Source organism: Periophthalmus magnuspinnatus, chromosome 18 (genome assembly GCF_009829125.3).
Source record: "Periophthalmus magnuspinnatus isolate fPerMag1 chromosome 18, fPerMag1.2.pri, whole genome shotgun sequence".
In the NCBI taxonomy this organism is placed as follows: domain Eukaryota; kingdom Metazoa; phylum Chordata; class Actinopteri; order Gobiiformes; family Gobiidae; genus Periophthalmus; species Periophthalmus magnuspinnatus.
In genome coordinates, this window is record NC_047143.1 from 5,915,445 (window position 1) to 5,985,612 (window position 70,168).

General features: G+C 44.4%; 5 protein-coding genes across 6 annotated transcripts; 1 reads left to right on the forward strand and 4 right to left on the reverse strand.

The window, feature by feature from the left end:
• Positions 1 to 2,742: 2,742 nt before the first annotated feature.
• LOC117386698 (E3 ubiquitin-protein ligase TRIM21-like) lies at positions 2,743 to 8,352 on the reverse strand. Of its 2 annotated transcripts, XM_055229099.1 has the most exons (10): positions 8,312 to 8,352; positions 6,707 to 6,817; positions 6,026 to 6,263; positions 5,416 to 5,629; positions 4,784 to 4,879; positions 4,394 to 4,627; positions 4,070 to 4,217; positions 3,881 to 3,972; positions 3,622 to 3,744; positions 2,743 to 3,416 (listed from the first exon to the last, which is right to left on the reverse strand). In XM_055229099.1, exons 1-10 carry the CDS (start codon positions 8,319 to 8,321, stop codon positions 3,018 to 3,020), a joined length of 1,665 nt encoding a protein of 554 aa, XP_055085074.1. In that variant the 5' UTR covers positions 8,322 to 8,352; the 3' UTR covers positions 2,743 to 3,017. The 2 variants fall into 2 exon arrangements, with proteins under 2 accessions (XP_055085074.1, XP_033840001.1); XM_033984110.2 differs by lacking the exons at positions 6,707 to 6,817; positions 8,312 to 8,352 and adding an exon at positions 6,633 to 6,651 and having other exon boundaries at positions 2,992 to 3,416.
• Positions 8,353 to 20,336: 11,984 nt separating this feature from the next.
• On the reverse strand, positions 20,337 to 24,257 carry LOC117386699 (E3 ubiquitin-protein ligase TRIM21-like). Its single transcript, XM_033984111.2, has 9 exons — positions 24,073 to 24,257; positions 23,467 to 23,704; positions 22,989 to 23,202; positions 22,387 to 22,482; positions 21,997 to 22,230; positions 21,673 to 21,820; positions 21,484 to 21,575; positions 21,225 to 21,347; positions 20,337 to 21,019 (listed from the first exon to the last, which is right to left on the reverse strand). The coding sequence occupies exons 1-9, from the start codon at positions 24,086 to 24,088 to the stop codon at positions 20,621 to 20,623; spliced, it is 1,560 nt and encodes a 519-aa protein (XP_033840002.1). The 5' UTR covers positions 24,089 to 24,257; the 3' UTR covers positions 20,337 to 20,620.
• Positions 24,258 to 37,788: 13,531 nt separating this feature from the next.
• On the reverse strand, positions 37,789 to 41,377 carry LOC117386700 (E3 ubiquitin-protein ligase TRIM21-like). Its single transcript, XM_033984112.2, has 9 exons — positions 41,270 to 41,377; positions 40,675 to 40,909; positions 40,213 to 40,426; positions 39,581 to 39,676; positions 39,191 to 39,424; positions 38,867 to 39,014; positions 38,678 to 38,769; positions 38,419 to 38,541; positions 37,789 to 38,213 (listed from the first exon to the last, which is right to left on the reverse strand). The coding sequence occupies exons 1-9, from the start codon at positions 41,283 to 41,285 to the stop codon at positions 37,815 to 37,817; spliced, it is 1,557 nt and encodes a 518-aa protein (XP_033840003.1). The 5' UTR covers positions 41,286 to 41,377; the 3' UTR covers positions 37,789 to 37,814.
• A 6,269-nt stretch (positions 41,378 to 47,646) lies between these two features.
• On the reverse strand, positions 47,647 to 51,232 carry LOC117386701 (E3 ubiquitin-protein ligase TRIM21-like). Its single transcript, XM_033984113.2, has 9 exons — positions 51,125 to 51,232; positions 50,530 to 50,764; positions 50,068 to 50,281; positions 49,436 to 49,531; positions 49,046 to 49,279; positions 48,722 to 48,869; positions 48,533 to 48,624; positions 48,274 to 48,396; positions 47,647 to 48,068 (listed from the first exon to the last, which is right to left on the reverse strand). Exons 1-9 carry the CDS (start codon positions 51,138 to 51,140, stop codon positions 47,670 to 47,672), a joined length of 1,557 nt encoding a protein of 518 aa, XP_033840004.1. The 5' UTR covers positions 51,141 to 51,232; the 3' UTR covers positions 47,647 to 47,669.
• A 429-nt stretch (positions 51,233 to 51,661) lies between these two features.
• Positions 51,662 to 57,105, forward strand: LOC117386702 (GTPase IMAP family member 7-like). Its single transcript, XM_033984114.1, has 4 exons — positions 51,662 to 51,728; positions 53,550 to 53,884; positions 55,491 to 55,688; positions 56,611 to 57,105. The coding sequence occupies exons 1-4, from the start codon at positions 51,662 to 51,664 to the stop codon at positions 57,103 to 57,105; spliced, it is 1,095 nt and encodes a 364-aa protein (XP_033840005.1).
• Positions 57,106 to 70,168: the final 13,063 nt, after the last annotated feature.

The following is a 70,168-nucleotide window of genomic DNA, read 5'->3' on the forward strand; positions in this document are numbered from 1 at the left end:
CATCAGGTTATTGAATTGTTCTGTCTATGTTTTTTGTATTTCTTCCTATTCAACTAAACGGCTCATTGAAATGAAGAATTGACAGGCTTTAATTAATGAAGTCTCCCATAACAGAGCAGTAGTTTGGCACGACACCTGCTCTTACACTGTGACCTTATTGACCTTATTCAGCCCCGTCCAGTTTTGCCTCCAAATGTTTCTAAACTGCACTTTGTGATGACACTGCCGGTTCAGCAGTAATCCCATTCATTTCAAATGAGAATCTGAGAAAGATTTTTCTGCTAAAACCTGAAATAAAGTAGTGTTGATTTGTGTAACACGTTCTATGATCATATGACCAACAAGTCAACACTGCACGATTCTCTGAGTTTTTAAAACGGCTCTGTCCCTGTAGAACTTCATTTACTGTCCAGATGAACAGCCCCATGCAAAATAATACAACCCCAATGATGATGGCATCGCCCACAGCAACTTCCAGAATAAGGTGATGTCGTCACTCTCACATTTTCCATAGACATCTGAAAAGAGCAGGGCCACAGTCTTAAAGTGCACATGACCAGGGCCGTACGCAGGATTTTAAAATACTAAGGGCCAAATGAATTTGACCAAAGTAAAAATCTTCAATATATATTTAATCTACAATGTATTTAAATAACTTTTGTATTTTCTTGTATTTTCTAGGATCTTATTCTGTGTAAAAGCTGCTCACTCTGTAGTTTAAACCTGTTCTGAGATACATGGGATTCTTGGGTTGTTTTAAAGTTCAAATTTCAGTCTCTTAAATGTTAATTCTTCTTATTGGTGAATTGTGAACATTGTGTTTTGATTTCAGAACATGGATTTCTTTTTAAGCAATGAAGGAGGAAGTCAGTATTTAAATGTAATTTGTTCCATTGCTCACAAACCCTTTGGCACATGGGCACGTTTCACAATACAATATGTTGTTTGTGGAGGAAGTCATGGTAAAAGTTCTTTAAAACCTTTTAAACTGACTTTTAAAACCATTTTTTTTTTCCATCCATCCATTTTCTTCATCTTATCTGGGCCGGTTCACAGGAGCAGCAGACTAAGCAGGAACTCCCAGACTTCCCTCACCCCAGACATGTCCTCCAGTTCCTCCGGTGGGACCCCAAGGCGTTCTCAGGCCAGCCTAGAGACATAGTCCCTCCAGTGTGTCCTGAGTCGTCCCTGGGGCCTCCTCCCAGTGGGACATGTCCAGAACACCCACAGAGCTTTGGTGTTCTGCCCAAGTTTAAAAATCTCTTTCAGTTAAACCTGTTTTTAATGGTCAGATCTGTGTGAAGGCGAGAGGAGGCATAGTGCACTTTATAATGTTGTTCCCTCATGAAAAACAAGCCAAAGGTTTTAAAGGTCATCCATACATGTTTGAGTAATCTAGCAATCTCTCCCAGTCCCTATTCAAACCCTCCCTTCAGTTCAGTGTACAAGGGTCTTGTTTAAGGCTCCGCCCACAAGCCTACGTGACCTAGAAGCTCCCACCACATGGCCCCTCCCCCTGCTCCTCCCTCCTCTCACAGAACAGAGAGAATCAGAGAGACAAGTGTGTGAGTGTCAAAAACCAAACTGATATTTATTCAACTTTTTAAAAAAAGTTGTTCAGTCAGGTTTTAGACCCACCACAGCACTGAGATTGCTCTTATCAAAGTGACAAATGACATCCACCAGAACACTAATGCAGGCAAAGTCTCAGTCTTGATCCTGTTAGATCAGAGTGCTGCCTTTGACACTGTGGATCATGGGATCCTCTTACAGAGACTAGAGGACTGGGAGGGCATCTGTGGTATGGCACTAAACTGGTTCAAGTCCTATTTAGAAAACAGGGAGTACATTGTTGAAATTGGAAAATGTGTCTCAGATAAAACGCCTTTGTCCCTGTTGTTCAATCTCTACATGCTGCCGATTCACTCACTGCATCCAACAGATCAGTGTGTGGAGGCAAAACAACTTTCTCCAGCTAAACTCAGACAAGACTGAAGTCATCATCTTTGTCCCACAGAAACATAGAGAACATGTCAGCAGTCACCTCCAGTCTCTCTCTCTAAAACCTTAAAATACTGAAAAAAACTCAACTTATCCTGCATTTGTGTCCAGTAGGTTAGACGACTCTAACGTCCTGCTCACTGTCTGCTCAGGTCCTGACTAGAACCAGGAAGTACTTCACACATGTGTCCTGTGGCTCAGGTCTCTGGCTCCTGTGGCTCAGAGAATAGACTTTAAAGCAGCTCTGTGTGAACAAGTCTCTCCAAGGACCAGCACCAAAGAACATCTCCCACATGAGCCTCATGAACCATCTCACATGAGGAGGACTTCAGGGACCGGCCTCCTGCTGGTCCCAGAGTCAGGACTAAATATGGAGAATCAGTGTTTCAGTTTTAGGCAACTAAAACCTGGAACAATCTTCCTGAAGATGTGAGATAGGCCTCTACTTTGACAATGTTTAAATCAGGGCTCAAAACAGTTCTATTTATCTGTGCATGTGACTGAAAGGGTTTTATTCTGCACATTTTTCCATTTATGTTCATTTCATGATGATCATTTGTGATTTCTTATGTTTTGATTTGCTTTACTGTATTGCACAAATTGTGCTATACAAATAATTGCCTTACCTAAATGTGATGATGAAATAATAAAAGGTAAGATGGTGATGTAAATATGTTTTAGCTGTTAATAGAAGTGTATTGCCCCTTTTTGAAATAAAACTGATAGAGCTGATTTCATTTTAAACTTGTTTTATTGTGAATTCACAATATTTAAATCAAAGTCTGAACTGGTGCAGGTCACTAACATCAAATACTCGAGTATAAAAACATAAAACAGTCAAATTATAGCAGCTTAACAAAGTCTTTAACACATCAGGTACATGTAAGTTTGGTCCTGTAACATTTGGACTCATTGACACATAGTAATACTAAGGAAAGGTTTGGTCTAAACTACAGATACAACTTAAATAGTGGTTTTAATTTGAATGTGATATACTGTGCGGCCCGAGGATACAGTCAGACAGTGGTCCTCATGATCAGGTCTTTTCGGGCCTCTCTCGTGCTCTTCACCACGGGGCAGATGACCAGAGGGGGCGTCTTCCCGTTGTCCTGCACACATGGGTTAAAGTACGGGACCACGGCTCCGCTGAAGTCGCAGTCTGTGAAACTGTAGATGAGTTTTTTGAGCTCTGCGTCGTAGAAGGACACGCAGCGCTGTTCATAGTCCACGTACACGCCCACTCTCTGTGGGGGCGGGGTCAGAGGCAGGGGGAGGGAGGGGCTAGTGCACGCGCCCAGACTGCCCCTTCGACGACAGATCGACCAGAAACCAGCGTCCGGACGCACAGAGATCGAACCTCTCCTCTGCACGGACTCCTGAGCCACGCCCACGTCCCAGTCGGTCTTATCTCCAACCTGCAACATAACACGAGACAGCTTTGTTACACACTGGGAATTAAAACTTCAATTTCATTTTTAACAAGAACTAGCATGCTAACGTGCACTTCCTGATTCTCTTAGTCGATTAATCATCACAGTCCTAACTAAAGGTTGTATTATCTTGTTTAGAAGAACACATTTGTAGATGAACATAATCCATAGAACAGAGAGCTGTCCTCACCTGGACCTCCCAGTACTGTCGCCCAGAGGAGAAGTTCTCTTTGCCCAGGACACAGACGCACGAGTCGAAGCGTTTGTCATTGTCGGTCACTGGGAGCTTCTTCTTCTGACTGCAGAGGCTCACCTGAGGAGCACAGATACAGGTGAGATCACAAATACACATCAGACAAGTCCCTATGGACGTTATATTAAAGCTCATGATCCATTGGAATCATTTTATTAGTGTTACTCTATAAAATGTACATATATTATAAATGTACCTGTTTGCCGTCAGCAGAGATCTCTAGCCATCCTGAAGCGGTGTCTGGGTCGTAGGTCACGTCCAGAGCGTACTGACTCAGCTTCTCCACTTCTGTAAAGATAAAAACACAAAATGTTAATGTTCATTTTCAAACCTTTAATTGGACGTCTGGTGTTTATGAATAAAACAAAATGCAGAGATTACACACCTTCTTCCAGCAGTTTGTCGCTGACTTTCTGGCAGATTTCAATCATTTCCGTCACACCATCTCTGATCGCTCCTGTACCGCTGTCTGGATACACTTTGACTTGAGTCCAGTCTTGTGTCAGAGGTAGTTTATTCACTGAAGGAAAAGTCTGAAAAAAAGAAAAGAAACAGTTACTATCAAGGGTTTAGGTGTACAGTTTATTTGATCTTGTTTGGTTTGAGTTTTCAGTTTTCTTCTGAGGACAAGTGGAAGAATTCTTATTTGAACTGTCCAGTAAGTTTGGAAATAAACGCAGGAATAAAACATAAGATTGGACTTAAGTACCTGTAACATCTCCAGGGGGTTCTGGGTAGCCTGCAGGTTGACTATTTCGATGCCTCTGGTCTGCAGGGCCTTCAACTCTGCTTGCAGGTGGTTGATCATTTGGTTGGCTTTTTCCTCCACCTCCTCCTGTCTCCTCTGCAGCTCCTCCACCACAGTGCTCTGCTGTCTCTCCACTGCACTGATCAGCATGGTGCACACCTCCACACTCTGCTGGATCTGCCTCTCCATCACTTTCTGAAACAAAAGCAAACAAATTTAAATACTAAATTAGATTCAATTAGATGCTGCACCTGGTAATTTTTCGAGTTAATTTAGCTCGTCTTTATGGGAATGTTAAAGCTCTTTAATACATCTCCATGGAGACAAAAATCATCAAAAATCCAGACTTACTTTGCTCTGGTCCACGGCCTGTTGAATCTCCTCTGTTTTGTGAATTCTTTCTTGCATCATCTTTTTAATCTGGGCTTTAGTTTCTTTTAGTGAAACCTGGAAAACAACACCACACATTTTAAATTATAAACTTAGAGAGAGTTACATAAGGTTCCTTATCTTGTCAGTTTCAAAGTTAAAGTCAGGTGACATGAGGAGTGTTCTAACTGGTACATTGTTTTGACACACAAATATTTAATTAACGATAATTATAGGACATGAGTTTAGAGTTCAGACGAAATGCTATTAGAAGGTATTTGGGAGTTCACACTTAAAGGCTAAAAATAACCTTCACAGAAATTTAATAGGTCTTAAAAATAGAAATATGCTGCTATTCTTGGTTCTGTGTAGTCCCTATTTTTTCAAATGCATTTTTGTATTTCCCTGGCAAATATAGAGCCTGAAAGTCCTTCTTCATTCACTCCTCACTTGATGGTGGTAGGACACAGCTGCCCTGGGACAGACTGACAGAAACGAGGCTGCTAATCTGCACCATCAGCCCCTCTCAGCACCACCACCAACTTCATCTATGGTTGGCCAATATTACAAATGTTCACTTTAGTGTCTTCCTTCTAAATTTGTCCAGACCTTACCTTGACTTTCTTGCAGGCTCGGTCTATGGGCACTGTCGGATGGTTCCTGTGGTCTCTGGCGGTGCAGCTGGAGCACACTGGCGTCTGGTCTTTCTTGCAGAACATCTCCAGAGGTTTGTTGTGTCTTCTGCAGAGATGAGAGGTGGAGAAGGTGGCGGGGTCGGTGAGTCCGAAAGTGCTCGGATCATTGTCCTGTCCGGGATTAGACAGGGACCTGGAAGTACAGAAGACGACATTTTATTGACCGGTTTAAAGGGCCAATATTACACTATTTTATGATGGTATGGTATGCTTTTATTTGAAACAGGGACAGTGCACAACATTACATTGACCTTAAAAAAAAAAAGGAGAGATGTTTGGTGCCAGGTTATAGCATAGATGCTAATTTCCACCTGTAGTCCCTGGACATGATCTATGTTGTTTCCTCATCACAAACTTCTCTGAGTTGTGTTTTGTTTCATTCACACATGTTTAAACTTCTTTCAAACTGAAAACTCCACACACTTCACTAGAATCATTTGGGTCAGTTGTAGAATGGTCAGTCTCTACTGAAGAATCATCTCTTATCAGATTAACCTCTTAAAATGCTCAACAACACAATGAAACGTACGTTTCAAAATGCCGGATGATTTCTTTGAAGCCGTGGTTGATGCGTAGCTCCGGGCGGCTGCTGAAGGTCTCTTTGCAAAGGGGGCACTCGGGGCGGGACTTGGTCTCCCAGTAGCCCTCAATGCAGTCCAGGCAGAAGTTATGACCGCACGGAGTGGACACGGGGTCCCGGTAAATGTCCAGACAGATGCAGCATTTAAACTGCTCCTCGAGCCACAGTGAGCTCACACTGACCGACACTACAGAACACAAGACACGTGATGAGACAATGACCAAATGTACCTATTCTATCTTCAAATATATTTATTATCTTTTCAAGCTTCCAGGACGGTTTGCAATTAATTTTAGGAATAACAATTAAAATAAAACATGTTTTAATGTTTTAAAGTTTCAAAATCTAGCTTTTTTTTTGCTTTTTCAAATCATGAGAATCAGAATCTGTGCAGTTCAGAAAAGCTGCAGCCTAATTGTCAAAATGTACAAAATGTAAAAAACATAGAAGAAAAACTCACACTAAATATATCCTTCATCAGAATTTGCTAATTAAATTAATGAATATATATATAATTTCTACATTTCCAGGCTGCAGTAAGAGCTTTGGATCTTACCTGGCTGAGTCGACATATTGGCAGGTTTTTTCAGAATAACGGTAGTGAAGTCGTGCTCTGGGTTTTATACACACCTGTCCCTCCCTCCTCACGTGAGTCACATTCACACTCACTGTTGTCTAGATTCAGCTCCGCCTTCAGGTATTTCAGGTTTTGCTCCACACTGATTGAAGATGGGACCAGTTCTGCAATAATTAAGTAATAATTATGATTAATGACAGAATGAATGTAATACACACTGATGGGAAGAGTCATTTCAGGGCTGATCCTTTTCGGGAACTAATTGAAATAATTACCTCAGTACAATGCACTCTATTATTAGATTACATTTTATGATAAGATGATTTCTATATATAGCAGAAGATATAGGTTCAAAAGTATTTATTCAAAACACAGGAAAATGTAACAGCAAAAGTCATTTTTTTTAATTTTGCACAAAGTTATATCAATACAATACTTTACAAAACTATCCACAATCACCCCAAGATTCCTCACTGCAGGGCGACAAGCAGAGAACAGAGGACCCATCACACGGTCAGGCCCAACAGTGGGTTAGTTTGGCCAAACACCAAAATCTGTTTTATTTTGATCAGGGCCTTTAGGGGGCCCTAAACTGAATGTGTCCTCTGGGGCCCTCACCACTTCTTGCCACATATTCATATTTGATTACATTAAGACATCATCACAACTGCTTATAAAAATACTGCAAATTCTAGAGGCTCATAACAGCAATAACCACAAGTACAACAGTATAAAACATGTAAGGAAGAGGGGCCTGCCAAAGAAATGTAAAAAATCGGGACATTTTTTTCTTGGTTTCTAGAGTATTTTAATGTGTTTCAGTTGAGTAAAATGGGCTTACATTTATCAGGCCTTTATGACCATAAATGTGCACATTAACTGTTCTGCACACGCAGTTATAATCATATGTGACTGTCACATGACAAATACAAATATTTAGGACTCTAAATGTTTTTATAGTCCACAGAGGCCACCAGCGCAGTGCTTGTGTTTACAATAGTAGCATGCTAATGTTGCTAAGTGGCGCTGGTGATTATTTGCTTGTGCTGCGGTGTAAATGATAATAATTAGCAAATAATTTAATGAAATAGTAGAGCGGGTTCAGAGCTTTGAAAAGACGTACAGCATGAACATACTGGTGAAAGTGTGACTGTGGTAAAAGTAACACAACACTCACTGTTTTTCTAACAGTGGCGCGTTAGCAGTTAGCTCGTTAGCAGTTAGTTAAAGCCAGATGCTTATATAAATAAATTATATTGGAATTATACCTAACTAAAGTGATTTCAGCAGATAGGTATTCTAATATTAAAAAGTAGTTTATACTATAAAAATCATATGAAATTAATTAGACTTACCACTTTAATCAAACACCAGTAAAAATAATGTCTCAGAATCTTTACTCAGTATCGGTGAGTACCCAAAATGAAGTACTAGTACTCGTTTTTGCAGTGGTATCGGTGTGTCCCTATACGAGTATTCATAGCACATTCAGGAGTCGTTCACAGGTCGTTCTTTCGTTCAGATGTAACAGGTTTGTGTCATAATCATCGTTGTTAATGTGACACAGGAGCAGCTTTAACTTCAGTCACATCATCTGATGTTTAGAGACAAAAGGACCAGACACAACCACAAACAAACAGTGTAATAAACAGACTCACCTGCTGTCATCTGTCCCTCTGATCTGTCCTCTGTCCTCTGTCCCTCTGATGTGTGTCCAGTCCAGTCTCACTGTTTTATCTACAGGTCCAATGGTGTAAAGTGTAAAGTTTCAGAGTCTTCTCTGAAAAGTCTCTGTTTCCCCAAATTGATCTTTCTCTGGGCTCTTCGTACATTGTCCTGTACTTTAGATGAGCTGAGCTTAACTAACTTTTAGTCTTTGAGTCTGGAAAATACTCATTCAAATGTCCCTCAGCCTCAGTGCTCCCAGAGCACACCTGAGGGATGTAAACTGTAGCTGTCCACACCACTGCCTGACTCAAATGTAGCAGCACATATCTAGTTACTGGAAATAAAACACATCTAATCATTTAAGAAGGATATGTAGACACCAACACCTGAGTGCCATTAACATTTCAGAAAAAAAACCTTTCCAATCTATATAAATGTACAGGCTCTTGGGGGCCCTCTGGTGGCCACGGGGCCCTAAGCAGCTGCTTAGTCTTTTTATAGACTGGGCTGGCCCTGATTTTGATCTAAGTTTATGAAGGTTGTGCTCAGCCAAGTGTGCACATCCCTGATACAGTCCTACATTGGGCTGACTGTGGTCTGGAGGTCACTGGAGGTCACTGGAGGTCACTGGAGGTCACTGGAGGTCACTGGAGGTCACTGGCAGATATATTTGAACATAATCTGCAAAACAGTGAAATAATTTGAAATGACGACATTGTGCTAATCATGTGCACAATCCTCTTTAGTCTCACTTAAACCACATCTAAAATTTGGGCTGGACAATTCATTAAACTGTAAGGTCAAGATTCAGTCATGTGTAAAGGTCAATGAGGTGATATTTCTCCACTTTTGTTTTCATTTTACATAAACTTTTTGTGCAATACTTGAACTTCAACAAAGACATGTTTTAAGCATTTTGATTTGTATCATGCATTTAATACACAAGGCACCTTACAAATATATAAATATTACAACAAGGTAAGAGATTAAAATGTATTTAAACATTTAATATAGTGCAGTTGTGTATAATTTAGTCATAGTTTTGATCTTGAACTCATTTTTGTCAATACCACACTCCTTTGTGAGTTGTATGTATAAATATAAATATAAATTTTACCTTTGACCTTTGGAAAGCAATATGTCCCTGGTTGATCCTTTGTTCCACATTTATGTAACTCTAAACCAGTTTTCTATAAGTTCTGTGAACTCTCCAATCACTGCTCTTCTATGAATGCTATTTTAATTATAACTGCACATTTGTCTGGCTCGTTAACCTGTTTGAGGTTTTCCTTTTTTGGCCTTGTCACAATAAATAAACTTTTCAAAGCACCGATCATTTTTGGTACAACCTTCTTAATTTAGCTTGACTTTTAATCTGTCTTTTTATTTTTTATTTATTTTTTATTTTTTTTAGGAATTGTATGTAGCCTGAGCACATATTGTTTTAAAAAGGCACTAGAATCACAACTGACCCTGAGTCCAGAGCCTGAACCTGCAGATAGAGACACAAGTGTGTCTCATTCTCAGTTTATGGACAGGCCTCATGTGAAAGAACCTTCAGATTCACTCCCTGAGCTGCAGAGGCTGCACTAGCACTGATTCAGACCATTCAGATCAGAGAGAGGCATTCTAAGTTTAAACCAACTGGATCTCATGTGAGGCTCATTCTTCTTTCTGATTGGATAATTGTCATGAACCAAAACACCAAATTATAACATGAATAAATGGGCCATCATGTCCAATATTTTAGTAATTAATAATAAATCATCATTATAATAGTTATCAGTAAAAGCTGTATTTGATTTGAACTTGTTGACCTTGTGTCTGGGGTCACAGAGAGGTCAAGTTATTGGGATTTAAAGTCAAACTCTTCCATAAAGTTCCTTTAAAACTGTTGAGGATAAAATACACAGAAATAATTAGCAGATACAGCGTTCCATGTTCATGCTATTGATCATTTAACAACTTGGCTAGTCAGATTTTAGAATTCCGGAGCAGAGTCACCTCTCCGCAGATCTGGCCTGTAGCCTGGCCCAACGGTGTCAGTTATTTGTCTTCATTGAAATAAGTTCAGGTAGATGATTGTTCTCGCAAGGAATTTTGTTTGGGATGAGTAAAAAACATTAAAATTACAAGGTGACAAGATTTTCTACATCAGTAGATGACATACAGTTTAATGCTATACTGTGGAACATTACTGGCAAAACAATAACATGTCCATGGAGACGAGCAGATGTTTGACGCTCCACTACTAAAAAGTTACGCGGTGCAGTTTTAAATATTAGTACTGTAATGTCCGGGGGATCAAAGACACAGACTCGGGGCAAAAGCTTGACACTTTATTACGAACAAGGAAAGGTCAATGAAGATTGACGGAGCAGGTCGTAGAGAGCTGGGTCAGAGGCTGAGGTGTTCGAACCAGTCGTAGGAAGCTGGGTCGGACGCTGAGGTGCAAGGTGGGTCCAAAAAAAACGGGATCTGGCAATAATATGAGAAAAAAAGAGCTGAGTACTATGACCGTAATCATAAAACTAGACCGAGCCAAGCAGAACTGTACCACAGAGGATACACTGACGATCTGGAGGGGTGTGTAAGATCCTCAGGCCCTCTGTGCCAGAGTCTCCACCCAGCTCCAGACAAGGACACAGAAGGGAGGAAGAAGGACAGCACAGAAACACAGGGACAGACTGGGATCTTGACAATTACAAAAAGTGGGACAGTGGGATACATCCATCCATCAATTTTCTTGCGCTTATCCGGGGCCGGGTCGCGGGGGCAGCAGTCTAAGCAGGGACTCCCAGACTTCCCTCACCCCGGACACGTGAGGGAAGTCTGGGAGTGGGATACAAGGAAAGCTTATTTCATTCAAAATAGTTTTACACCAGCCCAGCATGGAAAGTAAAAGATCAAGGCCGGTTACGTCGCCCGGACTGGCGTTACCGGGGCCCCACCCTGGAGCCAGGCCTGGGGTGGGTGCTCGGCAGCGAGCGCCTGGTGGCCGGGCCTTTCCCCACGGGGCCCGGTCGGGCCCAGCCCGAAGAAACGACGTGGGGCCGTCCTCCCGTGGACCCACCACCTGCGGGAGGAGCCATGAGGGGCGGGTGCGGAGAGATCCGGGTAGCAGTCGAAGGCGGGGACCTCGACGACCGGATCTCCGGACATGGAGACTAGCTCTGGGGACATGGAATGTCACCTCACTGGGGGGGAAGGAGCCTGAGCTTGTGCGGGAGGTTGAGCATTACCGGCTAGATATAGTCGGCCTCACCTCCACGCACAGCTTGGGCTCTGGAACCCAACTTCTTGAGAGGGGTTGGACTCTCCATTTCTCTGGCGTTGCCCGCGGGGAGCGGCGGCGAGCTGGTGTGGGCTTGCTCATTGCCCCACAGCTCAGCCGCTGCGTGTTGGGGTTCACTCCGGTGAACGAGAGGGTCGCGTCCCTGCGCCTTCGGGTCGGGGACAGGTCTCTCACTGTTGTGTCGGCCTACGGGCCAAACAGCAGTGCGGAGTACCCGGCCTTCTTGGAGTCCCTGGGAGGGGTACTAGACAGTGCACCAACCGGGGACTCCGTTGTTCTCCTGGGGGACTTCAACGCCCATGTGGGTAACGACAGTGACACTTGGAGGGGCGTGATTGGGAGGAACGGCCTCCCCGATCTGAACCCGAGCGGTGTTTTGTTATTGGACTTCTGTGCTAGTCACAGCTTGTCCATAACAAACACCATGTTCGAGCACAAGGGTGTCCATCGGTGCACGTGGCACCAGGACACTCTAGGTCGGAGGTCGATGATCGACTTTGTTGTCGTGTCATCTGACCTCCGACCGCGTGTCTTGGACACTCGGGTGAAGAGAGGGGCTGAGCTGTCAACTGATCACCACCTGGTGGTGAGTTGGATCCGCTGGCGGAGGAGGAAGCCGGACAGACCTGGCAGACCCAAGCGCATTGTGAGGGTCTGCTGGGAACGTCTGGTGGAGCCCTCTGTCAGGGGGGTCTTCAACTCCCACCTCCGGGAGAGCTTCTCCCTGATCCCGGGGGAGGTTGGAGACATGGACTCTGAGTGGGCCATGTTCTCCACCTCTATTGTTGATGCGGCTGCTCGTAGCTGTGGTCGTAAGGTCTGTGGTGCTTGTCGCGGCGGCAATCCCCGACACCGGAAGTAAGGGATGCCGTCAAGCTGAAGAAGGAGTCCTATCGAGCCTTGTTGGCTCGTGGGACTCCTGAGGCAGCTGATGAGTACCGGCGGGCCAAGCGTGCCGCGGCTCGGGCGGTCACAGAGGCAAAAACTCGGGGTTGGGAGGAGTTCGGGGAGGCCATGGAGGAGGACTATCGGACGGCCTCAAAGAGATTCTGGCAAACCGTCCGACGCCTCAGGAGGGGAAAGCAGTGCTTCACCAACACTGTTTACAGTGCGGGTGGAGAGCTGCTGACCTCGACTGGGGATGTTGTCGGGCGGTGGAAGGAATACTTTGAGGATCTCCTCAATCCCACTGTCACGTCTTCTGAGGAGGAAGCAGAAACTGGGGACCCAGGGGCGGACTCGTCCATCACCCTGGCTGAAGTCACTGAGGTGGTTGGCAAGCTCCTCGGTGGCAAGGCTCCGGGGGTGGATGAGATCCGTCCTGAGTACCTCAAGTCTCTGGATGTTGTGGGACTGTCTTGGCTGACACGTCTCTGCAACATCGCGTGGCGGTCGGGGACAGTACCTGTGGAATGGCAGACCGGGGTGGTGGTCCCTCTGTATAAGAAGGGGGACCGGAGGGTGTGTTCCAATTACAGGGGAATCACACTCCTCAGCCTTCCCGGTAAGGTCTATTCCAGGGTGCTGGAGAGGAGAATCCGACCGATAGTCGAACCTCGGATTCAGGAGGAGCAGTGTGGTTTTCGCCCTGGTCGTGGAACACTGGACCAGCTCTATACTCTCCATCGGGTCCTCGAGGGTTCATGGGAGTATGCCCAACCAGTCCACATGTGTTTTGTGGATCTGGAGAAGGCATTCGACCGTGTCCCTCGTGGTGTCCTTTGGGGGGTGCTCTGGGAGTATGGGGTCCGGGGCTCTTTGCTAAGGGCTGTCCGGTCCCTGTATGACCGGAGCAGGAGCTGTGTTCGCATTGCCGGCAGTAAGTCAGACCTGTTCCCAGTGCATGTTGGACTCCGCCAGGGCTGCCCTTTGTCACCGGTTCTGTTCATTATATTTATGGACAGAATTTCTAGGCGCAGCCAGGGGCCGGAGGGGGCCTGGTTTGGGAACCACAGGATTTCATCTCTGCTGTTTGCAGATGATGTTGTCCTGATGGCTTCTTCGAGCCAGGACCTGCAGCAGGCACTGGGGCGGTTTGCAGCCGAGTGTGAAGCGGCTGGGATGAGAATCAGCTCCTCCAAATCCGAGGCCATGGTTCTCGACCGGAAAAAGGTGGTTTGCTCTCTCCGGGTGGGTGGTGAGTCTCTGCCCCAAGTGGAGGAGTTCAAGTATCTCGGGGTCTTGTTCACGAGTGAGGGAAGGATGGAGCGTGAGATTGACAGGCGGATCGGTGCAGCGTCTGCAGTGATGCGGTCGCTGTATCGGTCCGTTGTGGTAAAGAAGGAGCTGAGCCGGAAGGCGAAGCTCTCTATTTACCGGTCAATCTACGTTCCTACCCTCACCTATGGTCATGAGCTTTGGGTAATGACCGAAAGGACAAGATCGCGGATACAAGCGGCTGAAATGGGTTTCCTCCGCAGAGTGGCCGGGCGCACCCTTAGGGATAGGGTGAGGAGCTCGGTCACACGGGAGGAGCTCGGAGTAGAGCCGCTGCTCCTACACGTTGAGAGGAACCAGCTGAGGTGGCTCGGGCATCTGCTCAGGATGCCTCCTGGACGCCTCCCTAGGGAGGTGTTCTGGGCATGTCCCACCGGGAGGAGGCCCCGGGGAAGACCCAGGACACGCTGGAGGGACTATGTCTCTCGGCTGGCCTGGGAACGCCTTGGGGTCCCACCGGAGGAGCTGGAGGACGTGTCCGGGGTGAGGGAAGTCTGGGAGTCCCTGCTTAGACTGCTGCCCCCGCGACCCGGCCCCGGATAAGCGGAAGAAAATGGATGGATGGATGGATAGTTTTACACCATTTTTGGACTCTATTGAAGCAATATTTGTAATATTAATTTTTTAAAAAAAGGACATTGCACAGTCCTAGTTTCCTAGAATCCATTGTTGTGTGCATGAACGTATTGTTTCTCATTCTCTAGTTGAAGTCATGCTGATCTTAAACTTTACGCATGGGTGCAAAAATGTAGGAACATGAGTTTAAAAGTACAACAAATGCATCACCAACTGCAGCCGCCCGGATAGAGTGGAGAAAGAAATATGCAGAACAAATAACAGAAAAGAAATAGTGCAAACAGCCTTTCTTTCTGTACTGGATTGTGGGGATGTGTTGTACATACAGACTTCAGCCTCTGCTTTAAAATCGTTGGATCGGCTCTTTCACTCTGCCCTTTGTTTTATTACAGGTGATGAATCTGAAACTCATCACTGTTTCTCTCTGGAAAAGTGGGTTGGCCATCACTGTCTGTTAGAAGAGAACACACTGTATCTGTCCCTGGATGAGATGATCCTTTGTTCCACATTTATGTAACTCTAAACCAGTTTTCTATAAGTTCCCTGTGAACTCTCCAATCACTGCTCTCCTATGAATGCTATTTTAATTATAACTGCACATTTGTCTGGCTCGTTAACCTCTGTCTGAGGTTTTCCTTTTTTGGTCTTGATAAATGGTCACATAAATGGTCACATTTGGTCACAATAAATAAACTCTTCTTCTTCCTTCTTAATTGTTGACCTTACATCTGGGGTCACAGAGACTGATTGGAGCAATATTTGTAGTCTTAATTTAAAAAAAAAAAAAAAAAAAATGACTGCAATGCATTGTTACGTATTGTTTCTCGGCAGAAGTTGCCACACTGATTGTCTGAGGTTTTCATTTTTTGTCCCTATGACAATAAACTCTTCAAAGCACCGATTATTTTTGGTACAACCTTCTTAATGTAGCCTGACTGTTAATCTGTATAAATGTTTTTTTTAAGGAACTGTATGTAGCTTGAGCTCATACTGCTTTAAAAAGGCACTAGAATCACAACTGACCCTGTGTCCAGAGCCTGAACCTGCAGACAGAGACACAAGTGTGTCTCATTCTCAGTTTATGGACAGGCCTCATGTGAAAGAACCTCCAGATTCACTCCCTGAGCTGCAGAGGCTGATTCATGATTACACAATGTTTTACTTGGATGTTGAATAATGTGAAAGGGGAAACACACTTGTGATTTAGCTTAAACTGACACTGTGATACCTGCATCAGATCATTGAATTGTTTCTGTCTGTGTTTGTTGTTTCTGTTCCTATTCAAACAAACAATAAATAAATAAACGGCTCGTTGAAATGACCCGATCAAAAGATTACAATCGAATTGACTAAGATTCTAATTAATGAAGTCTCCCGTAACAGATCACACTGTGTGTAAACATATTTTGTGCTCTTACACTGTGACCTTAGTTGCCTTATTCAGCCCCGCCCACTTTTGCCTCCGAATGCCGCACTTTCTTTGTGATGGCACTTCTGGTTAAGCAGGAATTCCATTTGTTTCAATGGAGAAAGTTTTTTTGGTTCAAATCTGAAATAAAGTAGTGTTGATTTGTGTAAAACGTTCTATGATCATGTGACCAACAAGTCAACACTGCACGATTCTCTGAGTTTTTAAAACGGCTCTGTCCCTGTAGAACTTCATTTACTGTCCAGATGAACAGCCCCATGCAAAATAATACAACCCCAATGACGATGGCGTCGCCCACGGCAACTTCCAGAATAAGGTGATGTCGTCCCTCTCGCATTTTCCATAGACATCTGAAAAGAGCAGGGCCACAGTCTTAAAGTGCACATGACCAGGGCCGTACGCAGGATTTTAAAATACTAAGGGCCAAATGAAAAAAGTATTTAATCTACAATATATTTAAATGACTTTTGTATTTTCTTGTATTTTCTAGGATCTTATTCTGTGTAAAAGCTGCTCACTCTGTACTTTAGACCTCTACAAACCTGTTCTGAGATACATGGGATTCTTGAGTTGGTTTAAAGTTCAAACTTCAGTCTCTTAAATCTTAATTCTTCGTGTTGGTGAACTGTGAACATTGTGTTTTTTTGTTTTGTTTTTTAAAGTTGTTCGAAGAAGACACATAAATGTTAACACAGGTGCACTGTTCACGGAAAAGATACACTTTGAAAATGCCTCATGTTCTAATGTTGATGATTTGTTGAACTCTGTGACTTCGAGTGTTTTGAATGTTCTGCACATTATTGCCCAGATGAAGGTGAAAATGGTTAAAGATGAGCAGAAAGTGCCATGGAGGAATGATGACTCAGTCTGGGCACAAAAAAGGGAGTGACAGAGGGCTGAGTGGAGCAAGTCAAAGCTCTAGGTTCATCATGAGATTTACAGAGAAAAGATGCACATGTACAACCACAGTTTATGTAGAACAAGGGAGAGGGATTTTTCAGACATTATTGGAAGTTGCAGTAACAACTCTTTGCACCTGTAACTGACAAAACTGTCCAAGAGACTGTCACCAGTCTGAGTTCATCTACATCTACTGCCTCCATGTGTTACCCACTGTAATTCTAAAGTCTGAGCTCAACAGTTTCCTGTCACCACTCGTTTGCATAGTTAATCTGTCACTTCAATCTGGAACATTCCCAAGAGCTTTGAAAACTGCGGTTATCAAGCCTCTCCTAAAGAAGAGCAGTCTTGATGCCACAACATTGAACAATTATCGATCAATCTTAAATCTGCCGTTTTTAAGCAAAGTCCTTTAAAAAGTTCTTTACTAACAGCTTATTCACTTTCTCCAAATGAACAACTTCTTTGATGTTTTCCAGTCAGGTTTTAGACCCACCACAACCCTGAGACTGCTCTTATCAAGGAGACAAATGACATCCGCCTGAACACTGATGCAAAGTCTCAGTGTTGATCCTGTTAGATCTGAGTGTTTCCTTTGACACTGTGGATCATGGGATCCTCTTACAGAGACTAGAGGACTGGGAGGGCATCTGTGGTACTGCACTGAACTGGTCCAGGTCATATCTAGAAAACAGGGAGTACTTTGTTGAAATTGGAAAATGTGTCTTAGATAAAATGTCCCTGACCTGTGGGGTGCCCCAGTTACATAAAGTACCTTGTCAGTTTCAAAGTTAAAGTCAGGTGACATAAGGAGTGTTCTAACTGGTACATTGTTTTGACACACAAATATTTAATAAACAATAATTATAGGACATGAGTTTAGAGTTCAGACTACATGTTATTAGAAGGTATTTGGGAGTTCACACTTAAAGGCTATAAATAAGCTTCACATAAGTTTAGTTGGTCTTAAAATTAGAAATTCTGTTTGGGAGACTGCTATTCTTGGTTCTTTTTGTTTTAAAAAGTCCCTTGTTTTTTGACTGTATTTTTGTACTGTCCTCTCCACCGGCAGAACAATACCGGCTGCTCGTAGCTGTGGTCGTAAGGTCTGCAGTGCTTGTCGCAGCGGCAACCCCCGAACCCGGTGGTGGACACTGAAAGTAAGGGATGCCATCAGGCTGAAGAAGGAGTCCTATTGAGCCCTGTTGTCTAATGGGATTCCTGAGGCAGCTGATGTGTACCGGCGGTCTAAGCATGCTGCGGCTCGTGCGGTCGCAGAGGCCAAAATTCGGGGTTGGGAGGAGTTCGGGGAGGCCATGGAGGAGGACTATTGGATGGCCTCAAAGAAATTCTGGCAAACCTTCTGACGCCTCAGGAGGGGGAAGCAGTGCTTCATCAACACTGTTTACAGTGCGAGTGGAGAGCTGCTGACCTTGACTGGGGATGTTGTAGGGCGGTGGAAGGAATACTTTGAGGATGTCTTCAATCCCAGTCTTCCGAGGTCTTCTGAGGACGAAGCACAGACTGGGGACCTGGAGGCAGACTCATCCATCACCTTGGGCAAAGTCACCACAGTGGTTGGCAAGCTCCTCGGCGGCAATGCTCCGTGGGTGGACGAGATCCGTCCCAAGTACCTCAAGTCTCTGGATGTTGTGGGACTGTCTTGGCTGACACGTCTCTGCAACATCGCGTGGCGGTCCGGGACAGTGGCACTGGATTGGCAGACAGGGGTGGTGGTCCCTCTGTATAAGAAGGGGTATAAGAGGGTGTGTTCTAATTACAGGGGATCACACTCCTCAGCCTTCCCGGTAAGGTCTACTCCATGGTACTGGAGATGAGAATCTGACCGATAGTGGAACCTCAGATTCAGGAGGAACAGTGTGGTTTTCATCCCGGTCGCGGAACACTGGCAGTTTGCCCAGCCAGTCCACATGTGTTTTGTGGATCTGGAGAAGGCATTTGACCATGTCCCTCGTGATGTCCTTTGGGGATGCTCTGGCAGTATGAGGTCTGGGACCCTTTGCTAAGGGCTGTACGGTCCCTGTATGACTGGAGCAGGAGCTGTGTTCGCATTGCCGGCAGTAAGTCAGACCTTTTCCCAGTGCATGTTGGACTCTGTCAAGGCTGCCCTTTGAAGATAAGTTAGTGGCTTAAAAGTCAGTAAACTAAAATACTGAATAGAATTATGTCATTATGATTATTGGTCAATGTGAGTGTTTAAAGAGGAGGTATTGTGCTTTTTGAAGCTTTCTACCATGGTATAACGTTGTTCCCTCATGAAAAACAAGCCAAGGGTTTAAAAGGTCATCCATACATGTTTGAGTAATCTAGCAATCTCTCCCAATCCTTATTTGAACTCTCCCTTCAGTTCAGTGTACAAGGGTCTTGTTTGAGGCTCCGCCCACAAGCCTACATGACCTAGAAGCTCCCACCACATGGCCCCTCCCCCTGCTCCTCCCTCCTCTCACAGAACAGAGAGAAACAGAGAGACAAGTGTGTGAGTGTCAAAAACCAAACTTATATTAATTCAACTTTTTTTTTAAAGTTGTTCAGTCAGGTTTTAGACCCACCACAGCACTGAGATTGCTCTTATCAAAGTGACAAATGACATCCGCCAGAACACTGATGCAGGCAAAGTCTCAGTCTTGATCCTGTTAGATCAGAGTGCTGCCTTTGACACTGTGGATCATGGGATCCTCTTACAGAGACTAGAGGACTGGGAGGGCATCTGTGGTACGGCACTAAACTCCTTTCTAGAAAACAGGGAGTACTTTGTTGAAATTGGAAAATGTGTCTCAGATAAAATGTCCCTGACCTGTGGGGTGACCCAGGGGTCAATCCTGGGACCCCTGTTGTTCAATCTCTACATGCTGCCGTTAGGCCAGTTAATACACAGCAATAATGTGGACACAGACTTGAACTTATAAATAACATCTACAGCTTTTTACCATCTAAAAACATTGCAAAAATCAAAGGTTAACTGTCAAAACCAGACTTAGAGACACTTATCCTGCATTTGTCTCCAGTAGATTAGACGACTGTAACGTCCTGCTCACTGTCCTCTCCAAACGAGCCTTAAGACAGAACAGTACATCCAGAACACTGCTGCTCGGGTCCTGACTAGAACCAGGAAGTACTTCACACATGTGTCTCTCCCACATGAGCCACATGAACCATCTCACACTCTCAGGACTTCAGGGACCGGCCTCCTGCTGGTCCCAGAGTCAGGACTGAACATGGAGAATCAGTGTTTCAGTTTTATGCAACTAAAACCTGGAACAATCTTCCTGACGATGTGAGACAGACCTCGACTTTGACAATGTTTAAATCAGGGCTCAAAACAGTTCTGTTTATCTGTGCATGTGACTGAAAGGCTTTTATTCTGCACATTTTTCCATTAATGTTCATTTCATGATGATCATTTGTGATTTCTTATGTTTTGATTTGCTTTACTGTATTGCACAAATTGTGCTATACAAATAATTGCCTTACCTAAATGTGATGATGAAATAATAAAAGGTAAGATGGTGATGTAAATATGTTTTAGCTGTTAATAGAAGTGTATTGCCCCTTTTTGAAATAAAACTGATGGAGCTGATTTCATTTTAAACTTATTTTATTGTGAATTCACAATATTTAAATCAAAGTCCGACCTGGTGCAGGTCACTAACATCAAATACTCGAGTATAAAAACATAAAACAGTCAAATTATAGCAGCTTAACAAAGTCTTTAACACATCAGGTACATGTAAGTTTGATCCTGTAACATTTGGACTTATTGACACATAGTAATACTAAGGAAAGGTTTGGTCTAAACTACAGCTACAACTTAAATAGTGGTTTTAATTTGAATGTGATATACTGTGCGGCCCGAGGATACAGTCAGACAGTGGTCCTCATGATCAGGTCTTTTCGGGCCTCTCTCGTGCTCTTCACCACGGGGCAGATGACCAGAGGGGGCGTCTTCCCGTTGTCCTGCACACATGGGTTAAAGTACGGGACCACGGCTCCGCTGAAGTCGCAGTCTGTGAAACTGTAGATGAGTTTTTTGAGCTCTGCGTCGTAGAAGGACACGCAGCGCTGTTCATAGTCCACGTACACGCCCACTCTCTGTGGGGGCGGGGTCAGAGGCAGGGGGAGGGAGGGGCTAGTGCACGCGCCCAGACTGCCCCTTCGACGACAGATCGACCAGAAACCAGCGTCCGGACGCACAGAGATCGAACCTCTCCTCTGCACGGACTCCTGAGCCACGCCCACGTCCCAGTCGGTCTTATCTCCAACCTGCAACATAACACGAGACAGCTTTGTTACACACTGGGAATTAAAACTTAAATTTCATTTTTAACAAGAACTAGCATGCTAACGTGCACTTCCTGATTCTCTTAGTCGATTAATCATCACAGTCCTAACTAAAGGTTGTATTATCTTGTTTAGAAGAACACATTTGTAGATGAACATAATCCATAGAACAGAGAGCTGTCCTCACCTGGACCTCCCAGTACTGTCGCCCAGAGGAGAAGTTCTCTTTGCCCAGGACACAGACGCACGAGTCGAAGCGTTTGTCATTGTCGGTCACTGGGAGCTTCTTCTTCTGACTGCAGAGGCTCACCTGAGGAGCACAGATACAGGTGAGATCACAAATACACATCAGACAAGTCCCTATGGACGTTATATTAAAGCTCATGATCCATTGGAATCATTTTATTAGTGTTACTCTATAAAATGTACATATATTATAAATGTACCTGTTTGCCGTCAGCAGAGATCTCTAGCCATCCTGAAGCGGTGTCTGGGTCGTAGGTCACGTCCAGAGCGTACTGACTCAGCTTCTCCACTTCTGTAAAGATAAAAACACAAAATGTTAATGTTCATTTTCAAACCTTTAATTGGACGTCTGGTGTTTATGAATAAAACAAAATGCAGAGATTACACACCTTCTTCCAGCAGTTTGTCGCTGACTTTCTGGCAGATTTCAATCATTTCCGTCACACCATCTCTGATCGCTCCTGTACCGCTGTCTGGATACACTTTGACTTGAGTCCAGTCTTGTGTCAGAGGTAGTTTATTCACTGAAGGAAAAGTCTGAAAAAAAGAAAAGAAACAGTTACTATCAAGGGTTTAGGTGTACAGTTTATTTGATCTTGTTTGGTTTGAGTTTTCAGTTTTCTTCTGAGGACAAGTGGAAGAATTCTTATTTGAACTGTCCAGTAAGTTTGGAAATAAACGCAGGAATAAAACATAAGATTGGACTTAAGTACCTGTAACATCTCCAGGGGGTTCTGGGTAGCCTGCAGGTTGACTATTTCGATGCCTCTGGTCTGCAGGGCCTTCAACTCTGCTTGCAGGTGGTTGATCATTTGGTTGGCTTTTTCCTCCACCTCCTCCTGTCTCCTCTGCAGCTCCTCCACCACAGTGCTCTGCTGTCTCTCCACTGCACTGATCAGCATGGTGCACACCTCCACACTCTGCTGGATCTGCCTCTCCATCACTTTCTGAAACAAAAGCAAACAAATTTAAATACTAAATTAGATTCAATTAGATGCTGCACCTGGTAATTTTTCGAGTTAATTTAGCTCGTCTTTATGGGAATGTTAAAGCTCTTTAATACATCTCCATGGAGACAAAAATCATCAAAAATCCAGACTTACTTTGCTCTGGTCCACGGCCTGTTGAATCTCCTCTGTTTTGTGAATTCTTTCTTGCATCATCTTTTTAATCTGGGCTTTAGTTTCTTTTAGTGAAACCTGGAAAACAACACCACACATTTTAAATTATAAACTTAGAGAGAGTTACATAAGGTTCCTTATCTTGTCAGTTTCAAAGTTAAAGTCAGGTGACATGAGGAGTGTTCTAACTGGTACATTGTTTTGACACACAAATATTTAATTAACGATAATTATAGGACATGAGTTTAGAGTTCAGACGAAATGCTATTAGAAGGTATTTGGGAGTTCACACTTAAAGGCTAAAAATAACCTTCACAGAAATTTAATAGGTCTTAAAAATAGAAATATGCTGCTATTCTTGGTTCTGTGTAGTCCCTATTTTTTCAAATGCATTTTTGTATTTCCCTGGCAAATATAGAGCTGATGGTGGTAGGACACAGCTGCCCTGGGACAGACTGACAGAAACGAGGCTGCTAATCTGCACCATCGGCCCCTCTCAGCACCACCACCAACTTCATCTATGGTTGGCCAATATTACGAATGTTCACTTTAGTGTCTTCCTTCTAAATTTGTCCAGACCTTACCTTGACTTTCTTGCAGGCTCGGTCTATGGGCACTGTCGGATGGTTCCTGTGGTCTCTGGCGGTGCAGCTGGAGCACACTGGCGTCTGGTCTTTCTTGCAGAACATCTCCAGAGGTTTGTTGTGTCTTCTGCAGAGATGAGAGGTGGAGAAGGTGGCGGGGTCGGTGAGTCCGAAAGTGCTCGGATCATTGTCCTGTCCGGGATTAGACAGGGACCTGGAAGTACAGAAGACGACATTTTATTGACCGGTTTAAAGGGCCAATATTACACTATTTTATGATCTATGTTGTTTCCTCATCACAAACTTCTCTGAGTTGTGTTTTGTTTCATTCACACATGTTTAAACTTCTTTCAAACTGAAAACTCCACACACTTCACTAGAATCATTTGGGTCAGTTGTAGAATGGTCAGTCTCTACTGAAGAATCATCTCTTATCAGATTAACCTCTTAAAATGCTCAACAACACAATGAAACGTACGTTTCAAAATGCCGGATGATTTCTTTGAAGCCGTGGTTGATGCGTAGCTCCGGGCGGCTGCTGAAGGTCTCTTTGCAAAGGGGGCACTCGGGGCGGGACTTGGTCTCCCAGTAGCCCTCAATGCAGTCCAGGCAGAAGTTATGACCGCACGGAGTGGACACGGGGTCCCGGTAAATGTCCAGACAGATGCAGCATTTAAACTGCTCCTCGAGCCACAGCGAGCTCACACTGACCGACACTGCAGAACACAAGACACGTGATGAGACAATGACCAAATGTACCTATTCTATCTTCAAATATATTTATTATCTTTTCAAGCTTCCAGGACGGTTTGCAATTAATTTTAGGAATAACAATTAAAATAAAACATGTTTTAATGTTTTAAAGTTTCAAAATCTAGCTTTTTTTTTGCTTTTTCAAATATGAGAATCAGAATCTGTGCAGTTAAGAAAAGCTGCAGCCTAATTGTCAAAATGTACAAAATGTAAAAAACATAGAAGAAAAACTCACACTAAATATATCCTTCATCAGAATTTGCTAATTAAATTAATAAATATATATATAATTTCTACATTTCCAGGCTGCAGTAAGAGCTTTGGATCTTACCTGGCTGAGTCGACATGTTGGCAGGTTTTTTCAGAATAACGGTAGTGAAGTCGTGCTCTGGGTTTTATACACACCTGTCCCTCCCTCCTCACGTGAGTCACATTCACACTCACTGTTGTCTAGATTCAGCTCCGCCTTCAGGTATTTCAGGTTTTGCTCCACACTGATTGAAGATGGGACCAGTTCTGCAATAATTAAGTAATAATTATGATTAATGACAGAATGAATGTAATACACACTGATGGGAAGAGTCATTTCAGGGCTGATTCTTTTCGGGAACTAATTGAAATAATTACCTCAGTACAATGCACTCTATTATTAGATTACATTTTATGATAAGATTATTTCTATATATAGCAGAAGATATAGGTTCAAAAGTATTTATTCAAAACACAGGAAAATGTAACAGCAAAAGTCATTTTTTTAAATTTTGCACAAAGTTATATCAATACAATACTTTACAAAACTATCCACAATCACCCCAAGATTCCTCACTGCAGGGCGACAAGCAGAGAACAGAGGACCCATCACACTGTCAGGCCCAACAGTGGGTTAGTTTGGCCAAACACCAAAATCTGTTTTATTTTGATCAGGGCCTTTAGGGGGCCCTAAACTGAATGTGTCCTCTGGGGCCCTCACCACTTCATGCCACATATTCATATTTGACAACATTAAGACATCATCACAACTGCTTATAAAAATACTGCAAATTCTAGAGGCTCATAACAGCAATAACCAAAAGTACAGCAGTATAAAACATGTAAGGAAGAGGGGCCTGCCAAAGAAATGTAAAAATTCGGGACATTTTTTTCTTGGTTTCTAGAGTATTTTAATGTGTTTCAATTGAGTAAAATGAGCTTACATTTATCAGGTCTTTATGACCATAAATGTGCACATTAACTGTTCTGCACACGCAGGTATATGTGACTGTCACATGACAAATACAAATATTTAGGACTCTAAATGTTTTTATAGTCCACAGAGGCCACCAGCGCAGTGCTTGTGTTTACAATAGTAGCATGCTAATGTTGCTAAGTGGCGCTGGTGATTATTTGCTTGTGCTGCGGTGTAAATGATAATAATTAGCAAATAATTTAATGAAATAATAGAGCGGGTTCAGACCTTTGAAAAGACGTACAGCATGAACATACTGGTGAAAGTGTGACTGTGGTAAAAGTAACACAACACTCACTGTTTTTCTAACAGTGGCGCGTTAGCAGTTAGCTCGTTAGCAGTTAGTTAAAGCCAGATGCTTATCTAAATAAATTTTATTGGAATTATACCTAACTAAAGTGATTTCAGCAGATAGGTATTCTAATATTAAAAAGTAGTTTATACTATAAAAATCATATGAAATTAATTAGACTTACCACTTTAATCAAACACCAGTAAAAATAATGTCCCAGAATCTTTACTCAGTATCGGTGAGTACCCAAAATGAAGTACTAGTACTTGTTTTTGCAGTGGTATCGGTGTGTCCCTATACGAGTATTCATAGCACATTCAGGAGTCGTTCACAGGTCGTTCTTTCGTTCAGATGTAACAGGTTTGTGTCATAATCATCGTTGTTAATGTGACACAGGAGCAGCTTTAACTTCAGTCACATCATCTGATGTTTAGAGACAAAAGGACCAGACACAACCACAAACAAACAGTGTAATAAACAGACTCACCTGCTGTCATCTGTCCCTCTGATCTGTCCTCTGTCCTCTGTCCCTCTGATGTGTGTCCAGTCCAGTCTCACTGTTTTATCTACAGGTCCAATGGTGTAAAGTGTAAAGTTTCAGAGTCTTCTCTGAAAAGTCTCTGTTTCCCCAAATTGATCTTTCTCTGGGCTCTTCGTACATTGTCCTGTACTTTAGATGAGCTGAGCTTAACTAACTTTTAGTCTTTGAGTCTGGAAAATACTCATTCAAATGTCCCTCAGCCTCAGTGCTCCCAGAGCACACCTGAGGGATGTAAACTGTAGCTGTCCACACCACTGCCTGACTCAAATGTAGCAGCACATATCTAGTTACTGGAAATAAAACACATCTAATCATTTAAGAAGGATATGTAGACACCAACACCTGAGTGCCATTAACATTTCAGAAAAAAAACCTTTCCAATCTATATAAATGTACAGGCTCTTGGGGGCCCTCTGGTGGCCACGGGGCCCTAAGCAGCTGCTTAGTCTTTTTATAGACTGGGCTGGCCCTGATTTTGATCTAAGTTTATGAAGGTTGTGCTCAGCCAAGTGTGCACATCCCTGATACAGTCCTACATTGGGCTGACTGTGGTCTGGAGGTCACTGGAGGTCACTGGAGGTCACTGGAGGTCACTGGAGGTCACTGGAGGTCACTGGCAGATATATTTGAACATAATCTGCAAAACAGTGAAATAATTTGAAATGACGACATTGTGCTAATCATGTGCACAATCCTCTTTAGTCTCACTTAAACCACATCTAAAATTTGGGCTGGACAATTCATTAAACTGTAAGGTCAAGATTCAGTCATGTGTAAAGGTCAATGAGGTGATATTTCTCCACTTTTGTTTTCATTTTACATAAACTTTTTGTGCAATACTTGAACTTCAACAAAGACATGTTTTAAGCATTTTGATTTGTATCATGCATTTAATACACAAGGCACCTTACAAATATATAAATATTACAACAAGGTAAGAGATTAAAATGTATTTAAACATTTAATATAGTGCAGTTGTGTATAATTTAGTCATAGTTTTGATCTTGAACTAATTTTTGTCAATACCACACTCCTTTGTGAGTTGTATGTATAAATATAAATATAAATTTTACCTTTGACCTTTGGAAAGCAATATGTCCCTGGTTGATCCTTTGTTCCACATTTATGTAACTCTAAACCAGTTTTCTATAAGTTCTGTGAACTCTCCAATCACTGCTCTTCTATGAATGCTATTTTAATTATAACTGCACATTTGTCTGGCTCGTTAACCTGTTTGAGGTTTTCCTTTTTTGGCCTTGTCACAATAAATAAACTTTTCAAAGCACCGATCATTTTTGGTACAACCTTCTTAATTTAGCTTGACTTTTAATCTGTCTTTTTATTTTTTATTTATTTTTTATTTTTTTTAGGAATTGTATGTAGCCTGAGCACATATTGTTTTTAAAAAGGCACTAGAATCACAACTGACCCTGAGTCCAGAGCCTGAACCTGCAGATAGAGACACAAGTGTGTCTCATTCTCAGTTTATGGACAGGCCTCATGTGAAAGAACCTTCAGATTCACTCCCTGAGCTGCAGAGGCTGCACTAGCACTGATTCAGACCATTCAGATCAGAGAGAGGCATTCTAAGTTTAAACCAACTGGATCTCATGTGAGGCTCATTCTTCTTTCTGATTGGATAATTGTCATGAACCAAAACACCAAATTATAACATGAATAAATGGGCCATCATGTCCAATATTTTAGTAATTAATAATAAATCATCATTATAATAGTTATCAGTAAAAGCTGTATTTGATTTGAACTTGTTGACCTTGTGTCTGGGGTCACAGAGAGGTCAAGTTATTGGGATTTAAAGTCAAACTCTTCCATAAAGTTCCTTTAAAACTGTTGAGGATAAAATACACAGAAATAATTAGCAGATACAGCGTTCCATGTTCATGCTATTGATCATTTAACAACTTGGCTAGTCAGATTTTAGAATTCCGGAGCAGAGTCACCTCTCCGCAGATCTGGCCTGTAGCCTGGCCCAACGGTGTCAGTTATTTGTCTTCATTGAAATAAGTTCAGGTAGATGATTGTTCTCGCAAGGAATTTTGTTTGGGATGAGTAAAAAACATTAAAATTACAAGGTGACAAGATTTTCTACATCAGTAGATGACATACAGTTTAATGCTATACTGTGGAACATTACTGGCAAAACAATAACATGTCCATGGAGACGAGCAGATGTTTGACGCTCCACTACTAAAAAGTTACGCGGTGCAGTTTTAAATATTAGTACTGTAATGTCCGGGGGATCAAAGACACAGACTCGGGGCAAAAGCTTGACACTTTATTACGAACAAGGAAAGGTCAATGAAGATTGACGGAGCAGGTCGTAGAGAGCTGGGTCAGAGGCTGAGGTGTTCGAACCAGTCGTAGGAAGCTGGGTCGGACGCTGAGGTGCAAGGTGGGTCCAAAAAAAACGGGATCTGGCAATAATATGAGAAAAAAAGAGCTGAGTACTATGACCGTAATCATAAAACTAGACCGAGCCAAGCAGAACTGTACCACAGAGGATACACTGACGATCTGGAGGGGTGTGTAAGATCCTCAGGCCCTCTGTGCCAGAGTCTCCACCCAGCTCCAGACAAGGACACAGAAGGGAGGAAGAAGGACAGCACAGAAACACAGGGACAGACTGGGATCTTGACAATTACAAAAAGTGGGACAGTGGGATACATCCATCCATCAATTTTCTTGCGCTTATCCGGGGCCGGGTCGCGGGGGCAGCAGTCTAAGCAGGGACTCCCAGACTTCCCTCACCCCGGACACGTGAGGGAAGTCTGGGAGTGGGATACAAGGAAAGCTTATTTCATTCAAAATAGTTTTACACCAGCCCAGCATGGAAAGTAAAAGATCAAGGCCGGTTACGTCGCCCGGACTGGCGTTACCGGGGCCCCACCCTGGAGCCAGGCCTGGGGTGGGTGCTCGGCAGCGAGCGCCTGGTGGCCGGGCCTTTCCCCACGGGGCCCGGTCGGGCCCAGCCCGAAGAAACGACGTGGGGCCGTCCTCCCGTGGACCCACCACCTGCGGGAGGAGCCATGAGGGGCGGGTGCGGAGAGATCCGGGTAGCAGTCGAAGGCGGGGACCTCGACGACCGGATCTCCGGACATGGAGACTAGCTCTGGGGACATGGAATGTCACCTCGCTGGGGGGGAAGGAGCCTGAGCTTGTGCGGGAGGTTGAGCATTACCGGCTAGATATAGTCGGCCTCACCTCCACGCACAGCTTGGGCTCTGGAACCCAACTTCTTGAGAGGGGTTGGACTCTCCATTTCTCTGGCGTTGCCCGCGGGGAGCGGCGGCGAGCTGGTGTGGGCTTGCTCATTGCCCCACAGCTCAGCCGCTGCGTGTTGGGGTTCACTCCGGTGAACGAGAGGGTCGCGTCCCTGCGCCTTCGGGTCGGGGACAGGTCTCTCACTGTTGTGTCGGCCTACGGGCCAAACAGCAGTGCAGAGTACCCGGCCTTCTTGGAGTCCCTGGGAGGGGTACTAGACAGTGCACCAACCGGGGACTCCGTTGTTCTCCTGGGGGACTTCAACGCCCATGTGGGTAACGACAGTGACACTTGGAGGGGCGTGATTGGGAGGAACGGCCTCCCCGATCTGAACCCGAGCGGTGTTTTGTTATTGGACTTCTGTGCTAGTCACAGCTTGTCCATAACAAACACCATGTTCGAGCACAAGGGTGTCCATCGGTGCACGTGGCACCAGGACACTCTAGGTCGGAGGTCGATGATCGACTTTGTTGTCGTGTCATCTGACCTCCGACCGCGTGTCTTGGACACTCGGGTGAAGAGAGGGGCTGAGCTGTCAACTGATCACCACCTGGTGGTGAGTTGGATCCGCTGGCGGAGGAGGAAGCCGGACAGACCTGGCAGACCCAAGCGCATTGTGAGGGTCTGCTGGGAACGTCTGGTGGAGCCCTCTGTCAGGGGGGTCTTCAACTCCCACCTCCGGGAGAGCTTCTCCCTGATCCCGGGGGAGGTTGGAGACATGGACTCCGAGTGGGCCATGTTCTCCACCTCTATTGTTGATGCGGCTGCTCGTAGCTGTGGTCGTAAGGTCTGTGGTGCTTGTCGCGGCGGCAATCCCCGACACCGGAAGTAAGGGATGCCGTCAAGCTGAAGAAGGAGTCCTATCGAGCCTTGTTGGCTCGTGGGACTCCTGAGGCAGCTGATGAGTACCGGCGGGCCAAGCGTGCCGCGGCTCGGGCGGTCACAGAGGCAAAAACTCGGGGTTGGGAGGAGTTCGGGGAGGCCATGGAGGAGGACTATCGGACGGCCTCAAAGAGATTCTGGCAAACCGTCCGACGCCTCAGGAGGGGAAAGCAGTGCTTCACCAACACTGTTTACAGTGCGGGTGGAGAGCTGCTGACCTCGACTGGGGATGTTGTCGGGCGGTGGAAGGAATACTTTGAGGATCTCCTCAATCCCACTGTCACGTCTTCTGAGGAGGAAGCAGAAACTGGGGACCCAGGGGCGGACTCGTCCATCACCCTGGCTGAAGTCACTGAGGTGGTTGGCAAGCTCCTCGGTGGCAAGGCTCCGGGGGTGGATGAGATCCGTCCTGAGTACCTCAAGTCTCTGGATGTTGTGGGACTGTCTTGGCTGACACGTCTCTGCAACATCGCGTGGCGGTCGGGGACAGTACCTGTGGAATGGCAGACCGGGGTGGTGGTCCCTCTGTATAAGAAGGGGGACCGGAGGGTGTGTTCCAATTACAGGGGAATCACACTCCTCAGCCTTCCCGGTAAGGTCTATTCCAGGGTGCTGGAGAGGAGAATCCGACCGATAGTCGAACCTCGGATTCAGGAGGAGCAGTGTGGTTTTCGCCCTGGTCGTGGAACACTGGACCAGCTCTATACTCTCCATCGGGTCCTCGAGGGTTCATGGGAGTATGCCCAACCAGTCCACATGTGTTTTGTGGATCTGGAGAAGGCATTCGACCGTGTCCCTCGTGGTGTCCTTTGGGGGGTGCTCTGGGAGTATGGGGTCCGGGGCTCTTTGCTAAGGGCTGTCCGGTCCCTGTATGACCGGAGCAGGAGCTGTGTTCGCATTGCCGGCAGTAAGTCAGACCTGTTCCCAGTGCATGTTGGACTCCGCCAGGGCTGCCCTTTGTCACCGGTTCTGTTCATTATATTTATGGACAGAATTTCTAGGCGCAGCCAGGGGCCGGAGGGGGCCTGGTTTGGGAACCACAGGATTTCATCTCTGCTGTTTGCAGATGATGTTGTCCTGATGGCTTCTTCGAGCCAGGACCTGCAGCAGGCACTGGGGCGGTTTGCAGCCGAGTGTGAAGCGGCTGGGATGAGAATCAGCTCCTCCAAATCCGAGGCCATGGTTCTCGACCGGAAAAAGGTGGTTTGCTCTCTCCGGGTGGGTGGTGAGTCTCTGCCCCAAGTGGAGGAGTTCAAGTATCTCGGGGTCTTGTTCACGAGTGAGGGAAGGATGGAGCGTGAGATTGACAGGCGGATCGGTGCAGCGTCTGCAGTGATGCGGTCGCTGTATCGGTCCGTTGTGGTAAAGAAGGAGCTGAGCCGGAAGGCGAAGCTCTCTATTTACCGGTCAATCTACGTTCCTACCCTCACCTATGGTCATGAGCTTTGGGTAATGACCGAAAGGACAAGATCGCGGATACAAGCGGCTGAAATGGGTTTCCTCCGCAGAGTGGCCGGGCGCACCCTTAGGGATAGGGTGAGGAGCTCGGTCACACGGGAGGAGCTCGGAGTAGAGCCGCTGCTCCTACACGTTGAGAGGAACCAGCTGAGGTGGCTCGGGCATCTGCTCAGGATGCCTCCTGGACGCCTCCCTAGGGAGGTGTTCTGGGCATGTCCCACCGGGAGGAGGCCCCGGGGAAGACCCAGGACACGCTGGAGGGACTATGTCTCTCGGCTGGCCTGGGAACGCCTTGGGGTCCCACCGGAGGAGCTGGAGGACGTGTCCGGGGTGAGGGAAGTCTGGGAGTCCCTGCTTAGACTGCTGCCCCCGCGACCCGGCCCCGGATAAGCGGAAGAAAATGGATGGATGGATGGATAGTTTTACACCATTTTTGGACTCTATTGAAGCAATATTTGTAATATTAATTTTTTAAAAAAAGGACATTGCACAGTCCTAGTTTCCTAGAATCCATTGTTGTGTGCATGAACGTATTGTTTCTCATTCTCTAGTTGAAGTCATGCTGATCTTAAACTTTACGCATGGGTGCAAAAATGTAGGAACATGAGTTTAAAAGTACAACAAATGCATCACCAACTGCAGCCGCCCGGATAGAGTGGAGAAAGAAATATGCAGAACAAATAACAGAAAAGAAATAGTGCAAACAGCCTTTCTTTCTGTACTGGATTGTGGGATGTGTTGTACATACAGACTTCAGCCTCTGCTTTAAAATCGTTGGATCGGCTCTTTCACTCTGCCCTTTGTTTTATTACAGGTGATGAATCTGAAACTCATCACTGTTTCTCTCTGGAAAAGTGGGTTGGCCATCACTGTCTGTTAGAAGAGAACACACTGTATCTGTCCCTGGATGAGATGATCCTTTGTTCCACATTTATGTAACTCTAAACCAGTTTTCTATAAGTTCCCTGTGAACTCTCCAATCACTGCTCTCCTATGAATGCTATTTTAATTATAACTGCACATTTGTCTGGCTCGTTAACCTCTGTCTGAGGTTTTCCTTTTTTGGTCTTGATAAATGGTCACATAAATGGTCACATTTGGTCACAATAAATAAACTCTTCTTCTTCCTTCTTAATTGTTGACCTTACATCTGGGGTCACAGAGACTGATTGGAGCAATATTTGTAGTCTTAATTTAAAAAAAAAAAAAAAAAAAATGACTGCAATGCATTGTTACGTATTGTTTCTCGGCAGAAGTTGCCACACTGATTGTCTGAGGTTTTCATTTTTTGTCCCTATCACAATAAACTCTTCAAAGCACCGATTATTTTTGGTACAACCTTCTTAATGTAGCCTGACTGTTAATCTGTATAAATGTTTTTTTTTAAGGAACTGTATGTAGCTTGAGCTCATACTGCTTTAAAAAGGCACTAGAATCACAACTGACCCTGTGTCCAGAGCCTGAACCTGCAGACAGAGACACAAGTGTGTCTCATTCTCAGTTTATGGACAGGCCTCATGTGAAAGAACCTCCAGATTCACTCCCTGAGCTGCAGAGGCTGATTCATGATTACACAATGTTTTACTTGGATGTTGAATAATGTGAAAGGGGAAACACACTTGTGATTTAGCTTAAACTGACACTGTGATACCTGCATCAGATCATTGAATTGTTTCTGTCTGTGTTTGTTGTTTCTGTTCCTATTCAAACAAACAATAAATAAATAAATGGCTCGTTGAAATGACCCGATCAAAAGATTACAATCGAATTGACTAAGATTCTAATTAATGAATTCTCCCGTAACAGATCACACTGTGTGTAAACATATTTTGTGCTCTTACACTGTGACCTTAGTTGCCTTATTCAGCCCCGCCCACTTTTGCCTCCGAATGCCGCACTTTCTTTGTGATGGCACTTCTGGTTAAGCAGGAATTCCATTTGTTTCAATGGAGAAAGTTTTTTTGGTTCAAATCTGAAATAAAGTAGTGTTGATTTGTGTAAAACGTTCTATGATCATGTGACCAACAAGTCAACACTGCACGATTCTCTGAGTTTTTAAAACGGCTCTGTCCCTGTAGAACTTCATTTACTGTCCAGATGAACAGCCCCATGCAAAATAATACAACCCCAATGACGATGGCGTCGCCCACGGCAACTTCCAGAATAAGGTGATGTCGTCCCTCTCGCATTTTCCATAGACATCTGAAAAGAGCAGGGCCACAGTCTTAAAGTGCACATGACCAGGGCCGTACGCAGGATTTTAAAATACTAAGGGCCAAATGAAAAAAGTATTTAATCTACAATATATTTAAATGACTTTTGTATTTTCTTGTATTTTCTAGGATCTTATTCTGTGTAAAAGCTGCTCACTCTGTACTTTAGACCTCTACAAACCTGTTCTGAGATACATGGGATTCTTGAGTTGGTTTAAAGTTCAAACTTCAGTCTCTTAAATCTTAATTCTTCGTGTTGGTGAACTGTGAACATTGTGTTTTTTTGTTTTGTTTTTTAAAGTTGTTCGAAGAAGACACATAAATGTTAACACAGGTGCACTGTTCACGGAAATGATACACTTTGAAAATGCCTCATGTTCTAATGTTGATGATTTGTTGAACTCTGTGACTTCGAGTGTTTTGAATGTTCTGCACATTATTGCCCAGATGAAGGTGAAAATGGTTAAAGATGAGCAGAAAGTGCCATGGAGGAATGATGACTCAGTCTGGGCACAAAAAAGGGAGTGACAGAGGGCTGAGTGGAGCAAGTCAAAGCTCTAGGTTCATCATGAGATTTACAGAGAAAAGATGCACATGTACAACCACAGTTTATGTAGAACAAGGGAGAGGGATTTTTCAGACATTATTGGAAGTTGCAGTAACAACTCTTTGTACCTGTAACTGACAAAACTGTCCAAGAGACTGTCACCAGTCTGAGTTCATCTACATCTACTGCCTCCATGTGTTACCCACTGTAATTCTAAAGTCTGAGCTCAACAGTTTCCTGTCACCACTCGTTTGCATAGTTAATCTGTCACTTCAATCTGAAACATTCCCAAGAGCTTTGAAAACTGCGGTTATCAAGCCTCTCCTAAAGAAGAGCAGTCTTGATGCCACAACATTGAACAATTATCGATCAATCTTAAATCTGCCGTTTTTAAGCAAAGTTCTTTACTAACAGCTTATTCATTTTCTCCAAATGAACAACTTCTTTGATGTTTTCCAGTCAGGTTTTAGACCCACCACAGCCCTGAGACTGCTCTTATCAAGGAGACAAATGACATCCGCCTGAACACTGATGCAAAGTCTCAGTGTTGATCCTGTTAGATCTGAGTGCGGCCTTTGACACTGTGGATCATGGGATCCTCTTACAGAGACCAGAGGACTGGGAGGGCATCTGTGGTACTGCACTAAACTGGTCCAGGTCATATCTAGAAAACAGGGAGTACTTTGTTGAAATTGGAAAATGTGTCTTAGATAAAATGTCCCTGAACTGTGGGGTGCCCCAGTTACATAAAGTACCTTGTCAGTTTCAAAGTTAAAGTCAGGTGACATAAGGAGTGTTCTAACTGGTACATTGTTTTGACACACAAATATTTAATAAACAATAATTATAGGACATGAGTTTAGAGTTCAGACTACATGTTATTAGAAGGTATTTGGGAGTTCACACTTAAAGGCTATAAATAAGCTTCACATAAGTTTAGTTGGTCTTAAAATTAGAAATTCTGTTTGGGAGACTGCTATTCTTGGTTCTTTTTGTTTTAAAAAGTCCCTTGTTTTTTGACTGTATTTTTGTACTGTCCTCTCCACCGGCGGTCTAAGCATGCTGCGGCTCGTGCGGTTGCAGAGGCCAAAATTCGGGGTTGGGAGGAGTTCGGGGAGGCCATGGAGGAGGACTATTGGATGGCCTCAAAGAAATTCTGGCAAACCTTCTGACGCCTCAGGAGGGGGAAGCAGTGCTTCATCAACACTGTTTACAATGCGAGTGGAGAGCTGCTGACCTTGACTGGAGATGTTGTAGGGCGGTGGAAGGAATACTTTGAGGATCTCTTCAATTCCAGTCTTCCGAGGTCTTCCGAGGACGAAGCACAGACTGGGGACCTGGAGGCAGACTCATCCATCACCTTGGGCAAAGTTACCACAGTGGTTGGCAAGCTCTTCGGCGGCAATGCTCCGTGGGTGGACGAGATCCGTCCCAAGTACCTCAAGTCTCTGGATGTTGTGGGACTGTCTTGGCTGACACGTCTCTGCAACATCGCGTGGCGGTCCGGGACAGTGGCACTGGATTGGCAGACAGGGGTGGTGGTCCCTCTGTATAAGAAGGGGTATAAGAGGGTGTGTTCTAATTACAGGGGATCACACTCCTCAGCCTTCCAGGTAAGGTCTACTCCATGGTACTGGAGATGAGAATCTGACCGATAGTGGAACCTCAGATTCAGGAGGAACAGTGTGGTTTTCATCCCGGTCGCGGAACACTGGCAGTTTGCCCAGCCAGTCCACATGTGTTTTGTGGATCTGGAGAAGGCATTTGACCATGTCCCTCGTGATGTCCTTTGGGGATGCTCTGGCAGTATGAGGTCTGGGACCCTTTGCTAAGGGCTGTACAAGTCAGACCTGTTCCCAGTGCATGTTGGACTCTGTCAAGGCTGCCCTTTGAAGATAAGTTAGTGGCTTAAAAGTCAGTAAACTAAAATACTGAATAGAATTATGTCATTATGATTATTGGTCAATGTGAGTGTTTAAAGAGGAGGTATTGTGCTTTTTGAAGCTTTCTACCATGTTATAACGTTGTTCCCTCATGAAAAACAAGCCAAGGGTTTAAAAGGTCATCCATGCATGTTTGAGTAATCTAGCAATCTCTCCCAATCCTTATTTGAACTCTCCCTTCAGTTCAGTGTACAAGGGTCTTGTTTGAGGCTCCGCCCACAAGCCTACATGACCTAGAAGCTCCCACCACATGGCCCCTCCCCCTGCTCCTCTCACAGAACAGAGAGAAACAGAGAGACAAGTGTGTAAGTGTCAAAAACCAAACTGATATTTATTCAACTTTTTTTAAAAAGTTGTTCAGTCAGGTTTTAGACCCACCACAGCACTGAGATTGCTCTTATCAAAGTGACAAATGACATCCGCCAGAACACTAATGCAGGCAAAGTCTCAGTCTTGATCCTGTTAGATCAGAGTGCTGCCTTTGACACTGTGGATCATGGGATCCCCTTACAGAGACTAGAGGACTGGGAGGGCATCTGTGGTACGGCACTAAACTCCTTTCTAGAAAACAGGGAGTACTTTGTTGAAATTGGAAAATGTGTCTCAGATAAAATGTCCCTGACCTGTGGGGTGACCCAGGGGTCAATCCTGGGACCCCTGTTGTTCAATCTCTACATGCTGCCGTTAGGCCAGTTAATACACAGCAATAATGTGGACACAGACTTGAACTTATAAATAACATCTACAGCTTTTTACCATCTAAAAACATTGCAAAAATCAAAGGTTAACTGTCAAAACCAGACTTAGAGACACTTATCCTGCATTTGTCTCCAGTAGATTAGACGACTGTAACGTCCTGCTCACTGTCCTCTCCAAACGAGCCTTAAGACAGAACAGTACATCCAGAACACTGCTGCTCGGGTCCTGACTAGAACCAGGAAGTACTTCACACATGTGTCTCTCCCACATGAGCCACATGAACCATCTCACACTCTCAGGACTTCAGGGACCGGCCTCCTGCTGGTCCCAGAGTCAGGACTGAACATGGAGAATCAGTGTTTCAGTTTTATGCAACTAAAACCTGGAGCAATCTTCCTGACGATGTGAGACAGACCTCGACTTTGACAATGTTTAAATCAGGGCTCAAAACAGTTCTGTTTATCTGTGCATGTGACTGAAAGGCTTTTATTCTGCACATTTTTCCATTAATGTTCATTTCATGATGATCATTTGTGATTTCTTATGTTTTGATTTGCTTTACTGTATTGCACAAATTGTGCTATACAAATAATTGCCTTACCTAAATGTGATGATGAAATAATAAAAGGTAAGATGGTGATGTAAATATGTTTTAGCTGTTAATAGAAGTGTATTGCCCCTTTTTGAAATAAAACTGATGGAGCTGATTTCATTTTAAACTTATTTTATTGTGAATTCACAATATTTAAATCAAAGTCCGACCTGGTGCAGGTCACTAACATCAAATACTCGAGTATAAAAACATAAAACAGTCAAATTATAGCAGCTTAACAAAGTCTTTAACACATCAGGTACATGTAAGTTTGATCCTGTAACATTTGGACTTATTGACACATAGTAATACTAAGGAAAGGTTTGGTCTAAACTACAGCTACAACTTAAATAGTGGTTTTAATTTGAATGTGATATACTGTGCGGCCCGAGGATACAGTCAGACAGTGGTCCTCATGATCAGGTCTTTTCGGGCCTCTCTCGTGCTCTTCACCACGGGGCAGATGACCAGAGGGGGCGTCTTCCCGTTGTCCTGCACACATGGGTTAAAGTACGGGACCACGGCTCCGCTGAAGTCGCAGTCTGTGAAACTGTAGATGAGTTTTTTGAGCTCTGCGTCGTAGAAGGACACGCAGCGCTGTTCATAGTCCACGTACACGCCCACTCTCTGTGGGGGCGGGGTCAGAGGCAGGGGGAGGGAGGGGCTAGTGCACGCGCCCAGACTGCCCCTTCGACGACAGATCGACCAGAAACCAGCGTCCGGACGCACAGAGATCGAACCTCTCCTCTGCACGGACTCCTGAGCCACGCCCACGTCCCAGTCGGTCTTATCTCCAACCTGCAACATAACACGAGACAGCTTTGTTACACACTGGGAATTAAAACTTCAATTTCATTTTTAACAAGAACTAGCATGCTAACGTGCACTTCCTGATTCTCTTAGTCGATTAATCATCACAGTCCTAACTAAAGGTTGTATTATCTTGTTTAGAAGAACACATTTGTAGATGAACATAATCCATAGAACAGAGAGCTGTCCTCACCTGGACCTCCCAGTACTGTCGCCCAGAGGAGAAGTTCTCTTTGCCCAGGACACAGACGCACGAGTCGAAGCGTTTGTCATTGTCGGTCACTGGGAGCTTCTTCTTCTGACTGCAGAGGCTCACCTGAGGAGCACAGATACAGGTGAGATCACAAATACACATCAGACAAGTCCCTATGGACGTTATATTAAAGCTCATGATCCATTGGAATCATTTTATTAGTGTTACTCTATAAAATGTACATATATTATAAATGTACCTGTTTGCCGTCAGCAGAGATCTCTAGCCATCCTGAAGCGGTGTCTGGGTCGTAGGTCACGTCCAGAGCGTACTGACTCAGCTTCTCCACTTCTGTAAAGATAAAAACACAAAATGTTAATGTTCATTTTCAAACCTTTAATTGGACGTCTGGTGTTTATGAATAAAACAAAATGCAGAGATTACACACCTTCTTCCAGCAGTTTGTCGCTGACTTTCTGGCAGATTTCAATCATTTCCGTCACACCATCTCTGATCGCTCCTGTACCGCTGTCTGGATACACTTTGACTTGAGTCCAGTCTTGTGTCAGAGGTAGTTTATTCACTGAAGGAAAAGTCTGAAAAAAAGAAAAGAAACAGTTACTATCAAGGGTTTAGGTGTACAGTTTATTTGATCTTGTTTGGTTTGAGTTTTCAGTTTTCTTCTGAGGACAAGTGGAAGAATTCTTATTTGAACTGTCCAGTAAGTTTGGAAATAAACGCAGGAATAAAACATAAGATTGGACTTAAGTACCTGTAACATCTCCAGGGGGTTCTGGGTAGCCTGCAGGTTGACTATTTCGATGCCTCTGGTCTGCAGGGCCTTCAACTCTGCTTGCAGGTGGTTGATCATTTGGTTGGCTTTTTCCTCCACCTCCTCCTGTCTCCTCTGCAGCTCCTCCACCACAGTGCTCTGCTGTCTCTCCACTGCACTGATCAGCATGGTGCACACCTCCACACTCTGCTGGATCTGCCTCTCCATCACTTTCTGAAACAAAAGCAAACAAATTTAAATACTAAATTAGATTCAATTAGATGCTGCACCTGGTAATTTTTCGAGTTAATTTAGCTCGTCTTTATGGGAATGTTAAAGCTCTTTAATACATCTCCATGGAGACAAAAATCATCAAAAATCCAGACTTACTTTGCTCTGGTCCACGGCCTGTTGAATCTCCTCTGTTTTGTGAATTCTTTCTTGCATCATCTTTTTAATCTGGGCTTTAGTTTCTTTTAGTGAAACCTGGAAAACAACACCACACATTTTAAATTATAAACTTAGAGAGAGTTACATAAGGTTCCTTATCTTGTCAGTTTCAAAGTTAAAGTCAGGTGACATGAGGAGTGTTCTAACTGGTACATTGTTTTGACACACAAATATTTAATTAACGATAATTATAGGACATGAGTTTAGAGTTCAGACGAAATGCTATTAGAAGGTATTTGGGAGTTCACACTTAAAGGCTAAAAATAACCTTCACAGAAATTTAATAGGTCTTAAAAATAGAAATATGCTGCTATTCTTGGTTCTGTGTAGTCCCTATTTTTTCAAATGCATTTTTGTATTTCCCTGGCAAATATAGAGCCTGAAAGTCCTTCTTCATTCACTCCTCACTTGATGGTGGTAGGACACAGCTGCCCTGGGACAGACTGACAGAAACGAGGCTGCTAATCTGCACCATCAGCCCCTCTCAGCACCACCACCAACTTCATCTATGGTTGGCCAATATTACAAATGTTCACTTTAGTGTCTTCCTTCTAAATTTGTCCAGACCTTACCTTGACTTTCTTGCAGGCTCGGTCTATGGGCACTGTCGGATGGTTCCTGTGGTCTCTGGCGGTGCAGCTGGAGCACACTGGCGTCTGGTCTTTCTTGCAGAACATCTCCAGAGGTTTGTTGTGTCTTCTGCAGAGATGAGAGGTGGAGAAGGTGGCGGGGTCGGTGAGTCCGAAAGTGCTCGGATCATTGTCCTGTCCGGGATTAGACAGGGACCTGGAAGTACAGAAGACGACATTTTATTGACCGGTTTAAAGGGCCAATATTACACTATTTTATGATCTATGTTATAATGTTGTTTCCTCATCACAAATATATCTGAGCTGTGTTTTCTTTCATTCACACATGTTTAACACTTCTTTCAAACTGAGTTGAACTCAGTTGTAGAATGGTCAGTCCCTACGGAAGAATCGTCTCTTGTCAGACTAATCTTATAAAATGCTCAACAATATAATTCAATTTACCTAAAATGCTGGATGATTTCTTTGAAGCCGTGGTTGATGCGTAGCTCCGGGCGGCTGCTGAAGGTCTCTTTGCAAAGGGGGCACTCGGGGCGGGACTTGGTCTCCCAGTAGCCCTCAATGCAGTCCAGGCAGAAGTTATGACCGCACGGAGTGGACACGGGGTCCCGGTAAATGTCCAGACAGATGCAGCATTTAAACTGCTCCTCGAACCACAGCGAGCTCACACTGACCGACACTGCAGAACACAAGACACGTGATGAGACAATGACCAAATGTATCTATTCTATCTTCAAATATATTTATTATCTTTTCAAGCTTCCAGGACGGTTTGCAATTAATTTTAGGAATAACAATTAAAATAAAACATGTTTTAAAGTTTCAAAATCTAGCTTTTTTTTGCTTTTTCAAATCATGAGAATCAGAATCTGTGCAGTTCAGAAAAGCTGCAGCCCAATTGTCAAAATATACAAAATGTAAAAAACATAGAAGAAAAACTCACACTAAATATATCCTTCAATAGAATTTGCTAATTAAATTAATAAATATATATATAATTTCTACATTTCCAGGCTGCAGTAAGAGCTTTGGATCTTACCTGGCTGAGTCGACATGTTGGCAGGTTTTTTCAGAATAACGGTAGTGAAGTCGTGCTCTGGGTTTTATACACACCTGTCCCTCCCTCCTCACGTGAGTCACATTCACACTCACTGTTGTCTAGATTCAGCTCCGCCTTCAGGTATTTCAGGTTTTGCTCCACACTGATTGAAGATGGGACCAGTCCTGCAGTAATTAAGTAATAATTATGATTAATGACAGAATGAATGTAATACACACTGATGGGAAGAGTCATTTCAGGGCTGATCCTTTTCAGGAACTAATTGAAATAATTACCTCAGTACAATGCACTCTATTATTAGATTACATTTTATGATAAGATGATTTTTATATATAGCAGAAGATATAGGTTCAAAAGTATTTATTCAAAACACAGGAAAATGTAACAGCAAAAGCCATTTTTTTAAATTTTGCACAAAGTTATATCAATACAATACTTTACAAAACTATCCACAATCACCCCAAGATTCCTCACTGCAGGGCGACAAGCAGAGAACAGAGGACCCATCACACTGTCAGGCCCAACAGTGGGTTAGTTTGGCCAAACACCAAAATCTGTTTTATTTTGATCAGGGCCTTTAGGGGGCCCTAAACTGAATGTGTCCTCTGGGGCCCTCACCACTTCATGCCACATATTCATATTTGACAACATTAAGACATCATCACAACTGCTTATAAAAATACTGCAAATTCTAGAGGCTCATAACAGCAATAACCACAAGTACAGCAGTATAAAACATGTAAGGAAGAGGGGCCTGCCAAAGAAATGTAAAAATTCGGGACATTTTTTTCTTGGTTTCTAGAGTATTTTAATGTGTTTCAGTTGAGTAAAATGAGCTTACATTTATCAGGTCTTTATGACCATAAATGTGCACATTAACTGTTCTGCACACGCAGGTATAATCATATGTGACTGTCACATGACAAATACAAATATTTAGGAATGTTTTTATAGTCCACAGAGGCCACCAGCACAGTGCTTGTGTCTGGCTCGTTAACCTCTGTCTGAGGTTTTCCTTTTTTGGTCTTGTCACAATAAATAAACTCTTCTTCTTCCTTCTTAATTGTTGACCTTATATCTGGGGTCACAGAGACTGATTGGAGCAATATTTGTAGTCTTAATTAAAAAAAAAAAAAAAAAAAATGACTGCAATGCATTGTTACGTATTGTTTCTCGGCAGAAGTTGCCACACTGATTGTCTGAGGTTTTCATTTTTTGTCCCTATGACAATAAACTCTTCAAAGCACCGATTATTTTTGGTACAACCTTCTTAATGTAGCCTGACTATTAATCTGTATAAATGTTTTTTTTAAGGAACTGTATGTAGCTTGAGCTCATACTGCTTTAAAAAGGCACTAGAATCACAACTGACCCTGTGTCCAGAGCCTGAACCTGCAGACAGAGACGCAAGTGTGTCTCATTCTCAGTTTATGGACAGGCCTCATGTGAAAGAACCTCCAGATTCACTCCCTGAGCTGCAGAGGCTGATTCATGATTACACAATGTTTTACTTAGATTTTGAATCATGTGAAAGGGGAAACACACTTGTGATTTAGCTTAAACTGACACTGTGATACCTGCATCAGATCATTGAATTGTTTCTGTCTGTGTTTGTTGTTTCTGTTCCTATTCAAACAAACAATAAATAAATAAACGGCTCGTTGAAATGACCCGATCAAAAGATTACAATCGAATTGACTAAGATTCTAATTAATGAAGTCTCCCGTAACAGATCACACTGTGTGTAAACATATTTTGTGCTCTTACACTGTGACCTTAGTTGCCTTATTCAGCCCCGCCCACTTTTGCCTCCGAATGCCGCACTTTCTTTGTGATGGCACTTCTGGTTAAGCAGGAATTCCATTTGTTTCAATGGAGAAAGTTTTTTTGGTTCAAATCTGAAATAAAGTAGTGTTGATTTGTGTAAAACGTTCTATGATCATGTGACCAACAAGTCAACACTGCACGATTCTCTGAGTTTTTTAAAACGGCTCTGTCCCGGTAGAACTTCATTTACTGTCCAGATGAACAGCCCCATGCAAAATAATACAACCCCAATGACGATGGCGTCGCCCACGGCAACTTCCAGAATAAGGTGATGTCGTCCCTCTCGCATTTTCCATAGACATCTGAAAAGAGCAGGGCCACAGTCTTAAAGTGCACATGACCAGGGCCGTACGCAGGATTTTAAAATACTAAGGGCCAAATGAAAAAAGTATTTAATCTACAATATATTTAAATGACTTTTGTATTTTCTTGTATTTTCTAGGATCTTATTCTGTGTAAAAGCTGCTCACTCTGTACTTTAGACCTCTACAAACCTGTTCTGAGATACATGGGATTCTTGAGTTGGTTTAAAGTTCAAACTTCAGTCTCTTAAATCTTAATTCTTCGTGTTGGTGAACTGTGAACATTGTGTTTTTTTGTTTTGTTTTTTAAAGTTGTTCGAAGAAGACACATAAATGTTAACACAGGTGCACTGTTCACGGAAAAGATACACTTTGAAAATGCCTCATGTTCTAATGTTGATGATTTGTTGAACTCTGTGACTTCGAGTGTTTTGAATGTTCTGCACATTATTGCCCAGATGAAGGTGAAAATGGTTAAAGATGAGCAGAAAGTGCCATGGAGGAATGATGACTCAGTCTGGGCACAAAAAAGGGAGTGACAGAGGGCTGAGTGGAGCAAGTCAAAGCTCTAGGTTCATCATGAGATTTACAGAGAAAAGATGCACATGTACAACCACAGTTTATGTAGAACAAGGGAGAGGGATTTTTCAGACATTATTGGAAGTTGCAGTAACAACTCTTTGCACCTGTAACTGACAAAACTGTCCAAGAGACTGTCACCAGTCTGAGTTCATCTACATCTACTGCCTCCATGTGTTACCCACTGTAATTCTAAAGTCTGAGCTCAACAGTTTCCTGTCACCACTCGTTTGCATAGTTAATCTGTCACTTCAATCTGGAACATTCCCAAGAGCTTTGAAAACTGCGGTTATCAAGCCTCTCCTAAAGAAGAGCAGTCTTGATGCCACAACATTGAACAATTATCGATCAATCTTAAATCTGCCGTTTTTAAGCAAAGTTCTTTACTAACAGCTTATTCATTTTCTCCAAATGAACAACTTCTTTGATGTTTTCCAGTCAGGTTTTAGACCCACCACAGCCCTGAGACTGCTCTTATCAAGGAGACAAATGACATCCGCCTGAACACTGATGCAAAGTCTCAGTGTTGATCCTGTTAGATCTGAGTGCGGCCTTTGACACTGTGGATCATGGGATCCTCTTACAGAGACTAGAGGACTGGGAGGGCATCTGTGGTAAGGCACTAAACTGGTCCAGGTCATATCTAGAAAACAGGGAGTACTTTGTTGAAATTGGAAAATGTGTCTTAGATAAAATGTCCCTGACCTGTGGGGTGCCCCAGTTACATAAAGTACCTTGTCAGTTTCAAAGTTAAAGTCAGGTGACATAAGGAGTGTTCTAACTGGTACATTGTTTTGACACACAAATATTTAATAAACAATAATTATAGGACATGAGTTTAGAGCTCAGACTACATGTTATTAGAAGGTATTTGGGAGTTCACACTTAAAGGCTATAAATAAGCTTCACATAAGTTTAGTTGGTCTTAAAATTAGAAATTCTGTTTGGGAGACTGCTATTCTTGGTTCTTTTTGTTTTAAAAAGTCCCTTGTTTTTTGACTGTATTTTTGTACTGTCCTCTCCACCGGCGGTCTAAGCATGCTGCGGCTCGTGCGGTTGCAGAGGCCAAAATTCGGGGTTGGGAGGAGTTCGGGGAGGCCATGGAGGAGGACTATTGGATGGCCTCAAAGAAATTCTGGCAAACCTTCTGACGCCTCAGGAGGGGGAAGCAGTGCTTCATCAACACTGTTTACAGTGCGAGTGGAGAGCTGCTGACCTTGACTGGAGATGTTGTAGGGCGGTGGAAGGAATACTTTGAGGATCTCTTCAATCCCAGTCTTCCGAGGTCTTCCGAGGACGAAGCACAGACTGGGGACCTGGAGGCAGACTCATCCATCACCTTGGGCAAAGTCACCACAGTGGTTGGCAAGCTCCTCGGCGGCAATGCTCCGTGGGTGGACGAGATCCGTCCCAAGTACCTCAAGTCTCTGGATGTTGTGGGACTGTCTTGGCTGACACGTCTCTGCAACATCGCGTGGCGGTCCGGGACAGTGGCACTGGATTGGCAGACAGGGGTGGTGGTCCCTCTGTATAAGAAGGGGTATAAGAGGGTGTGTTCTAATTACAGGGGATCACACTCCTCAGCCTTCCCGGTAAGGTCTACTCCATGGTACTGGAGATGAGAATCTGACCGATAGTGGAACCTCAGATTCAGGAGGAACAGTGTGGTTTTCATCCCGGTCGCGGAACACTGGCAGTTTGTCCAGCCAGTCCACATGTGTTTTGTGGATCTGGAGAAGGCATTTGACCATGTCCCTCGTGATGTCCTTTGGGGATGCTCTGGCAGTATGAGGTCTGGGACCCTTTGCTAAGGGCTGTACGGTCCCTGTATGACTGGAGCAGGAGCTGTGTTCGCATTGCCGGCAGTAAGTCAGAACTGTTCCCAGTGCATGTTGGACTCTGTCAAGGCTGCCCTTTGAAGATAAGTTAGTGGCTTAAAAGTCAGTAAAATAAAATACTGAATAGAATTATGTCATTATGATTATTGGTCAATGTGAGTGTTTAAAGAGGAGGTATTGTGCTTTTTGAAGCTTTCTACCATGTTATAACATTGTTCCCTCATGAAAAACAAGCCAAGGGTTTAAAAGGTCATCCATGCATGTTTGAGTAATCTAGCAATCTCTCCCAATCCTTATTTGAACTCTCCCTTCAGTTCAGTGTACAAGGGTCTTGTTTGAGGCTCCGCCCACAAGCCTACGTGACCTAGAAGCTCCCACCACATGGCCCCTCCCCCTGCTCCTCTCACAGAACAGAGAGAAACAGAGAGACAAGTGTGTAAGTGTCAAAAACCAAACTGATATTTATTCAACTTTTTTTTTAAAGTTGTTCAGTCAGGTTTTAGACCCACCACAGCACTGAGATTGCTCTTATCAAAGTGACAAATGACATCCGCCAGAACACTAATGCAGGCAAAGTCTCAGTCTTGATCCTGTTAGATCTGAGTGCTGCCTTTGACACTGTGGATCATGGGATCCTCTTACAGAGACTAGAGGACTGGGAGGGCATCTGTGGTACGGTACTAAACTGGTTCAGGTCCTTTCTAGAAAACAGGGAGTACTTTGTTGAAATTGGAAAATGTGTCTCAGATACAATGTCCCTGACCTGTGGGGTGACCCAGGGGTCAATCCTGGGACCCCTGTTGTTCAATCTCTACATGCAGTTAATACACAGCAATAATGTGGACACAGACTTGAACTTATAAATAACATCTACAGCTTTTTACCATCTAAAAACATTGCAAAAATCAAAGGTTAACTGTCAAAACCAGACTTAGAGACACTTATCCTGCATTTGTCTCCAGTAGATTAGACGACTGTAACGTCCTGCTCACTGTCCTCTCCAAAGGAGCCTTAAGACAGAACAGTACATCCAGAACACTGCTGCTCGGGTCCTGACTAGAACCAGGAAGTACTTCACACATGTGTCTCTCCCACATGAGCCACATGAACCATCTCACACTCTCAGGACTTCAGGGACCGGCCTCCTGCTGGTCCCAGAGTCAGGACTGAACATGGAGAATCAGTGTTTCAGTTTTATGCAACTAAAACCTGGAACAATCTTCCTGACGATGTGAGACAGACCTCGACTTTGACAATGTTTAAATCAGGGCTCAAAACAGTTCTGTTTATCTGTGCATGTGACTGAAAGGCTTTTATTCTGCACATTTTTCCATTAATGTTCATTTCATGATGATCATTTGTGATTTCTTATGTTTTGATTTGCTTTACTGTATTGCACAAATTGTGCTATACAAATAATTGCCTTACCTAAATGTGATGATGAAATAATAAAAGGTAAGATGGTGATGTAAATATGTTTTAGCTGTTAATAGAAGTGTATTGCCCCTTTTTGAAATAAAACTGATGGAGCTGATTTCATTTTAAACTTATTTTATTGTGAATTCACAATATTTAAATCAAAGTCCGACCTGGTGCAGGTCACTAACATCAAATACTCGAGTATAAAAACATAAAACAATCAAATTATAGCAGCTTAACAAAGTCTTTAACACATCAGGTACATGTAAGTTTGATCCTGTAACATTTGGACTCATTGACACATAGTAATACTAAGGAAAGGTTTGGTCTAAACTACAAATACAACTTAAATAATAATACTTAATAATAATAAATTAATTTGAATGTGATATACTGTGCGGCCCGAGGATACAGTCAGACAGTGGTCCTCATGATCAGGTCTTTTCGGGCCTCTCTCGTGCTCTTCACCACGGGGCAGATGACCAGAGGGGGCGTCTTCCCGTTGTCCTGCACACATGGGTTAAAGTACGGGACCACGGCTCCGCTGAAGTCGCAGTCTGTGAAACTGTAGATGAGTTTTTTGAGCTCTGCGTCGTAGAAGGACACGCAGCGCTGTTCATAGTCCACGTACACGCCCACTCTCTGTGGGGGCGGGGTCAGAGGCAGGGGGAGGGAGGGGCTAGTGCACGCGCCCAGACTGCCCCTTCGACGACAGATCGACCAGAAACCAGCGTCCGGACGCACAGAGATCGAACCTCTCCTCTGCACGGACTCCTGAGCCACGCCCACGTCCCAGTCGGTCTTATCTCCAACCTGCAACATAACACGAGACAGCTTTGTTACACACTGGGAATTAAAACTTAAATTTCATTTTTAACAAGAACTAGCATGCTAACGTGCACTTCCTGATTCTCTTAGTCGATTAATCATCACAGTCCTAACTAAAGGTTGTATTATCTTGTTTAGAAGAACACATTTGTAGATGAACATAATCCATAGAACAGAGAGCTGTCCTCACCTGGACCTCCCAGTACTGTCGCCCAGAGGAGAAGTTCTCTTTGCCCAGGACACAGACGCACGAGTCGAAGCGTTTGTCGTTGTCGGTCACTGGGAGCTTCTTCTTCTGACTGCAGAGGCTCACCTGAGGAGCACAGATACAGGTGAGATCACAAATACACATCAGACAAGTCCCTATGGATATTATATTAAAGCTCATGATCCATTGGAATCATTTTATTAGTGTTACTCTATAAAATGTACATATATTATAAATGTACCTGTTTGCCGTCAGCAGAGATCTCTAGCCATCCTGAAGCGGTGTCTGGGTCGTAGGTCACGTCCAGAGCGTACTGACTCAGCTTCTCCACTTCTGTAAAGATAAAAACACAAAATGTTAATGTTCATTTTCAAACCTTTAATTGGACGTCTGGTGTTTATGAATAAAACAAACTGCAGAGATTACACACCTTCTTCCAGCAGTTTGTCGCTGACTTTCTGGCAGATTTTGATCATTTCCGTCACACCATCTCTGATCGCTCCTGTACCGCTGTCTGGATACACTTTGACTTGAGTCCAGTCTTGTGTCAGAGGTAGTTTATTCACTGAAGGAAAAGTCTGAAAAAAAGAAAAGAAACAGTTACTATCAAGGGTTTAGGTGTACAGTTTATTTGATCTTGTTTGGTTTGAGTTTTCAGTTTTCTTCTGAGGACAAGTGGAAGAATTCTTATTTGAACTGTCCAGTAAGTTTGGAAATAAACGCAGGAATAAAACATAAGATTGGACTTAAGTACCTGTAACATCTCCAGGGGGTTCTGGGTAGCCTGCAGGTTGACTATTTCGATGCCTCTGGTCTGCAGGGCCTTCAACTCTGCTTGCAGGTGGTTGATCATTTGGTTGGCTTTTTCCTCCACCTCCTCCTGTCTCCTCTGCAGCTCCTCCACCACAGTGCTCTGCTGTCTCTCCACTGCACTGATCAGCATGGTGCACACCTCCACACTCTGCTGGATCTGCCTCTCCATCACTTTCTGAAACAAAAGCAAACAAATTTAAATACTAAATTAGATTCAATTAGATGCTGCACCTGGTAATTTTTCGAGTTAATTTAGCTCGTCTTTATGGGAATGTTAAAGCTCTTTAATACATCTCCATGGAGACAAAAATCATCAAAAATCCAGACTTACTTTGCTCTGGTCCACGGCCTGTTGAATCTCCTCTGTTTTGTGAATTCTTTCTTGCATCATCTTTTTAATCTGGGCTTTAGTTTCTTTTAGTGAAACCTGGAAAACAACACCACACATTTTAAATTATAAACTTAGAGAGAGTTACATAAGGTTCCTTATCTTGTCAGTTTCAAAGTTAAAGTCAGGTGACATGAGGAGTGTTCTAACTGGTACATTGTTTTGACACACAAATATTTAATTAACGATAATTATAGGACATGAGTTTAGAGTTCAGACGAAATGTTATTAGAAGGTATTTGGGAGTTCACACTTAAAGGCTAAAAATAACCTTCACAGAAATTTAATAGGTCTTAAAAATAGAAATATGCTGCTATTCTTGGTTCTGTGTAGTCCCTATTTTTTCAAATGCATTTTTGTATTTCCCTGGCAAATATAGAGCCTGAAAGTCCTTCTTCATTCACTCCTCACTTGATGGTGGTAGGACACAGCTGCCCTGGGACAGACTGACAGAAACGAGGCTGCTAATCTGCACCATCAGCCCCTCTCAGCACCACCACCAACTTCATCTATGGTTGGCCAATATTACAAATGTTCACTTTAGTGTCTTCCTTCTAAATTTGTCCAGACCTTACCTTGACTTTCTTGCAGGCTCGGTCTATGGGCACTGTCGGATGGTTCCTGTGGTCTCTGGCGGTGCAGCTGGAGCACACTGGCGTCTGGTCTTTCTTGCAGAACATCTCCAGAGGTTTGTTGTGTCTTCTGCAGAGATGAGAGGTGGAGAAGGTGGCGGGGTCGGTGAGTCCGAAAGTGCTCGGATCATTGTCCTGTCCGGGATTAGACAGGGACCTGGAAGTACAGAAGACGACATTTTATTGACCGGTTTAAAGGGCCAATATTACACTATTTTATGATCTATGTTATAATGTTGTTTCCTCATCACAAATATATCTGAGCTGTGTTTTCTTTCATTCACACATGTTTAACACTTCTTTCAAACTGAGTTGAACTCAGTTGTAGAATGGTCAGTCCCTACGGAAGAATCGTCTCTTGTCAGACTAATCTTATAAAATGCTCAACAATATAATTCAATTTACCTAAAATGCTGGATGATTTCTTTGAAGCCGTGGTTGATGCGTAGCTCCGGGCGGCTGCTGAAGGTCTCTTTGCAAAGGGGGCACTCGGGGCGGGACTTGGTCTCCCAGTAGCCCTCAATGCAGTCCAGGCAGAAGTTATGACCGCACGGAGTGGACACGGGGTCCCGGTAAATGTCCAGACAGATGCAGCATTTAAACTGCTCCTCGAACCACAGCGAGCTCACACTGACCGACACTGCAGAACACAAGACACGTGATGAGACAATGACCAAATGTATCTATTCTATCTTCAAATATATTTATTATCTTTTCAAGCTTCCAGGACGGTTTGCAATTAATTTTAGGAATAACAATTAAAATAAAACATGTTTTAAAGTTTCAAAATCTAGCTTTTTTTTGCTTTTTCAAATCATGAGAATCAGAATCTGTGCAGTTCAGAAAAGCTGCAGCCTAATTGTCAAAATATACAAAATGTAAAAAACATAGAAGAAAAACTCACACTAAATATATCCTTCAACAGAATTTGCTAATTAAATTAATAAATATACATATAATTTCTACATTTCCAGGCTGCAGTAAGAGCTTTGGATCTTACCTGGCTGAGTCGACATGTTGGCAGGTTTTTTCAGAATAACGGTAGTGAAGTCGTGCTCTGGGTTTTATACACACCTGTCCCTCCCTCCTCACGTGAGTCACATTCACACTCACTGTTGTCTAGATTCAGCTCCGCCTTCAGGTATTTCAGGTTTTGCTCCACACTGATTGAAGATGGGACCAGTTCTGCAGTAATTAAGTAATAATTATGATTAATGACAGAATGAATGTAATACACACTGATGGGAAGAGTCATTTCAGGGCTGATCCTTTTCAGGAACTAATTGAAATAATTACCTCAGTACAATGCACTCTATTATTAGATTACATTTTATGATAAGATGATTTCTATATATAGCAGAAGATATAGGTTCAAAAGTATTTATTCAAAACACAGGGAAATGTAACAGCAAAAGTCATTTTTTTTTTTTTTTTTTTTGCACAAAGTTATATCAATACAATACTTTACAAAACTGTAAAGTAAACAGTTAGGATCAATTTCATTGTTTCTGTTGAACAAATCTTTATCCAAATCACTATGCCTGAAGTCCCAGGGCCTTGTGTACGCTTGTGCATTGGTGACTCCGCCTGCTTCAGAAATGAAAGTACAGTGACAGTCCAGTGCAGCTGGAGACAGCAGAGTCCAGACAAACCAAACCATGCAAGGTAGGCCTTCTCCACTCTGCTTTTAAAGGAAAAGACTTAGAATTTAACACTTTTACAGTTGTTTTCCCAAGAGAGGAGATGCATGTTGTTCAAACTCATTTTTCTCATCCATTCATTTCTGTACCAATGTGAGCGCCCCCTGGTGTTCACACAGGCCATTCACTACAACAGAGGTGGAAAGTAACGAAGTACAAGTAGTAAAAAAAATTCTACTAAAGTAGATTTTTTTTATCTAAGTAGAATCTGTATTTTACTTAAGTACATTTTTACAGTGGATACCTTTTACTGTTACTTCACTACATTTGAGAGCAGTATCTGTATTTTCTACTCCACTACATTTTTGCACAGGACTGAAAAGTAAAAAGTACTTTTCATATGATTTGAGGGCTTATTTTTACCATGTTTGTGGTGACATCTTCATTATAGTTTTTGAGTTCAAGCTTCGACTTTGAGCAAACAAAAATAAACACACAAAATTCATAAGAAAAATTAAGATATTAATTTGTATTTATACTGTTGATTGTTATTATTATTATTATTATTATTATTATTATTATTATTATTATTTATTTCCAAAAGATATCTTAAAATGGCTGACAGTACCTTTAAATTATAATAGTTTCTGGACTATATTAAAATATGCTGTGTGTTAGAGTTGAGCAAATAGGCAAAGTCCACAGCAAACAAAAAATAAAGAGATGAAAACCAAAGCAAACTCTATATAGGCCCAAATAATCATTAAATAAAACTAAGGGGAAAACAGTGACTGGCTCCTGAGAAAAATGAAGGTTGTGCAGTAGAAAACAAAGACATTATCAGTACATGTCAAACAAGGCCCAGCTTACAGTTAATTATCACATAATTGAAAAACCTTAAAATAAACACAAAGCAGCAACAAATTATCCAGACTGGACTGGAGGTCCGAGGGCGACTGGTACCTAGTGAATATGTGGAAGTTATAAGTTACAGTGTTGTCTATTTTGAAAGGTCTTTACCTCATCTCCAGCCTTTATGCAAAGGTCCCTCCCAGAGCTGAAGACGGGACTGTGGTCTGTATAAATATCAATACATTATTGCTTGTCTTTTAACTTCAGTTGTAATTGCTTGGATTATTTTTACATTGTCTTTTAGTTCAATCTGAAGACTTCAAACTCTCCATCTTGACTGCACTCTGCTCACAGCAATAAGGAGGAATGAAAGGATTGGATTTCCTTCACTGTCGTTTAAAACCTTTGCCAGTCCCACAACTTCCTGAAAAGCTCAGATTAAAGTCTAACTTGAGTAATTGAGCTTCAGACAGAGCAGTGCCCCTCGTTAGCATCATCACAACCCCAGCGAACTAGGGAATGTTGACAACATCCGCTGCAAAGTATCAATTCATGGGTTTCAATCAAAAAAATGTAGTTTCCTGATTTGAAGAAGGACCTTTTCTCATTCATAAGATATAATACTTTGTTTTGAATTGTGTTATTGCTACAGCGACAGAGGGATGCTGTCATGCCAGACCCTTCGAATCAGGAAGGAATCTTTATGCCTGAAACCCATGAAGATAAAAATACTTATTGGAATTATGAATCATTAAATATAGATTAATTATGATGAACCCTGGAGATTTATTTATTTATTTATTTTTTAACAGTTGAATCTTTCTCAGTGGTTCTGTATCATGGCCACTAGATGCCGCCATTTCACTTCTTCTTGGGGGAATTTGAGCCACTATAATAAGACTCAATCACTGACATATTTTCTGTTTTATTCAGAGCCAAACTCGCTGAGAATCGTCCTGCTGGGGAAACACGGCAGTGGGAAAAGCAGCCTGGGAGAAAAGATTTTCAGAGTGAGCTACAGGAGCGACTCAAAGATCCGAAGCGTTCAGACTCACTCCAGGACCTTGAAAGAGCGCAAAGTGACGGTGATCTACACTCCAGGGGTCGTGGGAACCCAGGGCGTGGGGTGGCAGCGCGCGGAGCTGGAGGGACACTGTGAATGGCTGAGCTGCCTGGTCCAGTGCGCTCCGGGGCCTCACGCGCTGCTGCTGGTGATGCCCGTGCAGAGGTACAGAGACAGGAGCAGGCTGTGGTGGTTTGGGGAAGAGGTGCGTCCTGGGAAATAATTTAAAATGTCTATGTTCTATATTTATTATCTATCCTATAGCACAGCCAGTATATTGTAAGTTCTAGCTACTTTAAAGCTGCGGTATCTGTGTAATCCCAGGTCTAATCCATAGTAAAAGCCATGGATCAATCACACCTGGACTTTAAAGCTGAATTACTTGATTTTCACACTACCAGGGCCGGCCCAACCTATAAGCAGAATAAGCAGCTGCTTAGGGCCCCGAGGCCACCAGAGGGCCCCCAAGAGCCCAAATATTTAGATTGAAAATAATATATCACGCTCTATTGGACACAGGGCTTGTGTGTTTACAGCAGCCTAAATATCCCTCTCAAATGATTATATTTGTTTTATATCTATAGTAGCAAAATATCTGTCCATTTGTTTTTGAGTCGGGCAGAGGTGAGGGCAGCTCTGTGTTTACACTGGTACAAGGACCCGACATAATGTAAATTTAAGCCCACTGTCGCCAACTGGAACACAATAAAATCCACCAGAAATGAAGAAAAAATGTCTAGAATGTTTTACATGTTAACGCCCCTTATATGTTTGTGTTCTGTTCTTGTGACTGTGGTAGTTGTGACATTCTGGATATTTTCAGTCTGATGTTGGTCACATAAACACAAATACAACTGGTCAAGGTGATGAGAGCAGAATTATAATGTTGTCAAATGTGAATCACCAACAGTTGAGCCAGGGGCCCCACAGGCAAATTCAGCTTAGGGCCCCCTGAAAGCTAGGGCCAGCCCTGCCTAGCCCTCACAAACCTTTTGGTAAATAGTTAATATCCACATGCATAAATCTGTGCATAGTTTTAAAACATCTTTTTTCAGATGGTAAAGTGAAACTGTGGTGGACCGCACAAGCTCAGCCAATCAGAACGCTGCTCTCTGTGCTTACTTCCAGGTTCTAAGTGACAAAGCCTCTACCACAAAAGTAAAAAAACAAAACAAAACTAGTTCTTTTTAAACAGTCTGCAGTGGTCCACAGTTTTTCCTCACTTACCTTATGTGTTCAGAGCATCATAATTATTCGCGGCGATGAGTTTAGAAGTGCTTTTCACAACTAGCATGCACTACCTGGACAATAAACAAATTTTGAAGTGCGGCGGTACATTGGTGAAGTAAATATAGATGATCAATGATAATATTGAAACCAAACCATGAAACAGAATTATCCCTAAAAAAAATAATCTAAATGTACAAAATAGTTTTAAAAAATGAATTGCGATACAGTAAATACATAACAAAATGCAACACTTAAGTAGTTAGTGTGCGTCTATAATGAGGTATAGAAGTTCATAATTCAACCTTCTACAGCTCTGATCTAACTATGGTACAAAAAATTAAGCAAATATTTCCCACTAGTGCAAAGAAAAAGTCTCCACCGTAAATATTGACCCCCAAAAATGATTGTTCCATCTGTCATGTATTGAGTGATAAGTTGATATAGCATTTATCATGACAGGCGTAGGTACAGGAGTGTTAACTGTTGACCAAATGGGCCACTTTTACTTCACACTAAACAATATTTTGTCCGCTCAGTGTGACACCACCTCCTCATCCTAATCAATGCTTTTCTCATAACAGATGTTCCGATTCACCATTGTAATTTTCACTCATGGAGACCAGCTCCCGGAGAACACAGACATCTTGGAGTTTGTGGAGGAGAACACTGAGCTGGCCAAGCTGGTGCAGGCCTGCGGGGGGCGCTGTCACGTGGTCGACAACAAGCACTGGACCAAAGATCAGCAAAAGGAAGACCCACAGCGGAGCAATGAGTTTCAGGTAAGATTTAGGGCTTAATGATTATGACTTTTGTCTGTTCTGTGCAGTGGTGGGTAGTTCTCAATTACATTTACTCAGTTACATTTAATTGAGTAACTTTTGTAATTGTACTTTTCAGAGTACTTTCACTGCTACTTAAGTAATAATTTTGTTGAAGTAACAGTACTCTTACTTGAGTAAACATGTTGGTTCCTCTTCCGACTGTAAGTGAATCTACAAGTGACAAAAGCTTTATCTTGACAATATTAAATTATTTGAACAGCGCTCCTTCAGATGATTTATTTTTTCACATTTTTGTGTCTGTCCTTTGAAAATAACAGATTTTGTGCATTGTTTAGTTATTTTTTTAGTTTTCCTTCAAATAAGTTTAACTCCAAATGATATAATTATAATTATATCAGATGTTATGTTCCGACAGTTCCTCTTTTAAGTCACTCTTAATTGAGTAGTACTTTTACTTTTTTCAAATACTTACTTGAGTAATTTATTGGACCACTACTTTGTACTTTCTACTTGAGAAATAATATTTTGAAGTAACATCACAGGTTTCTGCAGAATCAATGAGTGAAGCACTAAACCCTGTTAATCTGAGATGAGATAAATTTGATTTCATTTGTAAATAATAGATGACCAATGAGTTCCTTTCATTTCACATGTATCACTGAAAATAACAGATCTGATTGGACGACCGGGCTTGAGACGCAACGGAGGACGAGGGGATCAGACTGATATCAATCTGTAGAAAAAAATACAGAGAGATATTATTCTGGATTTGCCAGGCACATTAATGATACTTTTTTGAAGTTTAAATTAAATGGAAATTACTTCCATATTATTTTGTTTCTGAATTTTGTTTTTATGATTGTATTGTGACCTGAATAATCATGACTACTAATTAACGTAATCATCTTGACACCCCTAGGTGGAAGCGATCCTGAATACTGTGGAGAAAATGGTTGATGAAAACCAGAAGTACTTAAGCAATGATGCTTTGGAACAAGTAGAGCATGATATTCAGACAGAGCAGAGCCGCATTCACACTGACAGCGGCTTGAGCCTGGAGGAGAGCAGAGAGCAGGCCAAAAACTCTCTCCTCGATAGATACATAGACCAAGCAACAAGATGCCCGCCTTATGCCAAATATGCTGCAGTTATGACTGGAGTAGCAGGTGTGGCACTGGTAGCTATATTGGTGCTACCAAAAGTGATGAAGTTTTTTGCAGAGAAGCCCCCACTGCCCCTTCCCCTCCCCCTCCCTGTGGTGCCCATAGAGCCCCCTGCTCTGCCAGATCTCCCCCCTGCACCTGAAGTGATCCAAGAGGTTGTCCAAGAGGTTGTCCCACCCGTGATATCCGAGTTTCTGAAGTCCATTCTGACACCACCAGAGGACTACGATCCATTTGACCAATTCAACTAGTCTTAAAGGAACTGTGTAAGATTTTGATTTTAGATTGTCACAAGATAAAAGGTAAACATGTTCAAATCAAATATAGTGACTGATAACAATTATAATGCTGATTTCGTCTTAATTACAAAAATACTACACATGATGGCTAAGTTCTTTATGCTATAATTTGGTGTTTTGGTTCAAGACAATTATAAAATCAGAAAGCAGAATGAGCCTGACTTAAGGTGCTTCAGTCCAGTTGGTTTAAACCTGAAAAAAACTTTCTCTGATCTGAATGGTCACAACCTAAACCCCAGAGTTTCAAATCAAATATAGCTTTTACTGATAACAATTCTAATGTAGAGTTATTCTTAAATAGAAAACAAGTGGACATGGTAGTCTATTTACCTGTTATAATTTGGTGTTTTGGTTCTCAAGAAGATTATCCACTCAGAAATCTGAATGAGTCTCACAAGAGTTTCAGGGCAGCTGTAGAATAGTAGCTTATCACCACAGAGTATGGAGTGAATGAAAACTGCACTGTATAGCATCTTTGAGTGTTCAAAAAAGCACTACATAAACTGAATACATCAGTACATATCATTTTAATACTGCTATAACTAATTAGAATTTGAGTGCATGTGTAACAGTAACAGCCAGTGACTCATTCGAATGCCCACTAGAGATTTTTTATATATATATATATATATATATATATATATATATATATATATATATATATATATATATATATATATATATATATATATATATATATATATATATATATACACACACACACACATATACGCATGTCTAAAAACCTGGTCCCTGTTCCATTCACTATACAGAAAACACCAAAGGAAGACCAAAATCGGTCACTGTTCAAATGCACAACAAACAGATGGTATTTCAGCAAACTCAGATTTATTAGAAAAACTGAAGTAAAACATGGACAAATGACTAAAAGGGTTTTAAGAGTGAGTATTACACTTCTATGAGGTATTAACTGCTAAAACATAACATTTAGATCACTGTGTTACATTTTATTGTTTTGAAAATTCTGTATTCCCGGAAAACAATGTATTAACACATTTACTAAGTTTCACTTTCATTTTTTGAGGCTGAGTCTCCTCTCCCTTTGCCACTCCCCATTCAGAACGCTATCACAACACAATCAGCGTGCATCCCGCTAATGCAACTACTGCACATCATATTGGGTTTGTCGCGTAGTGTATTGTATCATGCTTCTGTATATTTATGGAGAATTGTCGTGGGAGCATGGGTGACGTAGGCTTATGGGCTGAGCATTGGAGAGAATCTGGTACAATTAACCACATGATTTTAATGAGAAAACATATAACATGGCAGCAATAAAAATAATTTGCATAATACTCCCTCTTTAAAACGAAATAAATCCTCATTTCATTTTGACAGCTCCTTGCCAACTCCTGATATGGTCATTTTCAAGAGTCACAGTAAATTGATGTTCCAGTCTTTTTTCTCCCATCTCCATATCTTCTCCATCTCACTTCCATTCTTCCTCTACTTTTCCTCTCACAGAACAGGTTTGGGTTGCTGAGTAAGGAGAAGTCCAAATCTTTTCTTTAGCGTGACCCTGTGTCTGGAAAACTTGTCATCTGGAGAAAATCTAGCTGGATGCGCCGAACTGGTTGGCTGACCGTCTGGAGCCACTTTCTATAAAACAAACATGGACATGAATAAGACCCAGTGGAGACACAGGGAGGGCGTCTGACACACAGGAACATTTCAGAACATGTTTGTAGAGGTCTGGACTACAGGGTTAGCTACTTTTACATAGAATAAGACCCCATAGAGACGGTTTTATTCAGGTTTATAATACCAAACTAATAGCATGTAGATTGAAATTTCGATTTAATAACAGCCCATTTGAACATATGTTTTTATTTTGATCATAACACACCACTAACGATCAGAACAAATAATTTTTGCAGTATATGGCTATATTTGTTTAACTTTTTGGTTTCAATTCGTCATAATATGAATATTTTTGGTACATATGTAAGTAGTGGCATTAAAACGATCCTCAATACATGTTTTAAAATGCAAGTAAATTACAAGACTGGCAACATCGCAAAATAAATGAAAGTGTATTTATTTCACAACATGAGGTTTGAAATAAATATACACTTTAGCAATCACAACAACAACACGATGCTATCAGCTAACTACCTTTAGCGTGTAGACTGTGTGTACAGGCCACAGAGGCTGGTAGTGCTCAGTATTCAAATACAGAAGATCATAATACTGTATTTACTTGAGTAATTATTTATTTAATTATGGATTTTTACAACAGCTTGAGTAATTTAGTTTTAATGTAAAATAAGTTGAATTCATTTTTGGGCTAATGCATTCTCAGTGCAGCAGCTGTAATGCACAGCACAGTGGCTTCTATACATATACTGTTACCATGGCTACATATACTGTTAGCTCTCAGCGGATGAACGCACGTGGCTCACTTTGGGAAAGGACCGTGACCCATGAGTCACAGCACTAATCCTCTGATCCACTCACTCTATGGTACTATTAGTCCTGATTTATGTTTATTTATTATCCTGATCATATTTATTCCATTCTGGGGCATGTATCTGCGCCACTGTCACCCAGGCCTAAAGAGCAGTAGTGTGGATGAAAGTGGTCAGACAGGCTAGCAGCAATTAGCAGCGACAGTAATCCTACGATATTTAAAGGTAATCTTAGTTTAATAAAAAAAAAAAAAAAAAAAAGATGCTAAATCGCTATAGATCATATTTTACAGGCTGGTATAGAAGACGCAAAGATGCGCGCGTACTGACGTCAGCGCGTACGTGCGCGCTGTTGTCGTTGCCAAGCACGTGTTTCAAACATTCTCGTATCTATGCAAACTTTGCAAACCTCGGCTGCGCCAAAAATCTGCATTTGAGAACTTTATTCGACGATTTCTTCAGACAAGACATAACTTTGGGACCCAGACTTCACCCAGACTTCTACGGACCGCCTCCTGACTCCGACTAAGAGACTTCTGTGAGGAAAAACACGTGAGGTTTGTGACTTTACAGGTTCACGTTAGTCCTTATGGGGTATTACACAGAATACAACAGATCATGTTTACAGTGAGTTTATACAAAGAAATGTGCGTCCTTGTGCGTTTATGATTTCCTTTTCATACAAAATGCATACTGTATTCACTTACAGTACTACACTATTTGAATATTTGTGCTATAGCGTCGGATCCTATCGTCGCAGATAGAGCGGGTTGCGGACTTTCCAGCAGCGTAACTCCGCCCAGTCGAGCTCTCGTGTAAATTCAAACGGCGTCTCAAAGCGGAGACACGGGGCTATCTAAATATTTTACCGTCATTACTGTAATCTGCCTCTGTTGTCCTGAAGGTGACGAATGAGAGCGCGGGGGCTGCGGGTCATTTATTCGATGCATAAAAGAAAAAAATACGGATGGATGTGTAAAACAGAAGTAGTTGCGTGGGAAAAAAGCTGTAAATTCTGATACTTCGTTTAACATGATTTTTATGGCTATAAAAAAAGACAAAACCGTAATCAACATGATTAGCTCTGCTATCGCTTTCAAACGAAAAATGCAGTCTTTCTCCTGGCTGTCAGAAGCTTCTGCCCGAACTGTGCATCCCTCACTGATCCCATTCAATGCAAGTCAGAGCAGTAATTATGAACATGTAAGAAGTTCAATTGTGTTGTGCAGTATTATCTCATGACGTTGTGCAGGTCCATCAAAATGCACTGTACATGTAAGAATTCATAAAACATTTACAAATAAATATATGTTTAACATTTTTGTATTAGGTGGTAGATCTTTCAGACACGATCATTTTAAAAGTAGCTCACATACTGAAAAAGTCTGAGCACCCCTGTCCTAGGCCTACACCCATATGAACTAACTACACCCATATGAACTAACTACACCCATATGAACTAACTACACCCATATGAACTAACTACACCCATATGAACTAACTACACCCATATGAACTAGCACCACTGTTGGAGCACCACATTCTGTAAAGGTTTCTTGCTCTTAGCTTGAAAATGATTTGTTTTGTCTCTTGCATAACTTTAAATCAGATGTTGCCTCCACACAGTTCATTTAGTAGCCTAGTATTTCTGCCAATTACTTTTTACTCTTTCTTTCTACAACTACTAGAGTAATTTAGTTTTAATGTAAAAGTACTTGGTCTACTCATAAGCTGAATTCATTTGTTGGACTAATTCATTCTCTTCAGTTTAGCAAATATAACCTACCCCAGAATGGCTGCACACAAACCTTCTGCATCCTGATCATATTTATTCCATTTTGGGACACACATGGACAAAACTGTTGGTCCCTTCGGTTAATGAAAGAAAAACTCATAATCACCACAAAAATAACTTGAATCTGACAAAAGTAATAATAAATAAACCAACCATGGTTCAAGAGAATTGTTTCAAAAAATAAACTTATATAACAAGCCTGGACAACCTTCCTATGATGCCATGTAATAGGAGCTATAGATCATATATAACAGGCTGTGGGTTATATGCACTGGTGGAAAGTAAGTCAAGTTTAAAGTAGATAATTTTTACTTTTACTTCACTTTATTTGAGAGCAGTATCTGTACTTTCTACTCCACTACATTTTTGAACTGGGCTGAAAAGTAAAAGTATTGTTACTATTGTTTGAGCCCTGCTGAAAAGGCTAAGGGTTTATTTTTAACATGTTCATAATTTGAGCAAACAAAAATATACAAATTAAAACAACTAGATTCAGTCGTTTCTATGGAACAAAATTCAGCACAAATCTTTATCAAAATCAACACATTTGAAGCCTTACAGCATATGTGCAAAATGACTTCTTACTCTTTAAGTACATCTTAAACTTTCTTTGCTCCTGTATGTGGACTTTTACTTAACAAAATAGAGTATTTCATCCTCTGATCCATTCACTCTATGGTACTATTAGTCCTGATAAAAAAAAAAAAAAAAAAAAAAAGGTGCTAATATAGCAGGTGTAAAATGGTCACAAGAGGCAGGGTTCTTTTCAATGAAGTTTAATGTGTCTCCCTTTAAAAACAACAGCAGAGGCACAAATGAGCGACAAAACGAACACTCGGTCTCCCAGTGCACAGTCCGCGTTGCTCTGACCATTACAATGTACAATATGCAAAATATAAAATGGACAACAAAACATTCAAACCTTTAAAAACAACAGTACAGTATTAACACAAAAAACGTTTTTTATAAACCAAAAAATGATTAACTTTACAATGTCAAACTTTATATAACAGAACAATGATAAAACTATGAAAAAAATGTTAAAATGCTAGCTCAACTTTTAGGGAGACAGTGGAGCACAACTCACCAGTGCACAGTCCGCGTTGCTCTGACAGGGGGACAGAGACAGCGCGCACATGTGCCACAGGGCGTGCCACACTAATTACGGCCCTGTGTTGTACAGGACACTTTAGAGGTCCACACAGTGCGTCAGATGAATGTGTATGTTGAAATAGAGATGTACTCACTAACTGGGTACCTCTTTATAAAAGCACTGTAACATGTCTTCAATGCAAATATAGCTGACCTAAAAACATGACAAATTCACTATATTAGTTCAGGGTAATACATAAGAGTTGGATAAATCAATCAAAATACTGTTGATCTAGTACTGCAGACATGTTAGACATCGAGAGGCCAAAAAACTGGGTAAGGCCAACTGCCAATGTATTATTTCAAAACATTCACATGCATTTGGGGTTATTAAATACAAAACTAAACAGTACCTTCTAATATAACATGTGTGCAAAGAGCTCAACAATTGTTGTTTTGCCATGTGTGTTCAGCTTTTGGCATAAACTGAAATTTTAGAAAAAAACGTGAGAAGCGTTTTGGTCTCTACAGTTTTGTCATTTAGGCCCCTTTTCTTGGGTTTGCTGTGTTCCTTTATGTGAGGCTTGTGTCAGTGTCTGACACAAATGTTTCTCTCCACAGATCTGTGTGAGACACAGCCCAGCTGTGCTCCGGACGTCCAGACCTCCTGCAGGCGTCCAGACCTCCTGCAGGCGTCCAGACCTCCTGCAGGCGTCCAGACCTCCTGCAGGCGTCCAGACCTCCTGCACGCGTCCAGACCTCCTGCACGCGTCCAGACCTCCTGCACGCGTCCTCACATCAGAATCTAAGTCCTCACACACTCTTGTGCACAAAGACATACACATTTACTCAAACACACAAACACACACACATACTCACACACTCTTGCGCACACAGACATACACATTTAGACCCCCTGCACGCGTCCAGACCTCCTGCACACGTCCTCACATCAGAATCTAAGTCCTCACACACTCTTGCGCACAAAGACATATACATTTACTCAAACACACACACACACACATACTCACACACTCTTGCGCACACAGACATACACATTTAGACCCCCTGCACACGCCCAGACCCCCTGCACACGTCCTCACATCAGAATCTAAGTCCTCACACACTCTTGCGCACAAAGACATACACATTTAGACCCCCTGCACGCGTCCAGACCTCCTGCAGGCGTCCAGACCTCCTGCAGGCGTCCAGACCTCCTGCAGGCGTCCAGACCTCCTGCACGCGTCCAGACCCCCTGCACGCATCCAGACCTCCTGCACACGTCCTCACATCAGAATCTAAGTCCTCACACACTCTTGTGCACAAAGACATACACATTTACTCAAACACACAAACACACACACATACTCACACACTCTTGCGCACACAGACATACACATTTACTCAAACACACAAACACTCACATATACTCACACACTCTTGCGCACACAGACATACACATTTAGACCCCCTGCACGCGTCCAGACCTCCTGCACACGTCCTCACATCAGAATCTAAGTCCTCACACACTCTTGCGCACAAAGACATACACATTTACTCAAACACACACACACACATACTCACACACTCTTGCGCACACAGACATACACATTTAGACCCCCTGCACGCGTCCAGACCTCCTGCACGCGTCCAGACCTCCTGCACACGTCCTCACATCAGAATCTAAGTCCTCACACACTCTTGCGCACAAAGACATACACATTTACTCAAACACACAAACACACACACATACTCACACACTCTTGCACACACAGACATACACATTTAGACCCCCTGCAGGCATCCAGACCTCCTGCAGACGTCCAGACCTCCTGCAGGCGTCCAGACCTCCTGCACACGTCCTCACATAAGAATCTAAGTCCTCAAACACTCTTGCGCACAAAGACATACACATTTACTCAAACACACAAACACACACACATACTCACACACTCTTGCGCACACAGACATACACATTTAGACCCCCTGCAGGCATCCAGACCTCCTGCAGGCGCCCAGACCTCCTGCACGCGTCCAGACCTCCTGCAGGCATCCAGACCTCCTGCACGCGTCCAGACCCCCTGCACGCGTCCAGACCTCCTGCAGGCGTCCAGACCTCCTGCAGGCGTCCAGACCTCCTGCACGCGTCCAGACCCCCTGCACGCATCCAGACCTCCTGCACACGTCCTCACATCAGAATCTAAGTCCTCACACACTCTTGTGCACAAAGACATACACATTTACTCAAACACACAAACACACACACATACTCACACACTCTTGCGCACACAGACATACACATTTACTCAAACACACAAACACTCACATATACTCACACACTCTTGCGCACACAGACATACACATTTAGACCCCCTGCACGCGTCCAGACCTCCTGCACGCGTCCAGACCTCCTGCACACGTCCTCACATCAGAATCTAAGTCCTCACACACTCTTGCGCACAAAGACATACACATTTACTCAAACACACAAACACACACACATACTCACACACTCTTGCACACACAGACATACACATTTAGACCCCCTGCAGGCATCCAGACCTCCTGCAGACGTCCAGACCTCCTGCAGGCGTCCAGACCTCCTGCACACGTCCTCACATAAGAATCTAAGTCCTCAAACACTCTTGCGCACAAAGACATACACATTTACTCAAACACACAAACACACACACATACTCACACACTCTTGCGCACACAGACATACACATTTAGACCCCCTGCAGGCATCCAGACCTCCTGCAGGCGCCCAGACCTCCTGCACGCGTCCAGACCTCCTGCAGGCGTCCAGACCTCCTGCAGGCGTCCAGACCTCCTGCAAGCGTCCAGACCTCCTGCAGGCGTCCAGACCTCCTTCAGGCGTCCAGACCTCCTGCAGGCGTCCAGACCTCCTGCACGCGTCCGGTCCTCCTGCACGCGTCCGGTCCTCCTGCACGCGCCCGGACCTCCTGCAGGCGTCCAGACCTCCTTCAGGCGTCCAGACCTCCTTCAGGCGTCCAGACCTCCTGCGCGCGTCCGGTCTTCCTGCACGCGCCCGGACCTCCTGCACACGTCCGGTCCTCCTGCACGCGTCCGGTCCTCCTGCACGCGCCCGGACCTCCTGCAGGCGTCCAGACCTCCTTCAGGCGTCCAGACCTCCTTCAGGCGTCCAGACCTCCTGCACACGTCCGGTCCTCCTGCACGCGTCTGGTCCTCCTGCACGCGCCCGGACCTCCTGCAGGCGTCCAGACCTCCTTCAGGCGTCCAGACCTCCTTCAGGCGTCCAGACCTCCTGCGCGCGTCCGGTCTTCCTGCACGCGCCCGGACCTCCTGCACACGTCCAGTCCTCCTGCACGCGCCCAGACCTCCTGCACGCGTCCAGACCTCCTGCACGTGTCCAGACCTCCTGCAGGCGTCCAGACCTCCTGCACACTTCGTCACATCAGAAGCTAAGTCCTCACACTCACATACTCACACACTCTTGCGCACACAGACATACACATTTAGACCCCCTGCAGGCATCCAGACCTCCTGCAGGCGCCCAGACCTCCTGCACGCGTCCAGACCTCCTGCAGGCGTCCAGACCTCCTGCAAGCGTCCAGACCTCCTGCAGGCGTCCAGACCTCCTTCAGGCGTCCAGACCTCCTGCAGGCGTCCAGACCTCCTGCACGCGTCCGGTCCTCCTGCACGCGTCCGGTCCTCCTGCACGCGCCCGGACCTCCTGCAGGCGTCCAGACCTCCTTCAGGCGTCCAGACCTCCTTCAGGCGTCCAGACCTCCTGCGCGCGTCCGGTCTTCCTGCACGCGCCCGGACCTCCTGCACACGTCCGGTCCTCCTGCACGCGTCCGGTCCTCCTGCACGCGCCCGGACCTCCTGCAGGCGTCCAGACCTCCTTCAGGCGTCCAGACCTCCTTCAGGCGTCCAGACCTCCTGCACACGTCCGGTCCTCCTGCACGCGTCTGGTCCTCCTGCACGCGCCCGGACCTCCTGCAGGCGTCCAGACCTCCTTCAGGCGTCCAGACCTCCTTCAGGCGTCCAGACCTCCTGCGCGCGTCCGGTCTTCCTGCACGCGCCCGGACTTCCTGCACACGTCCAGTCCTCCTGCACGCGCCCAGACCTCCTGCACGCGTCCAGACCTCCTGCACGTGTCCAGACCTCCTGCAGGCGTCCAGACCTCCTGCACACTTCGTCACATCAGAAGCTAAGTCCTCACACTCTTGCGCACAAAGACATACACATTTACTCAAACACACAAACACACACACATACTCACACACTCTTGTGCACACAGACATACACATTTACTCAAACACACACATACTCACCCCATCACGCACTCATGAAAACACACACACTCCTTCCTTCTCTCACTGCTCCTACTATGCCCCTGCCTTCTTCTACTATGCTCCTCCCTGCTGCTCCTGATATCCCTCTCCTTGCTGCTCCTGTGATGCCCATCCTCCCTCCTCCTGCTAAGCGGCGCCGAATTCATCCTCCTGCTATGCCCCTCCCCACTACCCTCCCTATGCCCACCTCTGCTGCTCCTGCTATGTCCCTAACTGCTGCTCCTGCCCTCCCTGCTACTCCTGCCCTCCCTGCTACTCTTTCTATGCCCCCCCCTGCTACTCCTCCTATGCCCACCTCTGCTGCTTCTGCTATGCCCCTTCCTGCTACTGATGCTCAGACCTCCTGCAGGCGTCCAGACCTCCTGCACGCATCCAGACCTCCTGCAGGTGCCCCTCCCCACTACTCCCGCCGTGCCCATCCCCTTATGCACCTCTCTGCCTCCCTTGCTGAGCTGCTCCCTGTTCGTATTGTTAAGGCCCCCCTTGTTCCTTATGCAAAACGCCGCGTTGCTCCTCCTGCTAAGGTCCTCCCCACTCTTCCTGCTATGCCCCTCCCTACCACCCCCGCTGTGCCCCTCCCTGCTACCCCCGCGGTGCCCCTAATCGTTACCCCCGCTGTGCCCATCCCCGCTACCCCCGCTGTGCCCCTCCCCATTACCCCCGCCGTGTCCCTCACCTCTGCCCCGGCCATACCCCTCCCCTCTGCCCCCGCTGTGGCCCTCTCTGCTGCTCCCGCTATGCCCCTCCCCAATACCCTCACTGTGCCCATCCCCTCTGCCCCTGCCGTGCCTATCCCGTCTGCCCCTGCCGTGCCCCTCACCTCTGCCCCCGCCATGGCCCTCCCCGCTACCCCCGCCATACCCGTTCACACTACCTCTGCCATGCCCCTCGATGCCACTCCCTCTATTTCCCTCCCTGCTCCTCTTGCTAACCTCATCCGTAATTGTCTTGCTAAGGCCCGCCCTGTTCCTGATGCAAAACCCTGCATTGCTCCTCCTGCTAAGGTCCTCCCCACTCCTCCTGTCATGCCCCTCCCCACTGTCCCTGCTATGCCCCTCCCCGCTACCCCTGCCATGCCCCTCCCCACTGTCCCTGCTATGCCCCTCCCTGATCCCCCTGCCATGCCCCTCCCCACTGTCCCTGCCATGCCCCTCCCCACTGTCCCTGCTATGCCCCTCCCTGATTCCCCTGCCATGCCCCTCCCCACTGTCCCTGCTATGCCCCTCCCTGATCCCCCTGCCATGCCCCTCCCTGCTACCCCTGCCATGCCCCTCCCCTCTACCCCCGCCGTGCCTCTCCCTGCTACCCCCGCCGTACCTCTCCCTGCTACCCCCGCTGTGCCCCTCCCTTCTCCCCCTGCCATGCCCGCTATGTCCCTCCCTGCTCCTCCTGTTAAGCTCCTCCGTGTTCGTCTTGCTAAGGCCCACCCTGTTCCTTACGCAAAACGCCGCGTTGCTCCTCCTGCTAAGGTCCTCCCCACTCCTCCTGCCATGCCCCTCCCCACTGTCCCTGCTATGCCCCTCCCCGCTACCCCTGCCATGCCCCTCCCCACTGTCCCTGCTATGCCCCTCCCTGATCCCCCTGCCATGCCCCTCCCCACTGTCCCTGCTATGCCCCTCCCTGATTCCCCTGCCATGCCCCTCCCCACTGTCCCTGCTCTGCCCCTCCCTGATCCCCCTGCCATGCCCCTCCCTGCTACCCCTGCCATGCCCCTGCCCTCTACCCCCGCCGTGCCTCTCCCTGCTACCCCCGCCGTACCTCTCCCTGCTACCCCCGCTGTGCCCCTCCCTTCTCCCCCTGCCATGCCCGCTATGTCCCTCCCTGCTCCTCCTGTTAAGCCCCTCTGTGTTCGTCTTGCTAAGGCCCACCCTGTTCCTTATGCAAAACGCCGCGTTGCTCCTCCTGCTAAGGTCCTCCCCACTCCTCCTGCCATGCCCCTCCCCACTGTCCCTGCTATGCCCCTCCCCACTCCTCCTGCCATGCCCCTCCCCACTGTCCCTGCTATGCCCCTCCCCGCTACCCCTGCCATGCCCCTCCCCACTGTCCCTGCTATGCCCCTCCCTGATCCTCCTGCTGTGCCCGTCCCCGCTACCCCTGCCATGTCCCTCTCCAGTACCCCTGCCATGCCCCTCCCCGCTGCCCCTGCCATGCCCCTCCCCACTACCCCTGCCATGCCCCTCCCCGCTAACCTCACCATCCCCCTCCCTTCTGCCCCCGCTGTGCGACTCCCCCCTACCCCCACCATACCCGTCCCCGCTGTCCCTGCCATGCCCCTCCCCTCTACCCCCGCCGTGCCTCTCCCTGCTACCCCCGCTATGTCCCTCCCTGCTCCTCCTGTTAAACCCCTCCGTGTTCATCTTGCTAAGGCCCGCCCTGTTCCTTATGCAAAACGCCGCGTTGCTCCTCCTGCTAAGGTCCTCCCCACTCCTCCTGCTATGCCCCTCCCTACCACCCCCGCTGTGCCCCTCCCTTCTCCTCCTGCCATGCCCGCTATGTCCCTCCCTGCTCCTCCTGTTAAGCCCCTCCGTGTTCGTCTTGCTAAGGCCCGCCCTGTTCCTTATGCAAAACGCCGCGTTGCTCCTCCTGCTAAGGTCCTCCCCACTCCTCCTGCTATGCCCCTCCCTACCACCCCCGCTGTGCCCCTCCCTGGTACCCCCGCCATGCCCCTAATCGTTACCCCCGCTGTGCCCATCCCCGTTACCCCCGCCGTGCCCCTTCCCTCTGCCCCTGCCGTGCCCCTCACCTCTGCCCCGGCTGTGCCCCTCCCCACTACTCCTGCCGTGACCCTCCCCTCTACCCCTGCCATGCCCCTCCTCGCTACCCCTGCCATGCCCCTCCCCACTGTCCCTGCTATGCCCCTCCCTGATCCCCCTGCCATGCCCCTCCCCGCTACCCCTGCCATGCCCCTCCCCTCTACCCCCGCCGTGCCTCTCCCTGCTACCCCCGCTGTGCCCCTCCCTTCTCCCCCTGCCATGCCCGCTATGTCCCTCCCTGCTCCTCCTGTTAAGCTCCTCCGTGTTCGTCTTGCTAAGGCCCGCCCTGTTCCTTATGCAAAATGCCGCGTTGCTCCTCCTGCTAAGGTCCTCCCCACTCCTCCTGCTATTCCCCTACCCGCTACCCCTGCTATGTCCACCCCCTCTGCCCCCGCAATGCCCCTCCTCTCTGCTTTTCCTCCTCCTCCCCTTAACCCTCACTTGGATCCTCTTCCTATGGCCCTCTTTGCCTCTCTCACTCCTTGCCCAAAGCCCCCCTCTGCTCCTCTTGCTAAACCCCTCCCTGCTCCCCCTGCTTTTCCCCGCACTGCTCCACGTGCTAAGCTCCTACCTATTCGCCTTGTTGACACCCGCCATGTTCTT

What these genes read in the sequence shown, in the direction of transcription:
- LOC117386698 (XM_055229099.1), bottom strand. An exon ending in TCTCTGCTGACGGCAAACAG is followed by an intron (nt 3,745 to 3,880) that starts GTACATTTATAA and finishes TGTGCTCCTCAG; the next exon opens with GTGAGCCTCTGCAGTCAGAA. An exon ending in GACAGTACTGGGAGGTCCAG is followed by an intron (nt 3,417 to 3,621) that starts GTGAGGACAGCT and finishes GTTATGTTGCAG; the next exon opens with GTTGGAGATAAGACCGACTG.
- LOC117386699 (XM_033984111.2), bottom strand. An exon ending in GAGCCTGCAAGAAAGTCAAG is followed by an intron (nt 22,483 to 22,988) that starts GTAAGGTCTGGA and finishes GTTGTTTTCCAG; the next exon opens with GTTTCACTAAAAGAAACTAA. An exon ending in CGACAAACTGCTGGAAGAAG is followed by an intron (nt 21,576 to 21,672) that starts GTGTGTAATCTC and finishes TTATCTTTACAG; the next exon opens with AAGTGGAGAAGCTGAGTCAG.
- LOC117386700 (XM_033984112.2), bottom strand. An exon ending in GAGCCTGCAAGAAAGTCAAG is followed by an intron (nt 39,677 to 40,212) that starts GTAAGGTCTGGA and finishes GTTGTTTTCCAG; the next exon opens with GTTTCACTAAAAGAAACTAA. An exon ending in TCTCTGCTGACGGCAAACAG is followed by an intron (nt 38,542 to 38,677) that starts GTACATTTATAA and finishes TGTGCTCCTCAG; the next exon opens with GTGAGCCTCTGCAGTCAGAA.
- LOC117386701 (XM_033984113.2), bottom strand. An exon ending in GAAATCATCCAGCATTTTAG is followed by an intron (nt 50,282 to 50,529) that starts GTAAATTGAATT and finishes CTGTACTTCCAG; the next exon opens with GTCCCTGTCTAATCCCGGAC. An exon ending in CGACAAACTGCTGGAAGAAG is followed by an intron (nt 48,625 to 48,721) that starts GTGTGTAATCTC and finishes TTATCTTTACAG; the next exon opens with AAGTGGAGAAGCTGAGTCAG.
- LOC117386702 (XM_033984114.1), top strand. Translation starts at nt 51,662, where the DNA reads ATGCCTGAAGTCCCAGGGCCTTGTGTACGCTTGTGCATTGGTGACTCC. An exon ending in TGTGGTGGTTTGGGGAAGAG is followed by an intron (nt 53,885 to 55,490) that starts GTGCGTCCTGGG and finishes TTCTCATAACAG; the next exon opens with ATGTTCCGATTCACCATTGT. An exon ending in AGCGGAGCAATGAGTTTCAG is followed by an intron (nt 55,689 to 56,610) that starts GTAAGATTTAGG and finishes TGACACCCCTAG; the next exon opens with GTGGAAGCGATCCTGAATAC.